At 49.4% G+C, this 65,838-nt stretch overlaps 1 protein-coding gene across 1 annotated transcript; it reads left to right on the top strand.

Annotated features, from left to right (window-relative positions):
* Positions 1-35,499: 35,499 nt before the first annotated feature.
* Positions 35,500-54,065, top strand: pcdh10a (protocadherin 10a). Its single transcript, XM_077012808.1, is given in 5 exon segments — positions 35,500-36,048; positions 36,050-38,476; positions 40,266-40,321; positions 41,682-41,788; positions 52,392-54,065. Coding segments are annotated over 5 exon segments (2,982 nt in total). The 5' UTR covers positions 35,500-35,976; the 3' UTR covers positions 52,712-54,065.
* Positions 54,066-65,838: the final 11,773 nt, after the last annotated feature.

The raw sequence follows: 65,838 nt of genomic DNA on the forward strand, positions 1-65,838 counted from the left end.
ACCATGCCCCTGCACTGTGTTTCTGCTTTTAACCACACCCCTGCACCGTGTTTCTGCTTTTAACCACGCCCCTGCACCGTGTTTCTGCTTTTAACCACGCCCCTGCACCGTGTTTCTGCTTTTAATCACGCCCATGCACCGTGTTTCTGCTTTTAACCATGCCCCTGCACTGTGGTCCTGCTTTTAACCACGCCCCTGCACCGTGTTTCTGCTTTTAACCACGCCCCTGCACTGTGGTCCTGCTTTTAACCACGCCCCTGCACTGTGTTTCTGCTTTTAACCACACCCCTGCACTGTGTTTCTGCTTTTAACCACACCCCTGCACCGTGTTTCTGCTTTTAATTAACCACGCCCCTGCACCGTGTTTCTGCTTTTAATCACGCCCATGCACCGTGTTTCTGCTTTTAACCATGCCCCTGCACTGTGGTCCTGCTTTTAACCACGCCCCTGCACCGTGTTTCTGCTTTTAACCACGCCCCTGCACCGTGTTTCTGCTTTTAATCACGCCCATGCACCGTGTTTCTGCTTTTAACCATGCCCCTGCACTGTGGTCCTGCTTTTAACCACGCCCCTGCACTGTGTTTCTGCTTTTAACCACGCCCCTGCACTGTGGTCCTGCTTTTAACCATGCCCCTGCATTGTGGTCCTGCTTTTAACCACGCCCCTGCACCGTGTTTCTGCTTTTAACCACACCCCTGCACCGTGTTTCTGCTTTTAACCACGCCCCTGCACCGTGTTTCTGCTTTTAACCACGCCCCTGCACCGTGTTCCTGCTTTTAACCATGCCCCTGCACCATGTTTCTGCTTTTAACCACGCCCCTGCACTGTGGTCCTGCTTTTAACCACGCCCCTGCACTGTGTTTCTGCTTTTAACCACGCCCCTGCACTGTGTTTCTGCTTTTAACCACACCCCTGCACCGTGTTTCTGCTTTTAACCACGCCCCTGCACCGTGTTTCTGCTTTTAATCACGCCCATGCACCGTGTTTCTGCTTTTAACCATGCCCCTGCACTGTGGTCCTGCTTTTAACCACGCCCCTGCACTGTGTTTCTGCTTTTAACCACGCCCCTGCACTGTGGTCCTGCTTTTAACCATGCCCCTGCATTGTGGTCCTGCTTTTAACCACGCCCCTGCACTGTGTTTCTGCTTTTAACCACACCCCTGCACCGTGTTTCTGCTTTTAACCACGCCCCTGCACCGTGTTTCTGCTTTTAACCACGCCCCTGCACAGTGTTTCTGCTTTTAACCACGCCCCTGCACCGTGTTTCTGCTTTTAACCACGCCCCTGCACCGTGTTCCTGCTTTTAACCACGCCCCTGCACCGTGTTCCTGCTTTTAACCACGCCCCTGCACTGTGGTCCTGCTTTTAACCACGCCCCTGCACCGTGTTTCTGCTTTTAACCACACCCCTGCACCGTGTTTCTGCTTTTAACCACGCCCCTGCACCGTGTTTCTGCTTTTAACCACGCCCCTGCACCGTGTTTCAGCTTTTACCCACGCCCCTGCACCGTGTTTCTGCTTTTAACCACGCCCCTGCACCGTGTTTCTGCTTTTAACCACGCCCCTGCACCGTGTTTCTGCTTTTAACCACGCCCCTGCACCGTGTTCCTGCTTTTAACCACACCCCCGCACTGTGGTCCTGCTTTTAACCACGCCCCTGCACCGTGTTTCTGCTTTTAACCATGCCCCTGCACCGTGTTTCTGCTTTTAATCACGCCCCTGCACCGTGTTCCTGCTTTTAACCACGCCCCTGCACCGTGTTTCTGCTTTTAACCACGCCCCTGCACTGTGGTCCTGCTTTTAACCACGCCCCTGCACTGTGTTTCTGCTTTTAACCACGCCCCTGCACCGTGTTTCTGCTTTTAACCATGCCCCTGCACCGTGTTTCTGCTTTTAACCACGCCCCTGCACCGTGTTCCTGCTTTTAACCACACCCCTGCACTGTGTTTCTGCTTTTAACCACGCCCCTGCACTGTGTTTTTGCTTTTAACCACACCCGTGCACTGTGTTTCTGCTTTTAACCACACCCGTGCACTGTGTTTCTGCTTTTAACCACGCCCATGCACTGTGTTTCTGCTTTTAACCACGCCCCTGCATTGTGGTCCTGCTTTTAACCACGCCCCTGCACTGTGTTTCTGCTTTTAACCACGCCCCTGCACCGTGTTTCTGCTTTTAACCACACCCCTGCACCGTGTTTCTGCTTTTAACCACGCCCCTGCACCGTGTTTCTGGTTTTAATCACGCCCATGCACCGTGTTTCTGCTTTTAACCACGCCCCTGCACTGTGGTCCTGCTTTTAACCACGCCCCTGCACTGTGTTTCTGCTTTTAGCCACGCCCCTGCATTGTGGTCCTGCTTTTAACCACGCCCCTGTAGTGTGTTCCTGCTTTTAACCACGCCCCTGCACTGTGTTTCTGCTTTTAACCACGCCCCTGCACCGTGTTTCTGCTTTTAACCATGCCCCTGCACTGTGTTTCTGCTTTTAATCACGCCCATGCACCGTGTTTCTGCTTTTAACCACGCCCCTGCACCGTGTTCCTGCTTTTAACCATGCCCCTGCACCGTGTTTCTGCTTTTAACCACGCCCCTGCAGTGTGTTTCTGCTTTTAACCACACCCCTGCACCGTGTTTCTGCTTTTAACCACGCCCCTGCACTGTGTTTCTGGTTTTAATCACGCCCATGCACCGTGTTTCTGCTTTTAACCACGCCCCTGCACTGTGGTCCTGCTTTTAACCATGCCCCTGCACTGTGGTCCTGCTTTTAACCACGCCCCTGCACTGTGTTTCTGCTTTTAACCACGCCCCTGCATTGTGGTCCTGCTTGTAACCACGCCCCTGCACTGTGTTCCTGCTTTTAACCACGCCCCTGCACCGTGTTTCTGCTTTTAACCACGCCCCTGCACTGTGTTCCTGCTTTTAACCACACCCCTGCACTGTGTTTCTGCTTTTAACCACGCCCCTGCACTGTGTTTCTGCTTTTAACCACACCCCTGCACTGTGTTTTTGCTTTTAACCACACCCGTGCACTGTGGTCCTGCTTTTAACCATGCCCCTGCATTGTGGTCCTGCTTTTAACCACGCCCCTGCACCGTGTTTCTGCTTTTAACCACACCCCTGCACCGTGTTTCTGCTTTTAACCACGCCCCTGCACCGTGTTTCTGCTTTTAACCACGCCCCTGCACCGTGTTCCTGCTTTTAACCATGCCCCTGCACCATGTTTCTGCTTTTAACCACGCCCCTGCACTGTGGTCCTGCTTTTAACCACGCCCCTGCACTGTGTTTCTGCTTTTAACCACGCCCCTGCACTGTGTTTCTGCTTTTAACCACACCCCTGCACCGTGTTTCTGCTTTTAACCACGCCCCTGCACCGTGTTTCTGCTTTTAATCACGCCCATGCACCGTGTTTCTGCTTTTAACCATGCCCCTGCACTGTGGTCCTGCTTTTAACCACGCCCCTGCACTGTGTTTCTGCTTTTAACCACGCCCCTGCACTGTGGTCCTGCTTTTAACCATGCCCCTGCATTGTGGTCCTGCTTTTAACCACGCCCCTGCACTGTGTTTCTGCTTTTAACCACACCCCTGCACCGTGTTTCTGCTTTTAACCACGCCCCTGCACCGTGTTTCTGCTTTTAACCACGCCCCTGCACAGTGTTTCTGCTTTTAACCACGCCCCTGCACCGTGTTTCTGCTTTTAACCACGCCCCTGCACCGTGTTCCTGCTTTTAACCACGCCCCTGCACCGTGTTCCTGCTTTTAACCACGCCCCTGCACTGTGGTCCTGCTTTTAACCACGCCCCTGCACCGTGTTTCTGCTTTTAACCACACCCCTGCACCGTGTTTCTGCTTTTAACCACGCCCCTGCACCGTGTTTCTGCTTTTAACCACGCCCCTGCACCGTGTTTCTGGTTTTAATCACGCCCATGCACCGTGTTTCTGCTTTTAACCACGCCCCTGCACTGTGGTCCTGCTTTTAACCACGCCCCTGCACTGTGTTTCTGCTTTTAGCCACGCCCCTGCATTGTGGTCCTGCTTTTAACCACGCCCCTGTAGTGTGTTCCTGCTTTTAACCACGCCCCTGCACTGTGTTTCTGCTTTTAACCACGCCCCTGCACCGTGTTTCTGCTTTTAACCATGCCCCTGCACTGTGTTTCTGCTTTTAATCACGCCCATGCACCGTGTTTCTGCTTTTAACCACGCCCCTGCACCGTGTTCCTGCTTTTAACCATGCCCCTGCACCGTGTTTCTGCTTTTAACCACGCCCCTGCACTGTGGTCCTGCTTTTAACCACGCCCCTGCACTGTGTTTCTGCTTTTAACCACGCCCCTGCACCGTGTTTCTGCTTTTAACCACACCCCTGCACCGTGTTTCTGCTTTTAACCACGCCCCTGCACCGTGTTTCTGCTTTTAATCACGCCCATGCACCGTGTTTCTGCTTTTAACCATGCCCCTGCACTGTGGTCCTGCTTTTAACCACGCCCCTGCACTGTGTTTCTGCTTTTAACCACACCCCTGCACTGTGGTCCTGCTTTTAACCACGCCCCTGCACTGTGGTCCTGCTTTTAACCACGCCCCTGCACCGTGTTTCTGCTTTTAACCACACCCCTGCACCGTGTTTCTGCTTTTAACCACGCCCCTGCACCGTGTTTCTGCTTTTAATCACGCCCATGCACCGTGTTTCTGCTTTTAACCACGCCCCTGCACTGTGGTCCTGCTTTTAACCACGCCCCTGCACTGTGTTTCTGCTTTTAACCACACCCCTGCACCGTGGTCCTGCTTTTAACCACGCCCCTGCACTGTGTTTCTGCTTTTAATCACGCCCCTGCACCGTGTTTCTGCTTTTAACCACGCCCCTGCATTGTGGTCCTGCTTGTAACCACGCCCCTGCACTGTGTTCCTGCTTTTAACCACGCCCCTGCACCGTGTTTCTGCTTTTAACCACGCCCCTGCACTGTGTTCCTGCTTTTAACCACACCCCTGCACTGTGTTTCTGCTTTTAACCACGCCCCTGCACTGTGTTTCTGCTTTTAACCACACCCCTGCACTGTGTTTTTGCTTTTAACCACACCCGTGCACTGTGTTTCTGCTTTTAACCACGCCCCTGCACTGTGTTTCTGCTTTTAACCACGCCCCTGCACTGTGTTTCTGCTTTTAATCACGCCCATGCACCGTGTTTCTGCTTTTAACCACGCCCCTGCACCGTGTTCCTGCTTTTAACCATGCCCCTGCACCGTGTTTCTGCTTTTAACCACGCCCCTGCACTGTGGTCCTGCTTTTAACCACGCCCCTGCACTGTGTTTCTGCTTTTAACCACGCCCCTGCACTGTGGTCCTGCTTTTAACCACGCCCCTGCACTGTGTTTCTGCTTTTAACCACGCCCCTGCACTGTGGTCCTGCTTTTAACCATGCCCCTGCATTGTGGTCCTGCTTTTAACCACACCCCTGCACTGTGTTTTTGCTTTTAACCACACCCGTGCACTGTGTTTCTGCTTTTAACCACGCCCCTGCACTGTGTTTCTGCTTTTAACCACGCCCCTGCACTGTGTTTCTGCTTTTAATCACGCCCATGCACCGTGTTTCTGCTTTTAACCACGCCCCTGCACCGTGTTCCTGCTTTTAACCATGCCCCTGCACTGTGGTCCTGCTTTTAACCACGCCCCTGCACTGTGTTTCTGCTTTTAACCACGCCCCTGCACTGTGGTCCTGCTTTTAACCACGCCCCTGCACTGTGTTTCTGCTTTTAACCACACCCCTGCACTGTGTTTTTGCTTTTAACCACACCCGTGCACTGTGTTTCTGCTTTTAACCACGCCCCTGCACTGTGTTTCTGCTTTTAACCACGCCCCTGCACTGTGTTTCTGCTTTTAATCACGCCCATGCACCGTGTTTCTGCTTTTAACCACGCCCCTGCACCGTGTTCCTGCTTTTAACCATGCCCCTGCACCGTGTTTCTGCTTTTAACCACGCCCCTGCACTGTGGTCCTGCTTTTAACCACGCCCCTGCACTGTGTTTCTGCTTTTAACCACGCCCCTGCATTGTGGTCCTGCTTGTAACCACGCCCCTGCACTGTGTTCCTGCTTTTAACCACGCCCCTGCACCGTGTTTCTGCTTTTAACCACGCCCCTGCACTGTGTTCCTGCTTTTACCCACACCCCTGCACTGTGTTTCTGCTTTTAACCACGCCCCTGCACTGTGTTTCTGCTTTTAACCACACCCCTGCACTGTGTTTTTGCTTTTAACCACACCCGTGCACTGTGTTTCTGCTTTTAACCACGCCCCTGCACTGTGTTTCTGCTTTTAACCACGCCCCTGCACTGTGTTTCTGCTTTTAATCACGCCCATGCACCGTGTTTCTGCTTTTAACCACGCCCCTGCACCGTGTTCCTGCTTTTAACCATGCCCCTGCACCGTGTTTCTGCTTTTAACCACGCCCCTGCACTGTGGTCCTGCTTTTAACCACGCCCCTGCACTGTGTTTCTGCTTTTAACCACGCCCCTGCACTGTGGTCCTGCTTTTAACCACGCCCCTGCACTGTGTTTCTGCTTTTAACCACGCCCCTGCACTGTGGTCCTGCTTTTAACCATGCCCCTGCATTGTGGTCCTGCTTTTAACCACGCCCCTGCACTGTGTTTCTGCTTTTAACCACGCCCCTGCACCGTGTTTCTGCTTTTAACCACGCCCCTGCACCGTGTTTCTGCTTTTAACCATGCCCCTGCACCGTGTTTCTGCTTTTAACCACGCCCCTGCACCGTGTTTCTGCTTTTAACCACGCCCCTGCACCGTGTTCCTGCTTTTAACCACGCCCCTGCACCGTGTTCCTGCTTTTAACCACGCCCCTGCACTGTGGTCCTGCTTTTAACCACGCCCCTGCACCGTGTTTCTGCTTTTAACCACGCCCCTGCACTGTGGTCCTGCTTTTAACCACGCCCCTGCACTGTGTTTCTGCTTTTAACCACACCCCTGCACCGTGTTTCTGCTTTTAACCACGCCCCTGCACCGTGTTTCTGCTTTTAATCACGCCCATGCACCGTGTTTCTGCTTTTAACCATGCCCCTGCACTGTGGTCCTGCTTTTAACCACGCCCCTGCACTGTGTTTCTGCTTTTAACCACGCCCCTGCACTGTGTTCCTGCTTTTAACCATGCCCCTGCATTGTGGTCCTGCTTTTAACCACGCCCCTGCACCGTGTTTCTGCTTTTAACCACACCCCTGCACCGTGTTTCTGCTTTTAACCACGCCCCTGCACCGTGTTTCTGGTTTTAATCACGCCCATGCACCGTGTTTCTGCTTTTAACCACGCCCCTGCACCGTGTTCCTGCTTTTAACCACACCCCTGCACTGTGTTTCTGCTTTTAACCACGCCCCTGCACTGTGTTTTTGCTTTTAACCACACCCGTGCACTGTGTTTCTGCTTTTAACCACACCCGTGCACTGTGTTTCTGCTTTTAACCACGCCCATGCACTGTGTTTCTGCTTTTAACCACGCCCCTGCATTGTGGTCCTGCTTTTAACCACGCCCCTGCACTGTGTTTCTGCTTTTAACCACGCCCCTGCACCGTGTTTCTGCTTTTAACCACACCCCTGCACCGTGTTTCTGCTTTTAACCACGCCCCTGCACCGTGTTTCTGGTTTTAATCACGCCCATGCACCGTGTTTCTGCTTTTAACCACGCCCCTGCACTGTGGTCCTGCTTTTAACCACGCCCCTGCACTGTGTTTCTGCTTTTAACCACACCCCTGCACCGTGTTTCTGCTTTTAACCACGCCCCTGCACCGTGTTTCTGCTTTTAACCACGCCCCTGCACTGTGGTCCTGCTTTTAACCACGCCCCTGCACTGTGTTTCTGCTTTTAACCACGCCCCTGCACTGTGGTCCTGCTTTTAACCATGCCCCTGCATTGTGGTCCTGCTTTTAACCACGCCCCTGCACTGTGTTTCTGCTTTTAACCACGCCCCTGCACCGTGTTTCTGCTTTTAACCACGCCCCTGCACCGTGTTTCTGCTTTTAACCATGCCCCTGCACCGTGTTTCTGCTTTTAACCACGCCCCTGCACCGTGTTTCTGGTTTTAATCACGCCCATGCACCGTGTTTCTGCTTTTAACCACGCCCCTGCACTGTGGTCCTGCTTTTAACCACGCCCCTGCACTGTGTTTCTGCTTTTAACCACACCCCTGCACCGTGTTTCTGCTTTTAACCACGCCCCTGCACCGTGTTTCTGCTTTTAATCACGCCCATGCACCGTGTTTCTGCTTTTAACCATGCCCCTGCACTGTGGTCCTGCTTTTAACCACGCCCCTGCACTGTGGTCCTGCTTTTAACCACGCCCCTGCACTGTGTTTCTGCTTTTAACCACACCCCTGCACCGTGGTCCTGCTTTTAACCACGCCCCTGCACTGTGTTTCTGCTTTTAATCACGCCCCTGCACCGTGTTTCTGCTTTTAACCACGCCCCTGCATTGTGGTCCTGCTTGTAACCACGCCCCTGCACTGTGTTCCTGCTTTTAACCACGCCCCTGCACCGTGTTTCTGCTTTTAACCACGCCCCTGCACTGTGTTCCTGCTTTTACCCACACCCCTGCACTGTGTTTCTGCTTTTAACCACGCCCCTGCACTGTGTTTCTGCTTTTAACCACACCCCTGCACTGTGTTTTTGCTTTTAACCACACCCGTGCACTGTGTTTCTGCTTTTAACCACGCCCCTGCACTGTGTTTCTGCTTTTAACCACGCCCCTGCACTGTGTTTCTGCTTTTAATCACGCCCATGCACCGTGTTTCTGCTTTTAACCACGCCCCTGCACCGTGTTCCTGCTTTTAACCATGCCCCTGCACCGTGTTTCTGCTTTTAACCACGCCCCTGCACTGTGGTCCTGCTTTTAACCACGCCCCTGCACTGTGTTTCTGCTTTTAACCACGCCCCTGCACTGTGGTCCTGCTTTTAACCACGCCCCTGCACTGTGTTTCTGCTTTTAACCACGCCCCTGCACTGTGGTCCTGCTTTTAACCATGCCCCTGCATTGTGGTCCTGCTTTTAACCACGCCCCTGCACTGTGTTTCTGCTTTTAACCACGCCCCTGCACCGTGTTTCTGCTTTTAACCACGCCCCTGCACCGTGTTTCTGCTTTTAACCATGCCCCTGCACCGTGTTTCTGCTTTTAACCACGCCCCTGCACCGTGTTTCTGCTTTTAACCACGCCCCTGCACCGTGTTCCTGCTTTTAACCACGCCCCTGCACCGTGTTCCTGCTTTTAACCACGCCCCTGCACTGTGGTCCTGCTTTTAACCACGCCCCTGCACCGTGTTTCTGCTTTTAACCACGCCCCTGCACTGTGGTCCTGCTTTTAACCACGCCCCTGCACTGTGTTTCTGCTTTTAACCACACCCCTGCACCGTGTTTCTGCTTTTAACCACGCCCCTGCACCGTGTTTCTGCTTTTAATCACGCCCATGCACCGTGTTTCTGCTTTTAACCATGCCCCTGCACTGTGGTCCTGCTTTTAACCACGCCCCTGCACTGTGTTTCTGCTTTTAACCACGCCCCTGCACTGTGTTCCTGCTTTTAACCATGCCCCTGCATTGTGGTCCTGCTTTTAACCACGCCCCTGCACCGTGTTTCTGCTTTTAACCACACCCCTGCACCGTGTTTCTGCTTTTAACCACGCCCCTGCACCGTGTTTCTGGTTTTAATCACGCCCATGCACCGTGTTTCTGCTTTTAACCACGCCCCTGCACCGTGTTCCTGCTTTTAACCACACCCCTGCACTGTGTTTCTGCTTTTAACCACGCCCCTGCACTGTGTTTTTGCTTTTAACCACACCCGTGCACTGTGTTTCTGCTTTTAACCACACCCGTGCACTGTGTTTCTGCTTTTAACCACGCCCATGCACTGTGTTTCTGCTTTTAACCACGCCCCTGCATTGTGGTCCTGCTTTTAACCACGCCCCTGCACTGTGTTTCTGCTTTTAACCACGCCCCTGCACCGTGTTTCTGCTTTTAACCACACCCCTGCACCGTGTTTCTGCTTTTAACCACGCCCCTGCACCGTGTTTCTGGTTTTAATCACGCCCATGCACCGTGTTTCTGCTTTTAACCACGCCCCTGCACTGTGGTCCTGCTTTTAACCACGCCCCTGCACTGTGTTTCTGCTTTTAGCCACGCCCCTGCATTGTGGTCCTGCTTTTAACCACGCCCCTGTAGTGTGTTCCTGCTTTTAACCACGCCCCTGCACTGTGTTTCTGCTTTTAACCACGCCCCTGCACCGTGTTTCTGCTTTTAACCATGCCCCTGCACTGTGTTTCTGCTTTTAATCACGCCCATGCACCGTGTTTCTGCTTTTAACCACGCCCCTGCACTGTGGTCCTGCTTTTAACCACGCCCCTGCACTGTGTTTCTGCTTTTAACCACGCCCCTGCACTGTGGTCCTGCTTTTAACCATGCCCCTGCATTGTGGTCCTGCTTTTAACCACGCCCCTGCACTGTGTTTCTGCTTTTAACCACACCCCTGCACCGTGTTTCTGCTTTTAACCATGCCCCTGCACTGTGGTCCTGCTTTTAACCACGCCCCTGCACTGTGTTTCTGCTTTTAACCACGCCCCTGCACTGTGGTCCTGCTTTTAACCATGCCCCTGCATTGTGGTCCTGCTTTTAACCACGCCCCTGCACTGTGTTTCTGCTTTTAACCACACCCCTGCACCGTGTTTCTGCTTTTAACCACGCCCCTGCACCGTGTTTCTGCTTTTAACCACGCCCCTGCACAGTGTTTCTGCTTTTAACCACGCCCCTGCACCGTGTTTCTGCTTTTAACCACGCCCCTGCACCGTGTTCCTGCTTTTAACCACGCCCCTGCACCGTGTTCCTGCTTTTAACCACGCCCCTGCACTGTGGTCCTGCTTTTAACCACGCCCCTGCACCGTGTTTCTGCTTTTAACCACACCCCTGCACCGTGTTTCTGCTTTTAACCACGCCCCTGCACCGTGTTTCTGCTTTTAACCACGCCCCTGCACCGTGTTTCAGCTTTTACCCACGCCCCTGCACCGTGTTTCTGCTTTTAACCACGCCCCTGCACCGTGTTTCTGCTTTTAACCACGCCCCTGCACCGTGTTTCTGCTTTTAACCACGCCCCTGCACCGTGTTCCTGCTTTTAACCACACCCCCGCACTGTGGTCCTGCTTTTAACCACGCCCCTGCACCGTGTTTCTGCTTTTAACCATGCCCCTGCACCGTGTTTCTGCTTTTAATCACGCCCCTGCACCGTGTTCCTGCTTTTAACCACGCCCCTGCACCGTGTTTCTGCTTTTAACCACGCCCCTGCACTGTGGTCCTGCTTTTAACCACGCCCCTGCACTGTGTTTCTGCTTTTAACCACGCCCCTGCACCGTGTTTCTGCTTTTAACCATGCCCCTGCACCGTGTTTCTGCTTTTAACCACGCCCCTGCACCGTGTTCCTGCTTTTAACCACACCCCTGCACTGTGTTTCTGCTTTTAACCACGCCCCTGCACTGTGTTTTTGCTTTTAACCACACCCGTGCACTGTGTTTCTGCTTTTAACCACACCCGTGCACTGTGTTTCTGCTTTTAACCACGCCCATGCACTGTGTTTCTGCTTTTAACCACGCCCCTGCATTGTGGTCCTGCTTTTAACCACGCCCCTGCACTGTGTTTCTGCTTTTAACCACGCCCCTGCACCGTGTTTCTGCTTTTAACCACACCCCTGCACCGTGTTTCTGCTTTTAACCACGCCCCTGCACCGTGTTTCTGGTTTTAATCACGCCCATGCACCGTGTTTCTGCTTTTAACCACGCCCCTGCACTGTGGTCCTGCTTTTAACCACGCCCCTGCACTGTGTTTCTGCTTTTAGCCACGCCCCTGCATTGTGGTCCTGCTTTTAACCACGCCCCTGTAGTGTGTTCCTGCTTTTAACCACGCCCCTGCACTGTGTTTCTGCTTTTAACCACGCCCCTGCACCGTGTTTCTGCTTTTAACCATGCCCCTGCACTGTGTTTCTGCTTTTAATCACGCCCATGCACCGTGTTTCTGCTTTTAACCACGCCCCTGCACCGTGTTCCTGCTTTTAACCATGCCCCTGCACCGTGTTTCTGCTTTTAACCACGCCCCTGCACTGTGGTCCTGCTTTTAACCACGCCCCTGCACTGTGTTTCTGCTTTTAACCACGCCCCTGCACCGTGTTTCTGCTTTTAACCACACCCCTGCACCGTGTTTCTGCTTTTAACCACGCCCCTGCACCGTGTTTCTGCTTTTAATCACGCCCATGCACCGTGTTTCTGCTTTTAACCATGCCCCTGCACTGTGGTCCTGCTTTTAACCACGCCCCTGCACTGTGTTTCTGCTTTTAACCACACCCCTGCACTGTGGTCCTGCTTTTAACCACGCCCCTGCACTGTGGTCCTGCTTTTAACCACGCCCCTGCACCGTGTTTCTGCTTTTAACCACACCCCTGCACCGTGTTTCTGCTTTTAACCACGCCCCTGCACCGTGTTTCTGCTTTTAACCACACCCCTGCACCGTGTTTCTGCTTTTAACCACGCCCCTGCACCGTGTTTCTGCTTTTAACCACGCCCCTGCACCGTGTTTCAGCTTTTACCCACGCCCCTGCACCGTGTTTCTGCTTTTAACCACGCCCCTGCACCGTGTTTCTGCTTTTAATCACGCCCATGCACCGTGTTTCTGCTTTTAACCACGCCCCTGCACTGTGGTCCTGCTTTTAACCACGCCCCTGCACTGTGTTTCTGCTTTTAACCACACCCCTGCACCGTGGTCCTGCTTTTAACCACGCCCCTGCACTGTGTTTCTGCTTTTAATCACGCCCCTGCACCGTGTTCCTGCTTTTAACCACGCCCCTGCACCGTGTTTCTGCTTTTAACCATGCCCCTGCACTGTGGTCCTGCTTTTAACCACGCCCCTGCACTGTGTTTCTGCTTTTAACCACGCCCCTGCATTGTGGTCCTGCTTTTAACCACACCCCCGCACTGTGTTTCTGCTTTTAACCACACCCCTGCACTGTGTTTCTGCTTTTAACCACGCCCCTGCACCGTGTTTCTGCTTTTAACCACGCCCCTGCATTGTGGTCCTGCTTTTAACCACGCCCCGGCACTGTCTTCCTGCTTTTAACCACGCCCCTGCACCGTGTTTCTGCTTTTAACCACGCCCCTGCACTGTGGTCCTGCTTTTAACCACACCCCTGCACTGTGTTTTTGCTTTTAACCACACCCCTGCACTGTGTTTCTGCTTTTAACCACGCCCCTGCACTGTGTTTCTGCTTTTAACCACACCCCTGCACTGTTTTTGCTTTTAACCACACCCGTGCACTGTGTTTCTGCTTTTAACCACGCCCCTGCACCGTGTTCCTGCTTTTAACCATGCCCCTGCACCGTGTTTCTGCTTTTAATCACGCCCATGCACCGTGTTTCTGCTTTTAACCATGCCCCTGCACTGTGGTCCTGCTTTTAACCACGCCCCTGCACTGTGTTTCTGCTTTTAACCACGCCCCTGCACTGTGTTTCTGCTTTTAACCACGCCCCTGCACTATGGTCCTGCTTTTAACCACGCCCCTGCATTGTGGTCCTGCTTTTAACTACGCCCCTGCACTGTGTTTCTGCTTTTAACCACGCCCCTGCACTGTGTTTCTGCTTTTAACCACGCCCCTGCACTGTGTTTCTGCTTTTAACCACACCCCTGCACTGTGTTTCTGCTTTTAACCACGCCCCTGCACTGTGTTTCTGCTTTTAACCACGCCCCTGCACTGTGTTTCTGCTTTTAACCACGCCCCTGCACTGTGTTTCTGCTTTTAACCACGCCCCTGCATCGTGTTTCTGCTTTTAATCACGCCCATGCACCGTGTTTCTGCTTTTAACCACGCCCCTGCACTGTGGTCCTGCTTTTAACCACGCCCCTGCACTGTGTTTCTGCTTTTACCCACGCCCCTGCACTGTGGTCCTGCTTTTAACCACGCCCCTGCACTGTGTTTCTGCTTTTAACCACGCCCCTGCACTATGGTCCTGCTTTTAACCACGCCCCTGCATTGTGGTCCTGCTTTTAACTACGCCCCTGCACTGTGTTTCTGCTTTTAACCACGCCCCTGCACTGTGTTTCTGCTTTTAACCACGCCCCTGCACTGTGTTTCTGCTTTTAACCACACCCCTGCACTGTGTTTCTGCTTTTAACCACGCCCCTGCACTGTGTTTCTGCTTTTAACCACGCCCCTGCACTGTGTTTCTGCTTTTAACCACGCCCCTGCACTGTGTTTCTGCTTTTAACCACGCCCCTGCATCGTGTTTCTGCTTTTAATCACGCCCATGCACCGTGTTTCTGCTTTTAACCACGCCCCTGCACTGTGGTCCTGCTTTTAACCACGCCCCTGCACTGTGTTTCTGCTTTTAACCACGCCCCTGCACTGTGGTCCTGCTTTTAACCACACCCCTGCACTGTGTTTCTGCTTTTAACCACACCCCTGCACTGTGTTTCTGCTTTTAACCACGCCCCTGCACTGTGGTCCTGCTTTTAACCACACCCCTGCACTGTGTTTCTGCTTTTAACCACACCCCTGCACTGTGTTTCTGCTTTTAACCACGCCCCTGCACCGTGTTTCTGCTTTTAACCACGCCCCTGCACCGTGGTCCTGCTTTTAACCACGCCCCTGCACCGTGTTTCTGCTTTTAACCACGCCCCTGCACTGTGTTTCTGCTTTTAATCACGCCCCTGCACCGTGTTCCTGCTTTTAACCACGCCCCTGCACCGTGTTTCTGCTTTTAACCATGCCCCTGCACTGTGGTCCTGCTTTTAACCACGCCCCTGCACTGTGTTTCTGCTTTTAACCACGCCCCTGCATTGTGGTCCTGCTTTTAACCACACCCCTGCACTGTGTTTCTGCTTTTAACCACACCCCTGCACTGTGTTTCTGCTTTTAACCACGCCCCTGCACTGTGTTTCTGCTTTTAACCACGCCCCTGCACCGTGTTTCTGCTTTTAACCACGCCCCTGCACTGTGTTTCTGCTTTTAACCACGCCCCTGCACTGTGTTTCTGCTTTTAACCATGCCCCTGCACTGTGGTCCTGCTTTTAACCACGCCCCTGCACTGTGTTTCTGCTTTTAACCACGCCCCTGCATTGTGGTCCTGCTTTTAACCACACCCCTGCACTGTGTTTCTGCTTTTAACCACACCCCTGCACTGTGTTTCTGCTTTTAACCACGCCCCTGCACTGTGTTTCTGCTTTTAACCACGCCCCTGCACCGTGTTTCTGCTTTTAACCACGCCCCTGCACTGTGTTTCTGCTTTTAACCACGCCCCTGCACTGTGTTTCTGCTTTTAACCATGCCCCTGCACTGTGGTCCTGCTTTTAACCACGCCCCTGCACTGTGGTCCTGCTTTTAACCACGCCCCTGCACCGTGTTTCTGCTTTTAACCACGCCCCTGCACCGTGTTTCTGCTTTTAACCACGCCCCTGCACCGTGTTTCTGCTTTTAACCACGCCCCTGCACCGTGTTTCTGCTTTTAACCACGCCCCTGCACCGTGTTCCTGCTTTTAACCACGCCCCTGCACCGTGTTTCTGCTTTTAACCACGCCCCTGCACCGTGTTCCTGCTTTTAACCACACCCCTGCACTGTGTTTCTGCTTTTAACCACGCCCCTGCACTGTGTTTCTGCTTTTAACCACACCCCTGCACTGTGTTTCTGCTTTTAACCACACCCCTGCACTGTGTTTCTGCTTTTAACCACGCCCCTGCACTGTGTTTCTGCTTTTAACCACGCCCCTGCACTGTGTTTCTGCTTTTAACCACGCCCTTGCACTGTGTTCCTGCTTTTAACCACACCCCTGCACTGTGTTCCTGCTTTTAACCACGCCCCTGCACTGTGTTCCTGCTTTTAACCACGCCCCTGCACTGTGTTCCTGCTTTTAACCACGCCCCTGCATTGTGGTCCTGCTTTTAACCACACCCCTGCACTGTGTTCCTGCTTTTTTTGACTGCCACTTTGTTTATTTGTTCTTTTTTTTAATCAAACTTGTGAGTTTCTATGAACTTTTCACTGAACTTTATTTTTGGAGACTTTACACAGTATATATCAAATTCATGGGTACAAATAATGTTGTGTGGAAGTCCTCCAGCTCAGTATGAATCATTTTAAGATTATTCATACACACGCAGACACAAAATCTCATGCACTCACAGCTACACATAGACCCAAGAACAGACCCACGACTACACACTCATACACACTCCCATACACTCTCACACAAACTCACTCATACACACTCCCACACACACTCATCCACACTCCCACACTCATACACACTCAAACACAATCATACACACTCCCACACTATACACACTCCCACACACATACACACTCATACACACATACACACTCATACACACTCCCACACTCATACACACTCATACACACTCATACACACTCCCACACTCCCACACTCATACACACTCCCACACACATACACAATCCCACACTCATACACACTCATACACACTCCCACACACATACACACTCCCACACTCATACACACTCAAACACACTCATACACACTCCCACATTCATACACACTCATACACACTCCCACACTCATACACACCCATACACACTCCCACATTCATACACACTCATACACACTCCCACACTCATACACACCCATACACACTCATACACACTCATACACACTCAAACACACTCCCACACCCATACACACTCATACAGACTCATACACACTCATACACACTCCCACACTCAAACACACTCCCACACTCATACACACTCAAACACACTCCCACACCAATACACACTCAAACACACTCCGACACCCATACACACTCATACACACTCAGACAATCTCATACACACTCATACACACTCCCACACCCACACACACTCATCCACACTCCCACATTCATACACACTCATACACACTCCCACACACATACACACTCATACACACTCCCACACTCAAACACACCCATACACACTCATACACACTCAAACACACTCCCACACACATACACACTCATGCACACTCCCACACTCATACACACTCCCACACTCATACACACTCATACACACGCAAACACACTCCCACACCCATACACACTCAAACACACTCCCACATCCATACACACTCATACACACTCACACAAACTCATACACACTCATACACACTCCCACACACTCTTCCACACTCCCACACTCATACACACTCCCACACACTCATACACACTCAAACACACTCACACAAACTCATACACACTCATCCACACTCCCACACTCATACACACTCTCTGTCACTCATGCACACTCTCTGTCACTCTTACACACTCAAACACACTCATACACACTCACACAAACTCATACACACCCATACACACTCCCACACTCATACACACTCATACACACTCACACACTCATACACACACCCACACTCATATGCACTCATACACACTCCCACACTCATACACACTCATACACACTTATACACACTCCCACACCCATACACACTCATACACACTCACACAAACTCATACACACTCATACACACTCCCACACTCATACACACTCTCACACTCATACACACTCAAACACACTCACACACCCATACACACTCAAACACATTCAAACACACTCCCACACCCATACACACTCATACACACTCACACACACTCATACACACTCATACACACTCCCACACCCACACACACTCATCCACACTCCCACACTCATCCACACTTCCACACTCATACACACTCCCACACTCATACGCACTCAAACACACTCATTCACACTCCCACACTCATACACACTCAAACACACATACACACTCATACACACTCATACACACTCCCACACTCATACACACTCATACACACTCCCACACACATACACACTCATACACACTCACACAAACTCATACACGCTCATACACACTCCCACACTCTCTGTCACTCATACACACTCATACACACTCTCTGTCACTCATACACACTCATACACACTCTCCATTATAACTTGTGTATTATGACTGTGAATCCCTGTGAGTCATAAAGCTCAAGTTTCAAGTCCAATCTGCATGAGGAGTATGTTTATGTGTGTGTGTGTGTGTGTGTGTGTGTGTGTGTGTGTGTGTGTGTGTGTGTGTGTGTGTGTGTGTGTGACAGAGAGAGAGTGAGAGAAAGAGAGAGAGAGGGAGGGAGAGAGAGAGAGACAGAGACAGAGAGTGAGACAGAGAGAGAGAGAGGGAGAGAGAGAGAGAGGGAGGGAGAGAGATAGAGAGGTAGAGGGAGAGAGAGAGAGAGAGAGAGAGAGAGGGGGAGAGAGAGAGAGAGGGAGAGGGAGAGAGAGGGAGAGAGAGAGGGAAAGGGAGCTACGTATGAACCTACAGCAGATCTGATATTAATTTATTATGGCTCACAAACACACACACTGGAATTGAGCAGCACTGAGAGTGCTGGTTAAAGCTCTCAGAGAATCACATTTACTTTCATGTGTGTTAAAGGACTTGTGCAAATGAAACCAATCCATTAGTACAACAGCAGGGCAGCTCTCCACACCTCCACCCTCCACACCACACACATCCACACCACCACCCTACACAGCTCCACCCCTACACACCACACACCTCCACACCACACACATCCACACCACCACCCTACACAGCTCCACCCCTACACACCACACACCTCCACACCACACACCTCCACACCACCACCCTACACAGCTCCACCCCTACACACCACACACCTCCACACCACACACATCCACACCACCACCCTACACAGCTCCACCCCTACACACCACACACCTCCACACCACACACATCCACACCACCACCCTACACAGCTCCACCCCTACACACCACACACCTCCACACCACCACACTACACCCCTCCACACCACACACCTCCACACCACACACCTCCACACCACCACACTACACCCCTCCACACCACACACCTCCACACCACACACCTCCACACCACCACACTACACACCTCCACACCACACACCTCCACACCACCACCCTACACAGCTCCACCCCTACACACCACCACACCACACACCTCCACATCACACACCACCACACTACACACCTCCACACCTCCACCCACCACACTACACACCTCCACACCACATTACACATCTCCACACCACTACACTACACACCTCCACCCTCCACACCACCACACTACACACCTCCACACCACCATTGAGGAGGTATACATGTGTGAGTGGAATCAAAAAGTGTGTGTTGCTTCCAATGTATATTTGCTGCTTCCAATTTTTTACTATATAACTAATAATCTTGTCTGTTTTTACATTTACTACCTACTCTGTAAAGCACTTTGACCCAGCCAAGGCTGTTCTGTAAAGGGCTATACAAATAAAGTTGAGTTGAGTTGAGTTGAGAGTGTGTGTGTGTGTGTGTGTGTGTGTGTGTGTGTGTGTGTGTGTGTGTGTGTGTGTCTGTGTGGTGTGTGTGTGTGTGTGTGTGTGTGTGTGTGTGTATGTGTGTGTGTGTGTGTGTGTGTGTGTGTGTGTGTGTGTGTGTGTATGTGTGTGTGACCTGTTCAAGGCATTATTAGAGTGACACCTCTGAGTCATTATTGCGTTGGAGTGACTCCCATTTACAGGTATCAGAAACGGCTCTGTACTCTGAACTTACTCCAGCATACAGTATGTATGTTCAGCACAACAGACACGTAGAGACAGACAGACAGACATACAGACATGTAGAGAGAGACAGACATAAACACACATAGAGACAGACAGACATACAGACATGTAGAGAGACAGACATAAAGACACATAGAGACAGACAGACATACAGACACATAGAGAGAGACAGACAGATACACAGACACACAGCACAACTCGCAAAACTGTCATTATCTGCAAAGAGAGACAGACAGACTCATAGATAGAGACAAACAGACAGACAGACAGGTCTCACAGTGTGGCCATCACCCAGACAGTCACCCCACTGCACGGCGACAACAGGGATGTCTCCAACACCTGCCCCATTGTTCAGGTCTACAGGAGCTGGGTAGTGTAGTTCTGAGAAGAGACAGACAGACATTAAAGAGTCAGAGCTGTACCCTGTCTGAAAAACCCCATCAACAGATTAACACGTTAATACCTCATAAATCCCATAATACCCAGTGTTGTGAATAATGCCATTAAAAATAACGGCGTTAGGTAACTGCATCATTTTGTCAGAAACGGGATAATATAATTGATTATTTTTCCTGTCGCTACAACGCCGTTGACGTTACTGGTCATTAAAAGTGGTGCGTTACTATATATTGATATAACAACAGTAATGCGAGCGGACCCCTGCCCAGGCTAGTGAGGAGTAACAGATCTCGATAGGTCACAGTTCTCGGTGTAACTGTTTAACTTAACAAGTCAGTAAGCGATTTGTAAAGGTGGTGTTATGGTAGCCAATCAGAGCCAGTGTTTTTACACGCATGCCGAAGCACACCAGTGACACACGACACAAACGAAGAAGAGGCAGAAATGGCGAGTCAGGAGCAAAACCGAAGAAAAATTTGCATTTTCAAGGTGGCGATATAAACAATATTTAAGAAAATACTTGAAGTTCCTGAATGTCTACCAGACTGGGTATTTGATTTATTTAATTAAGAATAGAGGTTTTATTGTTAAGTTTACTTCTGTTGTGAACAAACCAGGGGTGGGTTTCCCGAAACGTTCGTAGCGCTAAGTACTTCGTAACCTCGTATGAAACGTACGAGGTTAAGAAGTACTTAGCGCTACAAACGTTTTGGGAAACCCACCCCAGTTGTCTCAGGTTGAGAGAATTTAATTTAATTTGATAGATGTAAATGCACTTTATATCGTGTAACTGTTTACTTTGGCTTTTTTTTTTTTACAAAGATTTGGGATTTTAAAGGATTTTATCCTGCACTGGTCTGTGGATGTGGAATAAATATCAAAAGTTAAACACATTTCTGATCTACTCATTTCAACTGACTGTGAAAACTGCTTTTTCAAAAAATCCTTATTCATTGGCACATAACAGTTACTTTCCCTGGTAACGAGTTACTTTTATTATAGAGTAATTCAGTTACTAACTCAGTTACTTTTTTAAAGTAACGTTCCCAACACTGATAATACCCCATAACACCCCATATATCCCAAAATACCCAATAACATCCCATAAACCTCATAATACCCCACAATACCCCATAAATCCCCAGTGGTGGACAGTAACTAAGTAAATGTAATTCGTTACTGTACTTAAGTAACATTTCCATGTATCTGTACTTTACTCAAGTACTTTTATTTGGTAAGACTTTATACTTTTACTTCACTACATTTCAAAGCGAAACTTTTTACTTTTCACTTCGTTACATTTACAGAAACATCTCGTTCCTTTTTCATTTTTAAATCAAAGCTTAATAAAATACCGAAAGGTCAAAGTGTACGGTGTCACAGACTACCTGTCCTGTACATGTCCTCATACAGAGCTAATTTTCCCTGTTTCATTTCTCCACATGGCTGCCCACCTGCTTGAGGAATAATGAGATGAGGAGAGACAAGCGATCCATCCTGGGCCGGCCACCTCCTGCCTAACCGGATGCCTACACCATGATGGACATTATTACATCTTTTATATTCTGTCTAAATGGACATTATTGCATCTTTTACATTCTGTCTACATTCTGTCTATATTGTTGTTGTTGTTGTCATGGTGACCGGTGTCGGCCAGAGGAGGATGGGCTCCCCCCCTGAGTCTTGGTTCCTCTCAAGGTTTCTTCCTCATGCAAAAACTAGGGAGTTTTTCCTTGCCACTGTCGCCTTTGGCTTGCTCACTGGGGGCTAGGACTCCGCACTTGTAAAGCTGCTTTGTGACAACAACTGTTGTAAAAAGCGCTATATAAATAAAATTTGATTTGATTTGACTATAACCAATCAGCGCTCAGTAAGAGATTAAGATTTGTACGCTAAATGGCTGAGGATCTGACATGGCTGCAACAGATGGCTTCAACCAACACCCCTGGCCTTATTTATCCGAAATGTTTGAATTCCTCGAAAAGAAAAATAATTCGTATTCCTCCTCTGCATTCCGAAGAACACATCGCTGTCATCATTTATGAACTCGCCATCAAACTTTAAAAAACACATCGAAGTTCGCCATTAGATGAGTACTACCAACAGGGTGGTTTATATACATTGACCTTCACTACATTTAACATATGCTTTTATCCAAAGCAGTGTGCTAGTACCCAAATTGCAATCTGTGGAGATGCTAAGCGCCAGTTTAACACAGGAGACTCCCACATCAAACGTTAAAGCCGGGGACACATACACGCGAATTTGGCCAAACGAAGCGAACTTCGCAATTCATTCCTATGAGGGAGGCGAAGGCAAGTAAATATGAGCGAAGCAAAATTATTAAAATTATTATTATCAGGGTTGGGGGGGGGCGGGGCGGCAGCATGTGTGTAAAATGTTGGCGGGGGGTGGGTGTGGCGGCGAGTGTAAATTGTTGGACACAAATTAAGTGTTATATTGCAATCGATCACCAGTGGTTGGCGTCAGAGCGAACTAGTAACTCATTGGTAAAGACAGTCAATACGTGTGTCTCACGCTCATTGCGTGAGAGTTGCCAACCCTGATTATTATTATATTAATTATTATTAATAATTCGGCCAAGTTTAATATTATGAGTTCAGTTGGTTGGGCTGCACACAGTTCTAGTTCTAGGTGATTATTATTATATTAATAATTATTAATTATTCGGCCAAGTTTAATATTATGAGTTCAGTTGGTTGGGCTGCACACAGTTCTAGCTCTAGGTGATTATTATTATATTAATAATTATTAATTATTCGGCCAAGTTTAATATTATGAGTTCAGTTGGTTGGGCTGCACACAGTTCTAGCTCTAGGTGATTATTATTATATTAATAATTATTAATTATTTGGCCCAGTTTAATATTATGAGTTCAGTTGGTTGGGCTACACACAGTTCTAGTTCTAGGTGATTATTATTATATTAATAATTATTAATTATTTGGCCAAGTTTAATATTATGAGTTCAGTTGGTTGGGCTGCACACAGTTCTAGTTCTAGGTGCTAGAGCTTCTAGCTTCCCTGTCCTGCCATGTGGTGGACAATAGAACCTCAGAAAAAGTCCCCCAAGCTGGACTGAAGTGACCGGTTCGAAATTATTGTTCTGTTTGGTGGTGAATTTTGTTTTCATATTAAATGGTTTGTCCACTTGTCTACCTTTCTAGTGTGAATTATTAATATGGATAAAGTTTGGAAATGAATGTCGTGAGGATAATATAGGCTAGTTTTGTGTATTTTGTGTTTGCTAGGCAAATGTAAGGCACCGTTTCCTGTTCACCTGTTGATCGAGTAGGCCTAGGGGTTTTGATGTGACGCTAAGAAAAAAAAGGTTTTTACTTTCCCTTTTAATACTTAAGTATTTTTGAAGGCAGATACTTTTGTACTTCTACTCAAGTAAAAAATTGAGGTGAATACTTTTACTTGAGTAATATTCAATGCAACGTAACTGTACTTTTACTCAAGTACATAATTGGTGTACTTCGTCCACCACTGTAAACACCCCATAATACCCAATAACACCTCATATATCTCATAAAAACCCATAACAACCCATATATCCCATGATACCCTAACCCTAACCCTAACCCTAACCCTAACCCTAGGGCAGTCATGGCCTGGTGGTTAGGGAACTGGTCTTGTGACCTGAGGGTCGTGGGTTCGATCCCCAGGCCTGAGGCCATGACTGAGGTGCCCTTGAGCAAGGCCCTTAACCCTCAATTGCTCACTTGTATGATAAAAATGTAAGTCGCTCTGGATAAGGGCGTCTGCCAAATGCCATAAAATGTAAATGTAAATGTAAATGTACCCCATAACACCCCATAATACCCAATAATACCCCATATATCCCATAATACCCAATAACACCCCATAACACCCCATAACACCCCATAATACCCCATAACACCCCATAATACCCCATAATACCCCATATCAATGCAGGTCTTCAGGAACTCAGTTGTGAAATTGGTTGTCTGTGACATGTTTATTTCCTTTATTTCACATTGGACTGAGGAGGGGTGTGTGTGTGTGTGTGTGTGTGTGTGTGTGTGTGTACAAGCTGCACTGTCTGAAGTGATTCACATCCTTCGAGTGTTTTACATATTTTAACATACCCTGTTCTCACAACCAGGTGTGATTCACATGTGTTGGAGCATAACTTTGTGTGCATGCGTGCGTGTGTGTGTGTGTGTGTGTGTGTGTGTGTGTGTGTGTGTGTGTGTGTGTGTGTGTGTGTGTGTTGGTGGAGCTGTGTTTGTAAATGTTGGTGGGGTTCTGCATGTTTGTGTATGGATTCGACTTTTTCCAAAACCTGCTATATCCTTGTGGCTTTACTGGGTTGTTCTTTTTAAACGTTTTAGACTCCATCTCAGTGGCTCTCTCCTCCACACCAGCCACACCTCCAACAGTGTGTGTGTGTGTGTGTGTGTGTGTCTGTGTGTGCCAGCCACACCTCCAATGGCTCCGATTTAACAGAGTGGTTTCTAAACCACCAGCGGTCAATAAAATCCTGCAGTCAGTAGATTAGCAGATGGAGTGGACAGTAGTGTCATTTAAACTAAAGCATTAATAACAGAACTGAGCTTTTTAATTAGCATTTTATCCAGCTAGGGTTTTGTACAAAAGTGTTTGAATGTTACACCTGTAGTAACACCAGTGTTTAAGATCAAAGACGTGTGTAACGGTCTCTCGTCTGGACGTCTGTTTTCGATTTACATTTCACTTCTGTGGGAGTTTCATTCCCAGTGGAATCTGTGTATTTCAACCTAAACATTAAACTGGTGAACTGGTGAGAGTTCAGAGGTGGTGAGTCTTGCTGTCTGCAACGTGTATTCCCAGCCCTGAAGAACACAGACTTCCTGTTTTACTTACTCGTGTCATTTCCACTGACGTCGAGATGAATAGAAGTTTGAGTAGCTCAGAAGTTTAGAAGTTTGAGTAGCTCAGTGTCTCCATATGATGATACTGAGATATATACTGTATAAATACATATAAAACAGAGTGTTCAATGATTATTGATTTATTCAAATGGTTGAATTGTTTACTATCATAATTAATCTGTGAATTTCGATCCCAGTGGCTGCAGGGAAAGTCCTGTTCAGAAGAGACGTCCTGCAAGACTGAACACGGCCTGTGAGAAGGACCAGCCAAGGCACGTAAGAGTTTCACATACAAGACAAATAGCATCTTGAGTCACTGTGATTAAAAGACAAAAACTGTAATTCCAATTGATTGATTGTTAAATGAACAAATAGCTAAATAATAGATATTACTTTTAAATACATGTCCCTTTCTCTCAGCCCTCTCTGAGTTTAATGATGCCATTAAATTAAACTCGATGAACATGTTCATATCACCCGTGCACAGTTAATTTTCTCTCTCTCTCTCTCTCTCTCTCTCTCTCTCTCTCTCTCACTCACTCACTCACTCTCTCTCTCTCTCTCCCTGTCATAGTCTTATTAAACAGAGAGGCATGTGAACAAAAGGCGCATGCAAAATCTGTTCGAGGCACAGAGACGCAGGAGGTGTGAGGAGGTGTGTGGAGGTGTGAGAAGGTGTGAGGAGGTGTGAGGAGGTGTGGGGAGGTGTGTGGAGGTGTGTGGAGGTGTGAGGAGGTGTGAGGAGGTGAGAAGGTGTGGGGAGATGTAAAGAGGTGTGGGAGGTGTGTGGAGGTGTGAGGAGGTATGAGAAGGTGTGAGCAGGCGTGTGAGAGGTGTGAGGAGGTGAGAGGAGGTGAGAAGGTGTGGGGAGATGTAAAGAGGTGTGGGAGGTGTGAGGAGGAGTGTGGAGATGTGAGGAGGTGTGGGAAGGTGTGTGGAGGTGTGGGAGGTAAGGAGATGTGAGGAGATGTGAGAAGGTGTGAGGAGGTGTGAGAAGGTGTGAGCAGGCGTGTGAGAGGTGTGAGGAGGTTTGAGAAGGTGTGAGGAGGTGTGAGAAGGTGTGAGGAGGTGTGAGGAGTGAGAAGGTGTGTGGAGGTGTGAGAAGGTGTGTGGAGGTGTGAGAAGGTGTGTTGAGGTGTGAGAAGGTGTGAGGAGGTTTGAGAAGGTGTGAGGAGGTGTGAGGAGATTTGAGAAGGTGTGAGAAGTTGTGAGAAGGTGTATGGAAGTGTGAGGAGGTGTGAGAAGGTGTGAGGAGGTGTGAGAAGGTATGTGCAGGTGTGAGAAGGTGTGTGGAGGTGTGAAAAGGTGTGTGGAGGTGTGAGAAGGTGTGAGGAGGTTTGAGAAGGTGTGAGGAGGTGTGAGGAGGTTTGAGAAGGTGTGAGAAGTTGTGAGAAGGTGTATGGAAGTGTGAGGAGGTGTGATAAGGTGTGTGGAGGTGTGAGAAGGTGTGAGGAGTTGTGAGGAGTTGTGAGGAGGTGTGAGAAGGTGTGTGGAGGTGTGAGAAGGTGTGAGAAGGTGTGTGGAGGTGTGAGAAGGTGTGAGGAGGTTTGAGAAGGTGTGAGGAGGTGTGAGGAGGTATGAGAAGGTGTGAGAAGTTGTGAGAAGGTGTATGGAAGTGTGAGGAGGTGTGAGAAGGTGTGAGGAGGTGTGAGAAGGTGTGTGGAGGTGTGAGAAGGTTTGAGGACGTGTGAGAAAGTGTAAGGAGGTGTGAGAAGGTGTGAGGAGGTGTGGGGAGGTGTGTGGAGGTGTGAGAAGGTGTAAGGAGGTGTGTGGAGGTGTGAGGAGGTGAGAAGGTGTGGGGAGATGTAAAGAGGTGTGGGAGGTGTAGGAGGTGTGAGAAGGTGTGAGCAGGCATGTGAGAGGTGTGAGGAGGTGAGAGGAGGTGAGAAGGTGTGGGGAGATGTAAAGAGGTGTGCGAGGTGTGAGGAGGAGTGTGGAGATGTGAGGAGGTGTGAGAAGGTGTGTGGAGGTGTGGGAGGTGGGGAGATGTGAGAAGGTGAGAAGGTGTGAGGAGGTGTGAGAAGGTGTGAGCAGGCGTGTGAGAGGTGTGAGGAGGTTTGAGAAGGTGTGAGGAGGTGTGAGAAGGTGTGAGGAGGTGTGGGAAGGTATGTGCAGGTGTGAGAAGGTGTGAGGAGGTGTGAGAAGGTGTGTGGAGGTGTGTAGAGGTGTGAGGAGGGGTGAGAAGGTGTGTGGAGGTGTGAGAAGGTGTGTAGAGGTGTGAGGAGGGGTGAGAAGGTGTGTGGAGGTGTAAGAAGGTGTGAGGAGGTGTGGGGATGTGTGTGGAGGTGTGTGGATGTGTGAGAAGGTGTAAGGAGGTGTGTGGAGGTGTGAGGAGGTGAGAAGGTGTGGGGAGATGTAAAGAGGTGTGGGAGGTGTGAGGAGGAGTGTGGAGATGTGAGGAGGTGTGAGAAGGTGTGTGGAGGTGTGGGAAGTGGGGAGATGTGAGAAGGTGTGAGGAGGTGTGAGGAGGTGTGAGGAGGTTTGAGAAGGTGTGAGGAGGTGTGAGAAAGTGTGAGGAGGTGTGAGAAGGTTTTTGCAGGTGTGAGAAGGTGTGAGAAGGTGTGAGAAGGTGTGAGGAGGAGTGAGAAGGTGTGTGGAGGTGTGAGAAGGTGTGTTGAGGTGTGAGAAGGTGTGTGGAGGTGTGAGAAAGTGTGAGGAGATGTGAGGAGGTGTGAGGAGGTTTGAGGAGGTGTGAGGAGGTTTGAGAAGGTGTGAGAAGGTGTGAGGAGGTGTGAGAAGGTATGTGCAGGTGTGAGAAGGTGTGAGGAGGTGTGAGAAGGTGTGTGGAGGTGTGAGAAGGTGTGTTGAGGTGTGAGAAGGTGTGTGGAGGTGTGAGAAAGTGTGAGGAGATGTGAGGAGGTGTGAGAAGGTGTGTGGAGGTGTGTGGAGGTGTGAGAAGGTGTGTAGAGGTGTGAGAAGGGGTGAGAAGGTGTGTGGAGGTGTGTGGAGGTGTGAGAAAGTGTGAGGAAGTGAGAGGAGGTGAGAAGGTGTGGGGAGATGTAAAGAGGTGTGGGAGGTGTGAGTAGGAGTGTGGAGATGTGAGGAGGTATGAGAAGGTGTGTGGAGGTGTGGGAAGTGGGGAGATGTGAGGAGGTGTGAGAAGGTGTGAGCAGGCGTGTGAGAGGTGTGAGGAGGTTTGAGAAGGTGTGAGGAGGTGTGAGAAGGTGTGAGAAGGTGTGAGGAGGTGTAAGAAGGTATGTGCAGGTGTGAGAAGGTGTGAGGAGGTGTGAGAAGGTGTGAGGAGGTGTGAGAAGGTGTGTTGAGGTTTGAGAAGGTGTGTGGAGGTGTGAGAAAGTGTGAGGAGATGTGAGGAGGTGTGAGGAGGTGTGTGGAGGTGTGAGAAGGTGTGAGAAAGTGTGTGAAGGTGTGAGAAGGTGTGAGGAGGTTTGAGGAGGTGTGAGGAGGTTTGAGAAGTTGTGAGAAGGTGTATGGAAGTGTGAGGAGGTGTGAGAAGGTGTGAGGAGGTGTGAGAAGATTTAAGGAGGTGTGAGAAGGTGTGTGGAGGTGTGTAGAGGTGTGAGGAGGGGTGAGAAGGTGTGTGGAGGTGTGAGAAGGTGTGTGGAGGTGTGTGGAGGTGTGAGAAAGTGTGAGGAGGTGAGAGGAGGTGAGAAGGTGTGGGGAGATGTAAAGAGGTGTGGGAGGTGTGAGTAGGAGTGTGGAGATGTGAGGAGGTTTGAGAAGGTGTGTGGAGGTGTGGGAAGTGGGGAGATGTGAGGAGGTGTGAGAAGGTGTGAGCAGGCGTGTGAGAGGTGTGAGGAGGTTTGAGAAGGTGTGAGGAGGTGTGAGAAGGTGTGAGAAGGTGTGAGGAGGTGTAAGAAGGTATGTGCAGGTGTGAGAAGGTGTGAGGAGGTGTGAGAAGGTGTGAGGAGGTGTGAGAAGGTGTGTTGAGGTTTGAGAAGGTGTGTGGAGGTGTGAGAAAGTGTGAGGAGATGTGAGGAGGTGTGAGGAGGTGTGTGGAGGTGTGAGAAGGTGTGAGAAAGTGTGTGAAGGTGTGAGAAGGTGTGAGGAGGTTTGAGGAGGTGTGAGGAGGTTTGAGAAGTTGTGAGAAGGTGTATGGAAGTGTGAGGAGGTGTGAGAAGGTGTGAGGAGGTGTGAGAAGATTTAAGGAGGTGTGAGAAGGTGTGTGGAGGTGTGTAGAGGTGTGAGGAGGGGTAAGAAGGTGTGTGGAGGTGTGAGAAGGTGTGTGGAGGTGTGTGGAGGTGTGAGAAAGTGTGAGGAGGAGTGAGAAGGTGTCTGGAGGTGTGAGAAGATTTAAGGAGGTGTGAGAAGGTGTGTGGAGGTGTGTAGAGGTGTGGGAGGTGTGAGAAGGTGTGTAGAGGTGTGAGGAGGGGTGAGAAGGTGTGTGGAGGTGTAAGAAGGTGTGAGGAGGTGTGGGGATGTGTGTGGAGGTGTGTGGATGTGTGAGAAGGTGTAAGGAGGTGTGTGGAGGTGTGAGGAGGTGAGAAGGTGTGGGGAGATGTAAAGAGGTGTGGGAGGTGTGAGGAGGTGTGTGGAGGGGTGAGCAGGCGTGTGAGAGGTGTGAGGAGGTGAGAAGGTGTGGGGAGATGTAAAGAGGTGTGGGAGGTGTGAGGAGGAGTGTGGAGATGTGAGGAGGTGTGAGAAGGTGTGTGGAGGTGTGGGAAGTGGGGAGATGTGAGAAGGTGTGAGGAGGTGTGAGGAGGTGTGAGGAGGTTTGAGAAGGTGTGAGGAGGTGTGAGAAAGTGTGAGGAGGTGTGAGAAGGTTTTTGCAGGTGTGAGAAGGTGTGAGGAGGTGTGAGAAGGTGTGAGGAGGAGTGAGAAGGTGTGTGGAGGTGTGAGAAGGTGTGTTGAGGTGTGAGAAGGTGTGTGGAGGTGTGAGAAAGTGTGAGGAGATGTGAGGAGGTGTGAGGAGGTTTGAGGAGGTGTGAGGAGGTTTGAGAAGGTGTGAGAAGGTGTGAGGAGGTGTGAGAAGGTATGTGCAGGTGTGAGAAGGTGTGAGGAGGTGTGAGAAGGTGTGTGGAGGTGTGAGAAGGTGTGTTGAGGTGTGAGAAGGTGTGTGGAGGTGTGAGAAAGTGTGAGGAGATGTGAGGAGGTGTGAGAAGGTGTGTGGAGGTGTGTGGAGGTGTGAGAAGGTGTGTAGAGGTGTGAGAAGGGGTGAGAAGGTGTGTGGAGGTGTGTGGAGGTGTGAGAAAGTGTGAGGAGGTGAGAGGAGATGAGAAGGTGTGGGGAGATGTAAAGAGGTGTGGGAGGTGTGAGTAGGAGTGTGGAGATGTGAGGAGGTTTGAGAAGGTGTGTGGAGGTGTGGGAAGTGGGGAGATGTGAGGAGGTGTGAGAAGGTGTGAGCAGGCGTGTGAGAGGTGTGAGGAGGTTTAAGAAGGTGTGAGGAGGTGTGAGAAGGTGTGAGAAGGTGTGAGGAGGTGTAAGAAGGTATGTGCAGGTGTGAGAAGGTGTGAGGAGGTGTGAGAAGGTGTGAGGAGGTGTGAGAAGGTGTGTTGAGGTTTGAGAAGGTGTGTGGAGGTGTGAGAAAGTGTGAGGAGATGTGAGGAGGTGTGAGGAGGTGTGTGGAGGTGTGAGAAAGTGTGTGAAGGTGTGAGAAGGTGTGAGGAGGTTTGAGGAGGTGTGAGGAGGTTTGAGAAGTTGTGAGAAGGTGTATGGAAGTGTGAGGAGGTGTGAGAAGGTGTGAGGAGGTGTGAGAAGATTTAAGGAGGTGTGAGAAGGTGTGTGGAGGTGTGTAGAGGTGTGAGGAGGGGTGAGAAGGTGTGTGGAGGTGTGAGAAGGTGTGTGGAGGTGTGTGGAGGTGTGAGAAAGTGTGAGGAGGTGAGAGGAGGTGAGAAGGTGTGGGGAGATGTAAAGAGGTGTGGGAGGTGTGAGTAGGAGTGTGGAGATGTGAGGAGGTTTGAGAAGGTGTGTGGAGGTGTGGGAAGTGGGGAGATGTGAGGAGGTGTGAGAAGGTGTGAGCAGGTGTGTGAGAGGTGTGAGGAGGTTTGAGAAGGTGTGAGGAGGTGTGAGAAGGTGTGAGGAGGTGTAAGAAGGTATGTGCAGGTGTGAGAAGGTGTGAGGAGGTGTGAGAAGGTGTGAGGAGGTGTGAGAAGGTGTGTTGAGGTTTGAGAAGGTATGTGGAGGTGTGAGAAAGTGTGAGGAGATGTGAGGAGGTGTGAGGAGGTGTGTGGAGGTGTGAGAAAGTGTGTGAAGGTGTGAGAAGGTGTGAGGAGGTTTGAGGAGGTGTGAGGAGGTTTGAGAAGTTGTGAGAAGGTGTATGGAAGTGTGAGGAGGTGTGAGAAGGTGTGAGGAGGTGTGAGAAGATTTAAGGAGGTGTGAGAAGGTGTGTGGAGGTGTGTAGAGGTGTGAGGAGGGGTGAGAAGGTGTGTGGAGGTGTGAGAAGGTGTGTGGAGGTGTGTGGAGGTGTGAGAAAGTGTGAGGAGGAGTGAGAAGGTGTGTGGAGGTGTGAGAAGGTGTGTTGAGGTGTAAGGAGGTGTGAGGAGGTTTGAGGAGGTGTGAGAAGGTGTGTGGAGGTGTGAGAAGGTGTGAGGAGGTTTGAGAAGGTGTGAGGAGGTATGAGGAGGTGTGTGGAGGTGTGAGAAGGTGTGTGGAGGTGTGTGGAGGTGTGAGAAGGTGTGAGGAGGTGTGAGGAGGTGTAAGGAGGTGTGAGAAGGTCTGAGGAGGTGTGTGGAGGTGTGAGGAGGTGTGAGGAGGTGTGAGAAGGTGTGAGGAGGTTTGAGAAGGTGTGAGAAGGTGTGTGGAGGTGTGAGGAGGTTTGAGAAGGTGTGAGGAGGTGTCTGAAGGTGTGAGGAGGTCTGAGAAGGTGTATGGAGGTGTGTGGAGGTGTGAGAATGGGTGGGGAGATGTAATTTGTCCTGCAGTGCTTCTGTGTTCCTGACCTTGGCCCACGTTAGTGTCATTAATTAAAACCCAGCGCTGATGAGTGATGGATAGTTCTTCCTTGTTTGTTGCAGATGCAATGGGGCATTTTCCTGTCTCTCTCCCTCTCTCTCTCTCTCACCCTCTCTCTCTCTCCCTCTCTCTCACCCTCTCTCTCTCTCCCTCTCTCTCACCCTCTCACCCTCTTGCTCCAAATCTCCCTCTCTCTCTCACTCTTTTTCTCTCACCTCCCTCCCCCTTTCTCTCTGGTTATTGTCACTTCAGCATTAAAAGTCTTTAAGAAACCAGGAACAGGTGCCACGTCATAAAACCCCCCCCCCCCCCCCCCACACACACACACCTCAAACACACACACCACACACACACACACACAAACACACACACACACACACACACACACACACATACACACACACACGCACACACATACACACACACACACATATATGCATACACACACACACACACCCACACACACACCTCATAGACACACACCTCAAACACACACCTCACACACATATATGCACACACACACACACACCTCAAACACACACACACATACACACACCTCACACACACACACATCTCATACACACACACACCTCACACACACACACACACACACACACACACATATGCATACACACACACACACCCACACACACACACCTCACACACACACACATATGCATACACACACACACACACCTCAAACACACACACACACCCCTCAAACACACACACACACAAACACACTCTCTTTCTCTAAGGGTGTGTGTGTGTGTAAGGGTGTGAGTGTGTAAGGGTGTGAGTGTTTAAGGGTGTGAGTGTGTAAGGGTGTGAGTGTGTAAGGGTGCAGGTGTGTAGAGGGACGTGTAAGAAGCTCCCAGACAGACGTCGTGGGGACCTGCGTGCCTTAATGGAGACACAAGCTTGTGTCTCCCCTCCGCCTCTGCTCACATCATATTTGAACAGGGCCAATATTTAATGTGCAGATTAGCGCTGCTCTCACTGTGAAGACTGAAGCCTCTAAGATGTCTGAACATTGGTAGCCACGCAGAGCCCAGTCTACACCCCATACACCCAGCTCTCAGCCAATCACACGCAGCGGATGAGGAACGGGTGGAGAGACACGTGGAGGGTGGGGGGAGGCAGAGACAGAGAGAGACAGAGAAAGAGAGACAGAGAGAGAGACAGAGAGGGGGAGAGGGAGACAGACAGAGAGAGAAGGAGAGGGAGAGAGAGAGAGAAAAGGAGGGGGAGTGGGAGATGGAGACAGAGAGAAAGCCAGGAAGAGAGAGACAGAGAGAGAGGGAGGGGAGAGAGTGGGGGATGGAGAGAGAGAAAAGAAGGGACAGTGTCTACAGGAGAAGAGGACAGATATTACTCTTTCAGCAGGGGAACGGACAGGCGTACACGGTGTCATATCTTGGCAGATGTCGTTTCATCTCTCGAAATGGCACAATATCATTACAGTCCTCTCTCTCTCTTTCTTTCTCTCTCTCTATCAATCTCTTGCTCGGTCTGTCTATCAATATCTCTTCACACCCACATCAACCTTTATTCCAATCTCAGTGCTGGTCTCTTCTACCCCATCTTTGAGTGTATGTGTCTCTCTCTCCCTCTGTCTCTCTCTCCCTCTGTCTGTCTCTCCCTCCATCTCTCCTCTCTCCCTCCTCTGCTGTGCTCTCTCGCTCCCTCACGTGTGCGCATGCTCACACAGAGCCCTGCTGCTGCTGATGTATGTGTGTGGAGGGTGTGAGGTCAGGATGCCTGAAAGAGGAACGTCAGTCTGGGGCTATCACTCCACTCCTGCCTGACACGCTGATGGATGAGCTACAAACAGGTCAATCCATCAGAGAGAGAGAGGGAGAGAGAGGAGAGTGGGGGAGAGATAGAGGGAGGGAGAGAGAGGGGGAGAGGGAGAGAGAGAGAGGGAGTGGGAGACAGAGAGAGAGGGAGAGAGAGAGAGAAAGAGAAAGTTAGGGAGTGGGAGGGAGATAGAGAGAGAGGGAGATAGAGAGAGTGGGAGAGAGAGGGAGGGAGAGAGAGAGAGAGAGAGGGAGATAGAGAGAGAGGGAGATAGAGAGAGAGGGAGACAGGGGGAGAGGGAGAGAGATAGAGAGAGGGAGAGAGAGAGATAGAGAGAGGGCAGGAGAGAGACAGAGAGAAAGGGAGAGGGAGAGAGAGAGGGAGAGAGATAGATAGATAGACAGGGAGAGAGAGAGAAAGAATTGAGGTCCCAGTCTTGTCTATATGCTGCTGATAATAATCAGGTCTTTTTATTTCATAATGAAGTTTTGCCAGTTTTATCACTGGACATTTTACCCGCTTCGACCCGTAATGCGCGAGCTTAGCGCACAGAACGCGCTTAATAAAACACGTTTCCAAACGGGCGAGATCATCGTCTCAACTGGAGCAGGAGGATATAGAAATATAATATAAGAATATAAGTGACCGCTTGGCGGCGCTGTTGGTTACAGAACTCGGGCAGGGGAGGTTGAGATTGGGCGCGTGTGTTTAATGAGAGTTGGGTCTCCGCTGTGCCGGACCCACACAAACAGAAACACACAAAACTAAAGAAGTAGAGTTCATAGTTTAGTTTATACGTTTTGGTTTGGCAAACATAATAAAGTAATAAATAAAATGAAATTAAAGTAAATAAATCAAATAGCTACTGTTAAACACAGAACATGTCACCTCTGCCGATCTGGGAGACCGTAAATGTAATGTCACCGATACCCTGTGATCCGGGGACAGGCGGACACCGCGGTGTCCTGAACCCGTTCCGAGTGTGTCCGCTGGAGGGCGGATGGAGTCCAGCAGATACACACGGGCCAACGGAACCGCTGCGACACAAACACCGAGTGAGGGGGGAGACTTGTTAACCATACACCGGCAGCTTAACACAGCAGAAGCGACGGTACCGAGACTCACCGGGGCAACATCAACGAGCAGATACGAGACAGAAGATCCATTATAAAACCTCCGTGTTTTAACGCGTCCTACAACTTGAAACGTCTAACAGAGTCATGCAGCGAGACAGGAGAGAAAGAGAGAGATACAGTCTTGAGCAGAGAGACACCATCTGTATCTTGTGTTTCATATTCAGGTGGTCTGCAAACACTGGCAGCGTCTCCGTGTTTCTGGACGGACCTGTGCTAAAGCCCGAATTCCTCCGTACTCTCGCGCTCCCGGTGCAGACAACCGGCTTGCGTGCTCGTGCTCTGCATACTAAGAGCCGAGCCACACCACCCATCTCACGTGCGTCAAGCCCTAAATGCGCTCGTGACTATGTTTAAACGCGTCTGCAAATAAATGTCCTGTTTAAATCTAGCAGTGTGGCCCGTGTCCCCTGCGTTTGGAAACGTTTGGACTGGAATTTTGCCATTGAAGTCCACGTTTGGTGTCACAACAAGGCAAAGCCACACCAAACGAGATCCACAGCTTTTTATTGCTGATATCCGCCTTGAAAGCGATTGTTTGACTTTATTCGTAAAACATGTAAATTAGTGACCATTCTGCGTCCTGCGCGGGCAGACGCGTAGTGGGGATGAAGGGGGCGGGCCGAAGGGCTGTGAGTGGCGTGCCGCCTGGCCAATGAGATGGCGCATTGCTGCGAGACCGAGCCCCCCCATTGGATGCTGGCGGCGGGGATCTGCGCAAAAGAAGCACGAGCGCTCACTGGCCGTGCAGAAGTGGATGAGGAGGCAGCGCTGGGTCTCGTGCAGCTCGCGCACAGGGAGGAGTGAGCAGACGGCACCGCTCGGGTCCAAAGTTTCGCTTCAGGATTGCATGTTTTGTCTGTGGGGAGTTTATGAGGCCACTCGCCGGATCGAGGGATGTTGTACCGGGTCTCGGCACGGTTTTAACGGATATGTGGATCTGACGGGTCGGCAATGTTCCCCTGGGCTGCGCGGACCACCGAACCCCGGTGTCGCTGAAGAGCGGCGGATCTAATGGCTGTTGCGCTCGCGCCCACGGCGACATGCTCCCGGCGTCATCACAGGACATTCGTCGTAGTTGTGGGAAGTAACGAGCGCGTTTTTTCGCGGACGCAAACGATGGGCAGACCCAGATCCGGAGAACCGGGTCGCGTCTAAGAGGGAGGGAGAGAGGAGAGAGGAGGATACACACACAGCGCACTTGTTGTTTGGAGATGATTTTGTTATTTCTCCTGTTCTCGGTTGTGGATGGAGGGCTATCGCAGTTGCACTACTCGGTACCGGAGGGAACAGGAACGCGGGACGATTGTGGGGAATATCGCCGAGGATTTGGGTCTGGACATAACCAAACTTTCCGCGCGCCGTTTCCAGACGGTGCCGAGTTCACGGACACCGTATCTGGAGGTGAATTTGGAAACCGGGGCGCTCGTGGTGAACGAGCGCGTGGACCGGGAGGAGATATGTCGACAGACCGTCCCGTGTCTCCTTCATCTCGAGGTGTTTTTGGAAAACCCGCTCGAGCTTTTCCGCGTGGAGATCGAGGTGCTGGATATTAACGACAATCCTCCCAGTTTCCCGGAGACCGACATCACCGTGGAAATCACCGAGAGTGCCACACCGAGCACGCGCTTCCCGGTGGAGAACGCCTTCGACCCGGACGTCGGAACCAACGCGCTGAGCACGTACGCCATCACCAACAACAACTACTTTTACCTGGACGTGCAGACACAGGGCGACGGGAACAAGTTCGCGGAGCTGGTTCTGGAGAAACCATTGGACCGCGAGCAGCAGGCGGTGCACAGGTACGTGCTCACCGCCGTGGACGGGGGGCAGCCGCAGAGGACCGGAACCGCTCTGCTCGTGGTTAAAGTGTTGGACTCCAACGACAACGCGCCGGTGTTCGACCAGTCCGTTTATTCCGTCAACCTGCGCGAGAACTCCCCGGTGGGCACGTTGGTCATACAGCTGAACGCCACGGACATGGACGAGGGCCACAACGGCGAGATCGTGTACGCGCTGAGCAGCCACAACCCGCCGCGCGTCCGGGACCTCTTCAACATCGACGCGCGCACCGGGCGGATCGAAGTCACCGGAGAAGTTGATTACGAGGAGAGCAGCACGCACCAGATTTACGTGCAGGCGAAGGACATGGGGCCCAACGCCGTGCCCGCGCACTGCAAAGTTCTCGTCAAACTACTGGACGTGAACGACAACACGCCTGACATCAGTTTCAGCACCGTGACCGAGTCGGTGAGCGAGAGCGCGGCCCCGGGCACGGTGATCGCCATGCTGAGTCTGTCTGATCGCGACTCCGGTGAGAACGCGCAGATGACCGGCGAGCTGCTCGGTGACGTGCCGTTCAAGCTCAGATCGTCCTTTAAGAACTACTACACCATCGTGACGGACGGCCCGCTGGACCGCGAGAGCGCAGAATACTACACGCTCACGGTGGTGGCGAAAGACACCGGGCCGCCGTCACTCGCGGCCAGCAAGTCCATCAAAGTGCACGTGTCCGACGAGAACGACAACGCGCCCCGCTTCACGCAGGCGGTGTACGAGGTGTACGTGACCGAGAACAACGTGCCGGGAGCTTACATCTACGCCGTCAGCGCCCTGGACCCGGACACGGGACCGAACGCATATGTGACTTACTCCATATTGGAGTGCGAGATTCAGGGCATGTCCGTTTTAACGTACGTTTCCGTGAACTCCGAGAACGGGTATCTTTACGCACTGCGCTCCTTTGATTACGAGCAGATGAAAGAATTCACGTTCATGGTTCAAGCGAAAGATTCCGGGAGCCCAGAGCTTATTACAAACGCCACGGTTAACGTCATTATAGTGGATCAGAACGATAATGCCCCCAATATAATTGCCCCGTTGGGCAAAAACGGCACTGCAAGGGAACATTTGCCCCGGTCGGCGGAGCCTGGATATCTGGTAACTCGCGTTGTCGCCACAGACGCGGATGACGGAGAAAATGCCCGTTTGTCCTACAGCATCATGCGGGGGAACGAGCTCGGGGTGTTCCGTATGGACTGGAGAACCGGAGAGCTGCGGACCGCGCGCCGGGTGTCCAAAAAGCGGGACCCGCCACACCCGTACGACCTGTTGATCGAGGTGCGAGACCACGGGCAGCCCCCGCTGTCGTCCTCCGCCGGGATCAGCGTGGTGCTGGTGGACGGCGTGGTGGAGGGACGCGGCGCGGACCGCGGCTCCGTCCGGTCCAAAGAGGGCTCGCTGGACCTCACGCTCATCCTCATCATCGCGCTCGGCTCCGTCTCCTTCATCTTCCTCCTCGCCATGATCGTGCTGGCGGTGCGCTGCCAGAAAGACAAGAAGATGAACATATACACGTGCGTGTCGGGAGACTGCGGTCCGTGCTGCGGTCCGTGCTGCGGTCGCCAGGCGCGCGCGCGCAAAAAGAAGCTCAGTAAGTCGGATATCATGCTCGTGCAGAGCACGACGGTGGCCAGCAGCGCGCAGGTACCGGTGGAGGAGTCGGGCACGTTCGGCTCGCGCCATCAGAACCAGAACTACTGCTACCAGGTGTGCCTGACGCCGGAGTCCGCCAAAACCGACCTGATGTTCCTCAAACCGTGCAGTCCCTCTCGGAGCACGGAAACCGAGCACAACCCGTGCGGGGCGATCGTTACCGGTTACGCCGACCAACAGCCGGACATCATATCAAACGGGAGCATTTTATCTAGCGAGGTGAGACACGAACCGGAACCGGCCCGCTGTCTCTCTGGGCGCGTGAAATAAACAAGTGTTTATTTAGGACTCGCGCCGTGCTAACACAGGTGCATTACCTGAGTTTACTTACAGAAATAGTGTTTAAATGACTTCATGTAAGGTAAGTGTCGCGCGATAAAACCACAGACAATTGTGTTTTTTTTCAGATATTTAATTACTCAAATGTGCTTTGTGTCAAGAGCTTAATCCGCACGTCTCTGCTTTTTGTTCTGCGTCTGTCCGAAGTTCGCTAGTGACTCTGGAAGTTCATATGACCTCCCCACCCTCAGGGTGTGTGTGTGTGTGTGGGGGGGGGGGGGGGGGTTGTGTGTGTGTGGTTGGGGTTGTGTGTGTGTGTGGGTGCGTATATGTGTGTGTGGGGGGGGTTGTGTGTGTGTGGGGTTGTGTGTGGGGGGGGGTTGTGTGTGTGTGTGTGTGTGTGGGGGGGGGGGGGGGGGGGTTGTGTGTGTGTGGTTGGGGTTGTGTGTGTGTGTGGGTGCGTATATGTGTGTGTGGGGGGGGGGTGTGTGTGTGTGGGGTTGTGTGTAGGGTTGTGTGTGTGTGTATGGGGGGGTTGTGGGTGTGTGGTTAGGGTTGTGTGGGTGTGTGTGTGTGTGGGTGTGTATATGTGTGTGTGTGTGTGTGAGGGGGGGGGTTGTGGGTGTGTGGTTGGGGTTGTGTGGGTGTGTGTGTGCGTGTGTGTGCATATATGTGTGTGTGTGTGTGTGTGTACGTATATGTGTGTGTGTGTGTGTGTGTGTGTGTGTGTACACCACAGAGCAGCCGTTAGTGGGGGGGGGGGGGGGGGGGTTGTGTGTGTGTGGTTGGGGTTGTGTGTGTGTGTGGGTGCGTATATGTGTGTGTGGGGGGGGGTTGTGTGTGTGTGGGGTTGTGTGTAGGGTTGTGTGTGTGTGTATGTGGGGGTTGTGGGTGTGTGGTTAGGGTTGTGTGGGTGTGTGTGTGTGTGGGTGCGTATATGTGTGTGTGTGTGTGTGTGAGGGGGGGTTGTGGGTGTGTGGTTGGGGTTGTGTGGGTGTGTGTGTGCGTGTGTGTGCATATATGTGTGTGTGTGCGTATATGTGTGTGTGTGTGTGTGTGTGTGTACACCACAGAGCAGCCGTTAGATGTGTGAGTGGGAGATGTGGATTTGGGTGGAAATTTATTAAGTACGCAAATCATGTGGCCTCACAAGAAAGACGGAACAAAGGTTTGTCTATGGCTGAGGAGTCTAGTCGCAGTTGTGGTACGAGTCATGGGACCTGGCAATGTTTCAACGTTACACACACGTCCACTTACATTCAGGGCACTTAGCAGACGCTCTGTGGTTCTGTGCATCTGTTCATAGACTTCATCCTAGCAGATAGGTCAGAATTCAAGACTCCTTGAACCAGACTACTACTAAACTACAGGAATCTATGTCATTACCTAGTATTACCTAACCCTAACCATAACCCTAGTGTTTCAAATAAGTACAGACTTACACTTCAACAAGAATTCAAACTTGTACCTAGGAGCACAAATAACCACAGTCATGAATAAACATAAGGTGTAAAGTACCAGACAACAGCGAGTGCTGCAGTGTTAGTGCTCATTTAAACACTCAGACAGGTGAGTCTTCAGTTTGAATATACTCTGCAGTCCGAACAGACACAAAGATGTTTTAACCCTGCAGACAGGAAGATGGTCTACTCATTAAAATAGTGTTTTGAATTTAACCTCCATTATTTTATAATTACTGTATCATTATTTTCTGTTTCATTTTGTTCAGACCAAACACCAGAGAGCAGAACTCAGTTACCTGGACAGACCACGACGTGTTAACAGGTACACACACACACACACACACACACACACACACACACACACACACACACACACACACACATACACACACACACACACACACACACACACACACACACACACACATACACACACACACACACACACACACACACACACACACACACACACATACACACACACACACACACACACATAATACACACACACACACACACACACACACACACACACATACACACATACACACACACACACACACACACACACATACACACACACACACACACACACACACACACACACATACACACACACACACACACACACACACACACACACACACATACACACACAAACACACACTCACACACACACACACACACACACACACACATACACACACACACACACACACACACACACACATACACACACACACACACACACACACACACACACACACATACACACACACACACACACACACACACACACACACACATACACACACACACACACACACACACACACACACACACACACACACACACGTCGCGTTAACAGGTACACACACACACACACATGTGTCACGTTAACAGGTACACACACACACACACACATCGCGTTAACAGGTACACACACACACACACACGTCAGGTTAACAGGTACACACACATACACCATCATGTTACCAGGCAAGACATTACACACACATGGTCACACATACACGCGTACGCACACACAAACACACACATAAGCTTGATCTATGTTAAACAAAATGCCCACGTATGTTCCAGTGTGTGACGTGGTGGCGTGATGGCGTGATGACGTGATGACATGATGACGTGATGACATGATGACGTGATGAAATGATGACGTGATGGCGTTGTGACGTGATGAAATGATTACGTGGTGACGTGATGGCGTGATGACATGATGGCGTGGTGATGTGATGAAATGATGACGTGGTGACGTGATGACATGATGACGTGATGGCGTGGTGATGTGATGACGTGGTGACGTGATGACATGATGACGTGGTGACGTGATGAAATGATGACGTGATGACATGATGACGTGATGGCGTGGTGATGTGATGACATGATGACGTGATGGCGTGGTGATGTGATGACGTGATGACATGATGATGTGATTATGGATTATTCTCTTCTCGCTTTTCTGCTGATCTGTGGCAAAAGTTGAAAAGCGCCAGTGTTAAAGTCTAAAAAATGGCGTTACCGCCTTCAGACTTGCCTGGAATAAAGCACTTCAGCACATGCTCTTCCTCCTCTCCCTCCTCTTCCTCTTCTCCCTCCTCCTCTCCCTCCTCTTCCTCATCTCCCTCCTCTTCCTCATCTTCCTCCTCCTCTCCCTCCAGCTCAGCATTCCAGGAGGCGGATCTTGTCAGCTCTAAAGACAGCGGGCACGGAGACAGCGAACAGGGAGACAGTGACCACGATGCCACAAACCGGGGACACTCTGCAGGTGAGTGAGGTGTCCCCTCCAATGTCCTGCCCTGGTTTCACCTGGGACACAGACGCAGAGACACGCTCAGATGTAAAGACACGTTCAGATGTGCGGTTGAGACGACGGCGTGAGCAGAGAGGACTCTCGTGGCCAATCACAGCACGGACCACACTGCCATGGACCCGGTTAGGGTTAGGGGACCCAGCGCTGGTTCAGACCCGGATCGATTGGCGGAGCGCAGGGAATCCCACGGCTGTCACTGGGCTAACGGGATCCTACCAGTGTCCAGAATATTTCTGGTGTCTGATGGAACAGAGCACAGAAGCTAGTTTATGAGACGTGGAGGACAGACACACACACACATACATATACCATATATATATATACAGCTACTCCCACACACACACACACACACACAAATTGCTACAGTCCCACCGCAGTTAAACAGATAGCACACAACTGTTTGAAATCAGGTTGGATAATTGTGTGTAGGTGTGTGTTCAGCTTAAATTCCTGAAGTGTGTGTTTTTATTGAAGAAACTGGTTCTGCACACTGGACAGATAGTGACCTTTATCTGTTCAGCACGGTGGCATTCAGGTGACTAGACTCTGCGTTGCCAAATACCACCACTCCCAATCCCCCTCACACAACACAACACAAAGGCTTTCAACCAAGGTCTTCTAGCTAGTGTGTGTGTGTGTGTGTGTGTGCCAATGGGGAATGTTCAGAAAGATTACATTTCTGGGAAATAGGGCGAAGTACTTTGATACGGTTGAAGAAAGAAACGAAAAAAGTGTTTTTTCAAACACATCAGCACACATCACCACATACCCCTATGTAAACACACACACACACACACACACACACACACACACACACACACACACACACACACACACACACACACACACACACTATCTTTCTCAATTGAATTCTCATTCCATGTCGACATTCCTCCAGCCTTTAGCCTCTTCAGCAGGAGGGGCAGAGTGGGGGCGTGTCCTCCGTTCAGTGGTGAGGGGCGTGTCCTCTGTTCAGTGGTGAGGGGCGTGTCGTCCGTTCAGTGGTGAGGGGCGTGTCGTCCGTTCAGTGGTGAGGGGCGTGTCCTCCGTTCAGTGGTGAGGGGCGTGTCGTCCATTCAGTGGTGAGGGGCGTGTCCCCGTTCAGTGGTGAGGGGCGTGTCCCCCGTCCAGTGGTGAGGGGCGTGTCCTCTGTTCAGTGGTGAGGGGCGTGTCCCCCGTCCAGTGGTGAGGGGCGTGTCCCCGTCCAAGGGTGAGGGGCGTGTCCCCCGTCCAGTGGTGAGGGGCGTGTCTCCCGTTCAGTGGTGAAGGATGTGTCCTCCGTTCAGTGGTGAGGGGCGTGTCCCCTCCAAGGGTGAGGGGCGTGTCCCCCGTCCAGGGGTGAGGGGCGTGTCCTCCGTTCAGTGGTGAGGGGCGTGTCCCCCGTCCAGTGGTGAGGGGCGTGTGCCCCGTTCAGTGGTGAGGGGCGTGTCCCCCGTTCAGTGGTGAAGGGCGTGTCCCCCGTTCAGTGGTGAGGGGCGTGTCCCCCGTCCAGGGGTGAGGGGCGTGTCCCCCATTCAGTGGTGAGGGGCGTTTCCCCCGTTCAGTGGTGAGGGGCGTGTCCCCCATCTAGGGGTGAGGGGCGTGTCCCCTGTTCAGTGGTGAGGGGCGTGTCCCCCGTCCAGGGGTGAGGGGCGTGTCCCCTGTCCAGGGGTGAGGGGCGTGTCCCCCGTTCAGTGGTGAGGGGTGTGTCCCCCGTTCAGTGGTGAGGGGCGTGTCCCCGTCCAAGGGTGAGGGGTGTGTCCCCCGTTCAGTGGTGAGGGTTTTTCAAACACATCAGCACACATCACCACATACCCCTATGTAAACACACACACACACACACACACACACACACACACACACACACACACTATCTTTCTCAATTGAATTCTCATTCCATGTCGACATTCCTCCAGCCTTTAGCCTCTTCAGCAGGAGGGGCAGAGTGGGGGCGTGTCCTCCGTTCAGTGGTGAGGGGCGTGTCCTCTGTTCAGTGGTGAGGGGCGTGTCGTCCGTTCAGTGGTGAGGGGCGTGTCGTCCGTTCAGTGGTGAGGGGCGTGTCCTCCGTTCAGTGGTGAGGGGCGTGTCGTCCATTCAGTGGTGAGGGGCGTGTCCCCGTTCAGTGGTGAGGGGCGTGTCCCCCGTCCAGTGGTGAGGGGCGTGTCCTCTGTTCAGTGGTGAGGGGCGTGTCCCCCGTCCAGTGGTGAGGGGCGTGTCCCCGTCCAAGGGTGAGGGGCGTGTCCCCCGTCCAGTGGTGAGGGGCGTGTCTCCCGTTCAGTGGTGAAGGATGTGTCCTCCGTTCAGTGGTGAGGGGCGTGTCCCCTCCAAGGGTGAGGGGCGTGTCCCCCGTCCAGGGGTGAGGGGCGTGTCCTCCGTTCAGTGGTGAGGGGCGTGTCCCCTGTCCAGTGGTGAGGGGCGTGTGCCCCGTTCAGTGGTGAGGGGCGTGTCCCCCGTTCAGTGGTGAAGGGCGTGTCCCCCGTTCAGTGGTGAAGGGCGTGTCCCCCGTCCAGGGGTGAGGGGCGTGTCCCCCATTCAGTGGTGAGGGGCGTTTCCCCCGTTCAGTGGTGAGGGGCGTGTCCCCCATCTAGGGGTGAGGGGCGTGTCCCCTGTTCAGTGGTGAGGGGCGTGTCCCCCATCCAGGGGTGAGGGGCGTGTCCCCTGTCCAGGGGTGAGGGGCGTGTCCCCCGTTCAGTGGTGAGGGGTGTGTCCCCCGTTCAGTGGTGAGGGGCGTGTCCCCGTCCAAGGGTGAGGGGTGTGTCCCCCGTTCAGTGGTGAGGGGCGTGTCCTTCGTTCAGTGGTGAGGGATGTGTCCTCCGTTCAGTGGTGAGGGGCGTGTCCCCGTCCAGAGGTGAGGGGCGTGTCCTCCGTTCAGTGGTGAGGGGCGTGTCCCCGTCCAGAGGTGAGGGGCGTGTCCTCCGTTCAGTGGTGAGAGGCGTGTCCCCCGTTCAGTGGTGAGAGGCGTGTCCCCCGTTCAGTGGTGAGAGGCGTGTCCCCCGTTCAGTGGTGAGGGGCGTGAATCATCATCTACTCGTTTGTTAAATATTCAGAAACATGGAACACTTAAATGACCTTCACCAGCGTTTGGGGGATGATTACTGAAGACTGATACAAGACTGGTGGAGGGCTGAGGGAGAGCTCTTAGAGTCATGTTATTGTGTGTGTGTGTGTGTGTGTGTGTGTGTGTGTGTGTGTGTGTGTGTTTGTCTTTATTACATGGTGGAGGCCGCAACACGTTAGCACACTCACGCAGTGGGGACCGAAAACGTCGTGGGGACCAGTTTGCTGGTCTCCACAATGATTTCAGCCAAAATCACTCAGTTGACTCAAGAGACCATGCTGATATGGGTGGTGCAGTTTTTTTTTGGACCCCACAATATGGTAAAATGTGGGGTGTGTGTGGAAGTGTGCTAGGCTCCATGCTCACTATGTCCCTGTAGGCCGGTTGTGGTATTGCACCTCAAGCACACTTTGGGGGCGGGGATACACCTTTACACACTTGCACAACTCGTTGCACTACTGCGCATGCACGGCATTGATACAGTAAGGAAAAGGAAGTATTTAGTCAGTCACCAATTGTGCAAGTTCTCCCACTTAAAAAGATTAGAGAGGCCGGTAATTGACATAATAGGTAGACCTCAACTATGAGAGACAAAATGTGAAAAAAAATTGAGAAAATCATTTTGTCTGACGTTTAATTTATTTGCAAATAATGGTGGAAAATAAGTATTTGGCCACCTACAAACAAGCAAGATTTCTGGCTGTCACAGACCTGTAACTTCTTTTTTAAGAGGCTCCTCTTTCCCCCACTCATTACCTGTATTAATGGCACCTGTTTGAAGTCGTTAACAGTATAAAAGACACCTGCCCACAACCTCAAACAGTCACACTCCAAACTCCACTATGGTGAAGATGAAAGAGCTGTCGGAGGACACCAGAAACCGAATTGTAGACCTGCACCAGGCTGGGAAGACTGAATCTGCAATAGGCAAGCAGCTTGGTGTGAAGAAATCTACTGTGGGAGCAATAATCAGAAAATGGAAGACCTACAAGACCACTACTAATCTCCCTCGATCTGGGGCTCCACGCAAGATCTCAGCCTGTGGGGTCAAAATGATCACAAGAACGGTGAGGAAAAATCCCAGAACCACAAGGGGGGATCTAGTCAATGACCTGCAGAAAGCTGGGACCAACTTTACAAAGGCTACCATCAGCAACACACTACGACGCCAGGGACTCAGATCTTGCAGTGCCAGACGTGTCCCCCTGCTTAAGCCAGTCCATATCCAGGCACATCTGAAGTTTGCTAGAGAGCATTTGGATGTTCCAGAAGAGTATTGGGAGAATGTCATATGGTCAGATGAAACCAAAGTAGAACTATTTGGTAAAAACACAACTCGTCGTGTTTGGAGGACAGTGAATGCTGAGTTGCATCCAAAGAACACCATACCAACTGTGAAGCATGGGGGTGGCAACATCATGCTTTGGGGCTGTTTCTCTGCAAAGGGACCAGTACGACTGGTCCGTGTACATGAAAGAATGAATGGGGCCATGTATTGTGAGATTTTGGGTGCAAACCTCCTTCCATCAGCAAGGGCAATGAAGATGAAACGTGGCTGGGTCTTTCAGCATGACAATGATCCCAAGCACACTGCCAGGGCAACAAAGGAGTGGCTTCGTAAGAAACATTTCAAAGTCCTGGAGTGGCCTAGCCAGTCTCCCGATCTCAACCCCATCGAAAACCTTTGGAGGGAGTTAAAAGTCCGTGTTGCCCGCCGACAGCCCCAAAACATCACTGCTCTAGAGGAGATCTGCATGGAGGAATGGGCCAACATACCAGCAACAGTGTGTGCCAGCCTTGTGAAGACTTACAGAAAACGTTTGACCTCTGTCATTGCCAACAGAGGATATACAACAAAGTATTGAGATGAACTTTTGTTATTGACCAAATACTTATTTTCCACCATTATTTGCAAATAAATTCTTTAAAAGTCAGACAAAATGATTTTCTCAAATTTTTTTTCACATTTTGTCTCTCATATTTGAGGTCTACCTATGATGTCAATTACCAGCCTCTCTCATCTTTTTAAGTGGGAGAACTTGCACAATTGGTGACTGACTAAATACTTATTTTCCCCACTGTACATGTCACTGCTCGTCCAAAGTGAACCAAACACATTATGTAATAACTTTGTGACGGAGGAAATAATTTAAAAAATATATTGCAATTGATATAATAATTACAAACTGCATTTGAACAGTTAGTTAAATTATACGTTATCAAAGAGTACAAATAAAATACATCATATAAATATATAAAGTCAAAAATATTAAGTTATACTAGCAAGCTGATAAAACATCTTACATAAGCCTAATTTATTTTCAAGCATTATCCGTATTAAATATTAAATATTTAGCGTTTAGCGTAAACCTAAAATTGCGGCTGTATATCGCTATAAGGGGGCTGTTTTCGGAATATTGAATGAAGCAAACGAGACGCGGAAAAACCAACAACCAGTAGCAAGGTTTATCTTAATTATATGCGTTTGCTCAGAAAGATTGTGTATTCTTTGTTCTCACTTTAATTTGTGTTCATCTCAAGCAAAAGAAACCTTTTTGGAAATTATAACGTGTTGCTACCTAGTTTGGTTGACGCTGTAATACTTATGGGGCGACTGTAGTTTTCTTTGTTCTATATGTAATTGAACGAAAGAGAGCTGGAGGATTTAAGAAACTAAAATTCCCATAATCCTCTCTGTCACAGCGATTACACCATGGGGGAAAAGCTGCGTTGTGTTACGAATTCGACTCCAGCATAAGGTATTTAAACATGAAGTAAAATCCATGGATATCTCGGTCATATTCCTTTGCTAGCTAGATTGGGTTTTGTCTGCTCACGATTTAAGATTTGCGTTAATCTCGAGCATCCGTCATGTTCAGGAATTTAGAACGCGTATGCGATGCTAACGTGGTTGTAAGACCTAGTTTACTATCTTACTGTTTTGCAATGTCATGCTGTTTTATTCATATTTAGCTTTAAAGAATGAGAGACTGTGAAAGATAATTGGTTTTAAATAATGATGTTTATACCCGCGTATCGGAGAGAGTGATATAGATAAATAGCTAGCTAGCATACTAGGGGAATGTAATGTGGTTTAAAGGGGTTAAAGCCCACAGGTTGTCACGTGACGCTTAGATTGTTTATATTTCGCTTATTTCAAGCATCAGTGTTTTTAACTCTTTAGCTCAAAAACACATGTGTATAGATAGATAGATAGATAGATAGATAGAGATATAAATATATAATATGTATGTATACATATATAATATATACATATATAATATATGTGTGTGTGTGTGTGTGTGTGTGTGTGTGTATATTAGGGGTGGCCATAGATAAATTTTTTAAATCTAGATTAATTTCACTGAAATCTTGAAATTACTCTAGATTAAAATGGCTCATATGTGTGCTACCCAAGTAATGAATAAAAGTCAGTCTTTGAGATAGGGTTTCTTAATACAGAGGGTGCATTAGACCAGGGGCTCATCTCCTGTTTCCAAAATGCATCAATGACTGCTTGAGGAAGCTGTTCTACTTTGATACTTGAAGAAAAAAAATATTTGGTTAAAATGTCAATAAAATGTAGGCTACTCGTGTTCAACGGTTTATTCAGTTAAACATGAATTTGTAAGCCTACATACTGTACATTAAAAGGGTTTGATAACATGTTCATTCAGCTAAACATGAGATTTGAAATGTAAGCCAACATTTAGAACATTTAACCTGTTATATATATATATATATATATATATATATATATATATATATATATATATATATATATATATATATATATATATATATACACTGCTCAAAAAAATAAAGGGAACACTTAAACAACACAATATAACTCCAAGTTAACCACACTTCTGTGAAATCAACCTGTTCAGTTAGGAAGCAACACTGATTGTGAATCAATTTCACCTGCTGTTGTGTAAATGGAATCGACAACAGGTAGAAATGAGAGGCAATTAGCAAGACCCCCCCCTATAAAGGAGTGGTTCTGCAGGTGGGGACCACAGACCACTTCTCAGTACCTATGCTTTCTGGCTGATGTTTTGGTCACTTTTGAATGTTGGTGGTCCTTTCACACTCGTGGTAGCATGAGACGGACTCTACAACCCACACAAGTGGCTCAGGTAGTGCAGCTCATCCAGGATGGCACATCAATGCGAGCTTGGCAAGAAGGTTTGCTGTGTCTGTCAGCGTAGTGTCCAGAGGCTGGAGGCGCTACCAGGAGACAGGCCAGTACATCAGGAGACGTGGAGGAGGTCGTAGGAGGGCAACAACCCAGCAGCAGGACCGCTACCTCCGCCTTTGTGCAAGAAGGAACAGGAGGAGCACTGTCAGAGCCCTGCAAAATGACCTCCAGCAGGCCACAAATGTGCATGTGTCTGCACAAACGGTTAGAAACCGACTCCATGAGGATGGTATGAGGGCCTGACGTCCACAGATGGGGGTTGTGCTCACAGCCCAACACCGTGCAGGATGCTTGACATTTGCCAGAGAACACCAGGATTGGCAAATTCGCCACTGCCGCCTTGTGCTCTTCACAGATGAAAGCAGGTTCACACTGAACACGTGACAGACGTGACAGAGTCTGGAGACGCCGTGGAGAGTGATCTGCTGCCTGCAACATCCTTCAGCATGACCGGTTTGGCAGTGGGTCAGTAATGGTGTGGGGTGGCATTTCTTTGGAGGGCCGCACAGCCCTCCATGTGCTCACCAGAGGTAGCCTGACTGCCATTAGGTACCGAGATGAGATCCTCAGACCCCTTGTGAGACCATATGCTGGTGCGGTTGGCCCTGGGTTCCTCCTAATGCAGGACAATGCTAGACCTCATGTGGCTGGAGTGTGTCAGCAGTTCCTGCAAGATGAAGGCATTGAAGCTATGGACCTGCCTCACCTGCTTCACCTGCCTCACCTGCCTCACCTACTTCACCTGTTTCACCTGCTTCACCTGTTTCACCTGCCTCACCTGCTTCACCTGTTTCACCTACTTCACCTGTTTCACCTGCCTCACCTGTTTCACCTGCCTCACCTGTTTCACCTGCTTCACCTGTTTCACCTGCCTCACCTACTTCACCTGTTTCACCTGCTTCACCTGCTTCACCTGTTTCACCTGTTTCACCTACTTCACCTGTTTCACTTGCTTCACCTACTTCACCTGTTTCACCTACTTCACCTGTTTCACTTGCTTCACCTACTTCACCTGTTTCACCTGCTTCACCTGTTTCACCTGCCTCACCTGTTTCACCTGCCTCACCTACTTCACCTGCCTCACCTGTTTCACCTACTTCACCTGCCTCACCTGCTTCACCTGTTTCACCTACTTCACCTGCCTCACCTGTTTCACCTGCCTCACCTGTTTCACCTGCTTCACCTGTTTCACCTGCCTCACCTACTTCACCTGCCTCACCTGTTTCACCTGTTTCACCTACTTCACCTGTTTCACCTGCTTCACCTGCTTCACCTGCCTCACCTACTTCACCTGTTTCACCTGTTTCACCTACTTCACCTACTTCACCTGTTTCACCTGCTTCACCTGCCTCACCTACTTCACCTGTTTCACCTGCCTCACCTGTTTCACCTTTTAAAAAAATGTAAAAAAAAAAAATCTTTAAAAAGGTGCCATATTTTGTCAATTGTGATTTTTACACCCCAATCGAAATTTGTCTTCCGCTTTTAACCCATCTGTGCAGTTAGAAAACACACACACACACTAGTGATTACTAGGGGGCTGTGGTGCACACACACACACACACACACTAGTGATTACTAGGGGGCTGTGGTGCACACACACACACACACACACACACACACACACACACACACACACTAGTGATTACTAGGGGGCTGTGGTGCACATGTGCCCAGAGCGGTGGGCAGCCCTAGCCCGGCACCCGGGGAACAGTTGGTGTTAGGTGCCTTGATCAAGGGCACCTCAGTCATGGCCTCAGGTCTGGGAATCGAACCCACGACCCTCCGGTCACAAGTCCAGTTCCCTACCATCAGGCCATGACCTGCTTCACCTGTTTCACCTGCTTCTCTCTCTCTCTCTCTCTTACACACACACACACACACACACACCACATTCAGATCTATCATTACCTTTGTGATCTTATTCTGAAAATGTGATGAGAGCTTAAAGAGCCTCCACCCACACACCCCTACCACACACATACATCCAAAGCCCCACACGTCCACATACCTAACACGACTACGCCCCACATATCCACACATGTGTGTGTGTGTGTGGGAGGGGGTGTTTCTGTGTGTGTGTGTGTGTGTGTGTGTGTTGATTGGAGTGGTTGAGTGTGAATGAAGCTGTTAGAACGGAGCACTAAAAGCGCATTGTGAGATGTGTGTGGGACTCGAGAGAGAGTATTAAGAGAGGTGTGTGTGCTACTGGTGTAAATCACCCTCTCTCTCTCTCTCTCTCCCTCCATCTCTCTCTCTCCCTCACTCTCTCTTTCTCTCCTCCTCTCTCCCTCTCTCTCTATCTGTCTCTCCCCCCTCTCTCTCTCTCTCCCTCTCTCTCACTACTGTCCTGTAACCTGGGAAGTCGATTATCAAACAAGGAAGAAGCTCGTTGTGCATCAGACTGTTAAAATAATCATCTATATTCACACAGATGTGTGTGTGAGCTGCAGAGCATTCCTACTACATACCAGCGCTACGTGTGTGTGTGTGTGCGCGCGTGAGTGCGCGTGTGTGTGTGTGTGTGTGTGCGTGAGTGCGTGTGTGTGTGTGTGCATGCGTGAATGCGTGTGTGTGTATGTGTGTGTGCGTGAGTGTGTGTGTGCGTGTGTGTGTGTGTGAGTGCGTGTATGTGTGTGTGCGTGTGCGTGTGTGTGTGTGTGTGTGTGTGAGATCATCTCACACTGCTTCATCCGTTTGTCTCTCTGTTCATGTTGACACTGCACTACTTGACGTGAAGTATTTGAGTAATTCACTGAGGTGAAGGTGATTTATCTAGCTCTACATTTCAAAATACCCAACAACATCTTAAAGAAATTTATATGAGAATATCAACATTAATAAATATATTTAAAAAAAGCTAAATAATTTGAAGATGAAACTAAACTTTTTTTTAATTATAAACTTCCATTTTAATTCAGGAACACTAATTTATCTTCTCCAGTATGTTGACTGTCCTCAGTGTGTGTGTGTGTGTGTGTTTTGTTGTTTTGGGCAGGAGCTGATCTCTTCTCTAACTGCAGTGTGTGTGTGTGTGTGTGTGTGTGTGTAGATCTCTTCTCTAACTGCAGTGTGTGTGTGTGTGTAGATCTCTTCTCTAACTGCAGTGTGTGTGTGTGTGTGTGTGTGTGTGTGTAGATCTCTTCTCTAACTGCAGTGTGTGTGTGTGTGTGTGTGTGTGTGTGTGTGTGTAGATCTCTTCTCTAACTGCAGTGTGTGTGTGTATGTGTGTGTGTGTGTGTGTGTGTGTAGATCTCTTCTCTAACTGCAGTGTGTGTGTGTGTGTGTGTGTGTGTGTGTGTGTGTGTGTGTGTGTGTAGATCTCTTCTCTAACTGTACAGACGAGTGTAAGGCCCTGGGTCACTCTGATCGCTGTTGGATGCCCTCCTTTGTGCCTGGTGACGGTCGCCAGGGTGCCGATTACCGCAGCAACCTGCACGTGCCTGGGATGGATGCAGTGCCGGACACTGAGGTACAGGCGGGCGTAGCGGGCGTAGCGGACCAATCATTCTCCACATTCGGCAAAGACAAGTCACACCACGGCACGCTCGCACGAGCCCACCCCCCGCCCCCCTTAGCACCGCGCCCAGCGCCATACCAGCACTCCATGTGTGAGTATTCAGCCCCGCCCCCCCGCTGATGAGCGCCCGCCCCTGACACGCCCCTGGCCACGCCCCCCGGCAGCAGAGTCCCTCTCCACTGCAACGGTACGCTCTGGGTCTGCATACTCACACATCTGTCTTTGTTTTGTAATGTAAGCTACTCACGAACCCCTGTAGTTCATCTATCAAAACATGTCAGTTAATGCGGAATACATCAATAATTGTATTAATTAATAAAGAGCTTACATTAATTAATTGTATTAATTAATAAAGAGCTTTTTTGGTCTGAGATTGTGGAGTACTGTCTGCTAGTTTGTCTCCCCCTCCCCCCCGTCCTCAAATCTCCCTGCGTAACCCTCTAGTTGCGGTGTGACCTCCTCAATACTGATTGGTTAATTAAAGGAATGGAGGTGCGTGTGATTGGCCGATCCTGCCAGCGTGACAAACTCATGGTGTTGTGACTTCTCCTTCCGCTGAAATACGACATCTGCACGTAACACAGCACTGACACGTGAGCCATGAGACCACTCCCACGTGAGCCGTGAGACCGATCCCACATGAACCCTCCCACGTGAGCTGCAAGACCGCTCCCATATGAGTCGTGAGACCGATCCCACATGAACCCTCCCACGTGAGCCGTGAGACCGCTCCCACGTGAGCCGTGAGACCGCTCCCACGTGGCTCCCATGTGAGGTCTCCTGGGGGCAGTCGTGCTGCTGTTGTGAAGATGACCTTGTACTAGTGCATCAGAGCTGAAGATGTTTTAGACACTAAACTGTGCAAGGTCTCCTTAAAGACTTCTTAAAGCAGCACAAATGTGTGTGTGTTGTCAGTTTATTACCCATAAAACCCTGCAGCGAGCATCAGAATGGCATGTGTGTGTACGACCTGTTGCATGGTAACATGATGACATGCTAACAACATGTGTTTCATGGACCCAGTCTCTGTGGCACCCAGATAATATACACAGGTTGAGGGTGTGTGTGTGTGTGTGTGTGTGTGTGTGGGTATATACTGTATGTGGCACAACTCTATTTGTACTATATTCTTGATGTTGCCTTTGTGTGTGTGGTGGGGGCTGCTTGCATGTGTGTGTTTGTGTGTGTTTGTGTCAAATTTATTTATATAGCACTTTTCACAACACACGTCACAAAGCAGCTTTACAATCATATGGGTCCATGTGTGTGTGTGTGTGTGTATGTGTGTGTGTATTTGCATGACCTGCTACATTCACACACATCACACTACCCACAAGCTCCGCCCCCCCACACCTCTGCATACCTGCATAAGTCCAGCCCATTAGCCCCCGCTGTGCTGGTGCATTGTGGGTAGGTGAATTGAGCAGTGATGTGTGTGAAGGATCTGTGTTCTGCACCAGTTAAAGCCCCTCCCCCTCCCTCCCCTACCCTACCCCTCTCTATCTCACTCTCTCCCCTCTCTATCTCACTCTCTCCCCTCTCTATCTCACTCTATCCCCTCTCTATTTCACTCTCTCCCCTCTCTATCTCACTCTCTCCCCTCTCTATCTCACTCTCTCCCCTCTCTATCTCACTCTATCCCCTCTCTATTTCACTCTCTCCCCTCTCTATCTCACTCTCTCCCCTCTCTATCTCACTCTCTCCCCTCTCTATCTCACTCTATCCCCTCTCTATTTCACTCTCTCCCCTCTCTATCTCACTCTCTCCCCTCTCTATTTCACTCTCTCCCCTTTATCTCACTCTATCCCCTCTCTATCTCACTCTCTCCCCTCTCTATTTCACTCTCTCCCCTCTATCTCACTCTATCCCCTCTCTATCTCACTCTATCCCCTCTCTATCTCACTCTATCCCCTCTCTCCCTCTCTCTCTCCCCTCTCTATCTCACTCTATCCCCTCTCTCCCCTCTCTATTTCACTCTCTCCCCTCTCTATCTCACTCTCTCCCCTCTCTATCTCACTCTCTCCCCTCTCTATCTCACTCTATCCCCTCTCTCCCCTCTCTATTTCACTCTCTCCCCTCTATCTCACTCTCTCCCCTCTCTATCTCACTCTCTCCCCTCTCTATCTCACTCTATCCCCTCTCTATCTCACTCTATCCCCTCTCTATTTCACTCTCTCCCCTCTATCTCACTCTCTCCCCTCTCTATCTCACTCTCTCCCCTCTCTATCTCACTCTATCCCCTCTCTCCCTCTCTCTCTCCCCTCTCTATTTCACTCTCTCCCCTCTCTATCTCACTCTCTCCCCTCTCTATCTCACTCTATCCCCTCTCTATCTCACTCTATCCCCTCTCTCCCTCTCTCTCTCACTCTTCCCCTCTCTACCTCCCTCTCTCCCACTGTCTCTCTCTTCCTCCTTCCCTCTCTCCCCTCACTCCCTCTCTCTCTCTCTCTCTCTCTCTCCCCTCTCTCTCTTTCCCTCTCTACCTCTCCCTCTCTGTCTCTCCCTCCCTCCCTCTCTGTCTCTCTCTTCTCCCTCCCTCACTCTCTCTCTCCCTCTCTCTCTTTCTCTCTCTCTCCCTCTCTCTCTCTCTTATAGCACGCTGCAGGATTTCCTAGCACGTTCCACCTGGACATGTCAGAAACAGCTTGAACTTCATGACCTTCTTTGCACACTAAAGCAAGTGGCCAAAAGCATCCTGGGTATTTTTCTCTCCTTCTTCTCTCTCTCCTCGTTGTCGTGGGTTTCACACCACACTCTTCCTCCGTGGCCGACACAGCAGGTCCTGCAGGAGATCAGACGCTGCCTTTAGGACCCAGAGGACGCCCTTCAGGACCAAGGGGGAAACCACCCAATCACTGCTCTGCAAAACCAAGGAGAGAGAGAGAGAGATGGAGAGAGGGGGGGCAGAGACCGGAGGATTAAACAGACTGAAACAACAGCAGTGGGGGACAGTCCACTGTACATGGAAATGTGTGTCTCTCTGTCTTTCTCTCTCTCTCTCTCGCTGTCTCTCTCTCTCTCACTGTAGTTGGCCTTTGTCTACAGTAACTGTAAAACGTTCCACAACTCTGAGCCCTTTAGTTGTCTTACACACACACACACACACACACACACACACACACACACAGACAAACTGTACAATCTGTGTACAAAGTGCAGTTGGAAGAGTTATGTGCATTATAAGTACAGATGTTTTAGACCTTAAACTGTCTAAAATGCTTTTTCTATAACCTTATTTTTATTTATCTATAACCTTATTTTTATTTCTTCTGTGAGGTTACGTGTTTTTCTGGAGTTATTTACTCTCTTTGTAAACACATGGATGGAGGGAGTTAAAAGTAAGACCAGGGTGGTGTAAGAGGTGGTGTTAGAGGGGTGGTGTTAGAGGGGTGGTGTAAGGGGATGGTGTAAGAGGGGTGGTGTAAGAGGGGTGGTGTAAGAGGGGTGGTGTTAGAGGGGTGGTGTTAGAGGGGTGGTGTAAGGGGATGGTGTAAGAGGGGTGGTGTTAGAGGGGTGGTGTAAGAGGGGTGGTGTAAGAGAGGTGGTGTAAGAGGTGGTGTTAGAGGGGTGGTGTTAGAGGGGTGGTGTTAGAGGGGTGGTGTAAGGGGATGGTGTAAGAGGGGTGGTGTAAGAGGGGTGGTGTAAGGGGATGGTGTTAGAGGGGTGGTGTAAGGGGGTGGTGTAAGAGGGGTGGTGTAAGGGGGTGATGTAAGAGGGGTGGTGTTAGAGGGGTGGTGTAAGGGGGTGGTGTTAGAGGGGTGGTGTCAGAGGGGTGGTCTTTGAAATACTCTTGACATCCGCCTGGGAAAAACAAAAAAATAATAAAATGGAAAAAAAAGAAATAAAAAACAAAACAAAAAAAAACAGCCCCCCTCCATCCAGACACCCCTCCCCCTCCATCCAGAAGCCCCTCCCCCTCCAGCCAGACACTCCTCCCCCTCCATCCAGAAGCCCCTCCCCCTCCGGCCAGACACTCCTCTCCCTCCATCCAGACGCCCCTCCAGCCAGACACACCTCCCCCTCTAATCCAGAAGCCCCTCCCCCTCCGGCCAGACACTCCTCTCCCTCCATCCAGATGCCCCTCCCCCTCCAGCCAGACGCCCCTCCACCTCCATCCAGATGCCCCTCCCCCTTCATCCAGACGCCCCTCCCCTCCATCAAAATGCCCCTCCCCCTCCATCATGACGTACTGTGCTTCCTCTCATGTCTGCAAGTGTGTACTGTACCTTTACAAGCTTACAAAATGACACCACATTTATCTCTATAAATATCTATATCTATATATCTATATCTGTATGATGTTTCTTTGATCCTGTGTAGCTCCTTGGGTTCCTCCCTCCCACCATATTGGCATTAACCAATAAGGAGTACTGTATTAAAGTCAGGCTTCAAACTGCACAGGCGCTGTCATTTCCTGAGTCCTTACACATCAGTCCAAACTTCAGACACATGGATCAGACCACACGGACTGATTCATCACTACAGCTCCTCCCCCTCTCCTCCCCTCTCCTCCCCTCTCTTCTCCTCATCTACCATAAGTAAACACTCATGCATATACACATTTGCAAACACACAGAAAGAATGTGAACACAAATGAACATCGAAGACACGAGTTTGTTGTATTTGTCCACACTAAACCCATACAGCAGAACCCATACAACAGAACCCATACTGGACCTGACAAGACCTGCCCGAACCTGATCAGACACACCGCTGGCATGCCTCACCACTGCAGCTCTGGAAACAGAAGCCATCAGTGTTACTGTGTGGTGAGGACTGGACACCCGAGACCCGTCCGGACCAAGGGCATCAACACCTCTCTGGCACATAGAGAAGTGCTTCCGAGACATAAATGAGACAGGAAGGAAACAGGAACGAGAAAGAGGAGACACAAACACAGGGCACCGAACAATGCACAGGCTACAGTGTTCACTACCTCACTTCAGCTCTAACTACACAACCTCACATCAACTCTAACTATACAACCTCACATCAGCTCTAATTACACAACCTCACGTCAGCTCTAACTATACGACCTCACGTCAGCTCTAACTACACTACCTCACATCAGCTCTAACTATACAACCTCACGTCAGCTTTAATTACACAACCTCACGTCAGCTGTAACTATACGACCTCACGTCAGCTCTAACTACACTACCTCACATCAGCTCTAACTATACGACCTCACGTCAGCTCTAATTGCACAACCTCACGTCAGCTCTAACTATACGACCTCACGTCAGCTCTAACTACACTACCTCAGATCAGCTCTAACTATACGACCTCACATCAGCTCTAACTATACAACCTCATCAGCTCTAACTACACTACCTCACATCAGCTCTAACTATACAACCTCACGTCAGCTCTAACTACACTACCTCACATCAGCTCTAACTATACGACCTCATGTCAGCTCTACACTACCTCACGTTAGCTCTAACTACACGACCTCACATCAACTAACTACACAACCTCACGTCAGCTCTACATGACCTCACGTCAGCTCTAACTACACAACCTCACGTCAGCTCTAACTATACGACCTCACGTCAACTCTAACTATACAACCTCACGTCAGCTCTACATGACCTCACGTCAGCTCTAACTACACAACCTCATGTCAGCTCTAACTATACAACCTCATGTCAGCTCTAACTACACTACCTCACATCAGCTCTAACTATACGACCTCACGTCAGCTCTAACTACACTACCTCACGTTAGCTCTAACTACACGACCACACATCAACTAACTACACAACCTCACGTCAGCTCTACATGACCTCACGTCAGCTCTAACTACACAACCTCACATCAGCTCTAACTATACGACCTCACGTCAACTCTAACTATACAACCTCACGTCAGCTCTAACTAAACAACCTCATGTCAGCTATACATGACCTCACGTCAGCTCTACATGACCTCACATCAGCTCTAACTATACAATCTCACGTCAGCTCTAAATACACAACCTCACGTCAGCTCTACACGACCTCACGTCAACTCTAACTACACAACCACACGTCAGCTCTACATGACCTCACGTCAGCTCTAACTAAACAACCTCACGTCAGCTCTAACTACACAACCTCACATCAGCTCTACATGACCTCACGTCAGCTCTAACTACATGACCTCACGTCAACTCTAACTATACAATCTCACGTCAGCTCTATCTACATGACCTCACATCAACTCTAACTACACAACCTCATGTCAGCTCTAACTATACGACCTCACGTCAGCTCTAACTATACGACCTCATGTCAGCTCTAACTATACAACCTCATGTCAGCTCTAACTACACGACCTCATGTCAGCTCTAACTACACGACCTCACGTCGGCTCTAACTACACAACCTCATGTCAGCTCTAAATATACAACCTCACATCAGCTCTAACTACACTACCTCACGTCAACTCTAACTACATGACCTCACGTCCGCTCTAACTACACAACTTCACGTCAACTCGAACTACATGACCTCACGTCAGCTCTACACAACTTCACGTCAACTCTAACTACATGACCTCACGTCCGCTCTAACTACACAACTTCACGTCAGCTCTAACTACATTACCTCACATCAGCTCTAACTACACGACTTCACGTCAGCTCTAAGTACACAACTTCACGTCAGCTCTAACTACACGACTTCATGTCAGCTCTAACTACATGACCTCACATCAGCTCTAACTACACAACTTCACGTCAACTCTACACTACCTCATGTTAGCTCTAACTACACGCCCTCATATATTTTAATTCTGTTACCATTCTTCTCAGAGCATAAAAGAATAACAAATCCAGCCAATGAAACACTACTCTTAGGGAATATGTTATTATAATAACAAAAGTTATTGTTATAATAAAATTAATTATCATATCAGTGTCTGAAAGAAATTCAAGAGTTCTATTCCTAAATGTTAGGACTTTGATGACGAGACACTTTGATGACCAGACACTTCAATGACGAGACACTTCGATGATGAGACACTTCGATGACGAGACACTTCGATGATGAGACACTTCGATGATGAGACACTTCAATGACGAGACACTTCGATGACGAGACACTTCGATGACGAGACACTTCGATGATGAGATACTTTGATGATGAGATACTTTGATGATGAGACACTTCGATGATGAGACACTTCGATGATGAGATACTTTGATGATGAGACACTTCGATGATGAGACACTTCAATGACGAGACACTTCAATGACGAGACACTTCGATGACGAGACACTTCGATGACGAGACACTTCGATGATGAGATACTTTGATGATGAGATACTTTGATGATGAGACACTTCGATGATGAGACACTTCGATGATGAGACACTTCGATGATGAGATACTTTGATGATGAGATACTTCGATGACGAGACACTTTGATGATGAGACACTTTGATGATGAGACACTTTGATGATGAGACACTTCGATGATGAGATGATGAGACACTTTGATGATGAGATACTTCGATGATGAGACACTTCGATGATGAGACACTTTGATGATGAGACACTTCGATGATGAGACACTTCGATGATGAGACACTTCGATGATGAGATACTTTGATGATGAGACACTTCAATGACGAGACACTTCGATGATGAGACACTTTGATGACGAGATACTTCGATGACAAGATACTTCGATGATGAGACACTTCGATGACGAGACATTTTGATGACGAGACACTTCGATGACGAGACACTTCAATGATGAGACACTTCAATGATGAGACACTTCAATGACGAGACACTTCAATGACGAGACACTTCGATGATGAGACACTTCGATGATGAGACACTTCAATGATGAGACACTTTGATGATGAGACACTTTGATGATGAGATACTTCGATGACGAGACACTTTGATGATGAGATACTTCGATGATGAGACACTTTGATGATGAGATACTTCGATGATGAGACACTTCAATGATGAGATGATGAGACACTTTGATGATGAGATACTTCGATTATGAGACACTTTGATGATGAGATGATGAGACACTTTGATGGCGAGACACTTCAATGATGAGACACTTTGAAAAGACACTTTGATGACGAGACACTTCGATGATGAGACACTTCGATGGCGAGACACTTCAATGACGAGACACTTCAATGACGAGACACTTTGATGACGAGACACTTCGATGACAAGACACTTTGATGATGAGACACTTCGATGACGAGACACTTCGATGACGAGACACTTTGATGACGAGACACTTCGATGACGAGACACTTCGATGATGAGACACTTCGATGATGAGACACTTTGATGATGAGACACTTAGATGACGAGACATTGATGATGAGACACTTAGATGACGAGACATTTTGATGACGAGACACTTCGATGATGAAATACTTAGATGATGAGACACTTTGATGATGAGACACTTCGATGATGAGGCACTTTGATGACGAGACACTTTGATGATGAGACACTTTGATGATGAGATACTTCCATGACGAGACACTTTGATGACGAGATACTTTGATGACGAGACACTTCAATGACAAAACACTTCGATGATAAGACACTTTGATGATGAGATGATGAGACACTTTGATGATGAGACACTTCGATGGCGAGACACTTCGATGGCGAGACACTTCAATGACGAGACACTTCAATGACGAGACACTTTGATGAGACACTTCGATGACAAGACACTTTGATGATGAGACACTTCGATGACGAGACACTTTGATGATGAGACACTTTGATGACGAGACACTTCGATGACGAGACACTTTGATGATGAGACACTTCGATGACGAGACATTGATGATGACACTTAGATGACGAGACATTTTGATGACGAGACACTTCGATGATGAAATACTTAGATGATGAGACACTTCGATGATGAGACACTTCGATGATGAGGCACTTTGATGACGAGACACTTTGATGATGAGATGATGAGACACTTTGATGATGAGACACTTTGATGATGAGACACTTCGATGGCGAGACACTTCGATGGCGAGACACTTTGATGAGACACTTCGATGACAAGACACTTTGATGATGAGACACTTCGATGATGAGACACTTCGATGACGAGACACTTTGATGACGAGACACTTCGATGACGAGACACTTCGATGATGAGACACTGATGATGAGACACTTTGATGATGAGACACTTCGATGACGAGACATTGATGATGAGACACTTAGATGACGAGACATTTTGATGACGAGACACTTCGATGATGAAATACTTAGATGATGAGACACTTCGATGATGAGACACTTCGATGATGAGGCACTTTGATGACGAGACACTTTGATGATGAGACACTTTGATGATGAGATACTTCCATGACGAGACACTTTGATGACAAGATACTTTGATGACGAGACACTTCAATGACAAAACACTTCGATGATAAGACACTTTGATGATGAGATGATGAGACACTGTGATGATGAGACACTTCGATGATGAGACACTTCGATGATGAGATACTTCCATGACGAGATACTTCCATGACGAGACACTTTGATGACGAGACACTTCGATGGCGAGACACTTTGATGATGAGACACTTTGACAAGACACTTTGACGACGAGACACTTCGATGGCGAGACACTTCGATGGCGAGACACTTCGATGATGAGACACTTCGATGATGAGACACTTTGATGATGAGACACTTTGATGATGAGACACTTCGATGATGAGGCACTTTGATGACGAGACACTTTGATGATGAGACACTTTGATGATGAGATACTTCCATGACGAGACACTTTGATGACAAGATACTTTGATGACGAGACACTTCAATGACAAAACACTTCGATGATAAGACACTTTGATGATGAGATGATGAGACACTTTGATGATGAGACACTTCGATGATGAGATACTTCCATGACGAGACACTTTGATGACGAGACACTTCAATGACGAGACACTTCAATGACGAGACACTTCGATGGCGAGACACTTTGATGATGAGACACTTTGACGAGACACTTTGATGACGAGACACTTCAATGACGAGACACTTCAATGACGAGACACTTCGATGACGAGACACTTCGATGATGAGACACTTCGATGATGAGACACTTCGATGATGAGACACTTTGATGATGAGACACTTCGATGATGAGATACTTCCATGACGAGACACTTTGATGACGTGACACTTTGATGACGTGACACTTCAATGACAAGACACTTTGATGATGAGATGATGAGACACTGATGATGAGATACTTCGATGATGAGACATTGATGGAGGAGACACTTTGATGATGAGACACTTTGATGATGAGATACTTCCATGACGAGACACTTTGATGACGAGACACTTTGATGACGTGACACTTCAATGACAAGACACTTCGATGATAAGACACTTTGATGATGAGATGATGAGACACTTTGATGATGAGATACTTCGATGATGAGACATTGATGGAGGAGACACTTTGATGATGAGACACTTTGATGATGAGACACTTCGATGATGAGATACTTCCATGACGAGACACTTTGATGACGAGACACTTTGATGACGTGACACTTCAATGACAAGACACTTCGATGATAAGACACTTTGATGATGAGATGATGAGACACTTTGATGATGAGATACTTCGATGATGAGACATTGATGGAGGAGACACTTTGATGATGAGACACTTTGATGATGAGATACTTCCATGACGAGACACTTTGATGACAAGACACTTTGATGACGAGACACTTTGATGGCGAGACACTTTGATGGCGAGACACTTCAATGATGAGACACTTTGACGACGAGACACTGATAGCGAGACACTTCAATGATGAGACACTTTGACGAGACACTTCGATGTTGAGACACTTTGATGATGAGACACTGATGACGAGATACTTCGATGACAAGACACTTCGATGATGAGACACTTTGATGACGAGACACTTCGATGATGAGACACTTTGATGATGAGAATAGAACAGAATAAAGTAGACTCTAATGCCTTTGTATGCAGGTACAATGAAATTTCACATGGCCTCTCATACAGAGTTCAGAAGGCAGTGTAATAATCAATAAAACGTTTATTTTATATGGGCCAATCTCATACTCAAGGTCGCCTTACAACAACTCCCCCAGTGTGCCTCATTCCTCAGAAGATCACACTCACACACATGCACACACACACACACCCTCATAAAGGAGAGGCAAAGAAGGAGACATCTTATCACTTGATCATCCCCTCCACAGTGGTTTAGCCCACTCCACATGGAGAGTGCCTGAATTCTGGAGGGGATCATACCAATACACAGAAATTACTGATTGGGGGGGGTGCTCAGCCCCTGCAGCACTGGAGTTAGTCTCACATGTTCAGGCCTATATTCTTATAGCAAGAAGATCTCAGCAGAAAGAGACAGAAACGCAGGGGAAGAGGAATACATCCACAGGCAGGTGTTTCAAAATGATGCAACCTTATGAATCAAAAACCTCAAAACAACTCAAAACAACTCAAAACAACAAAACAATCAACTCAATCAGTCCTGCACATCAGTCCGTCTGTCCCTAGTGGGTAGAGTGTCTTACCAACTAGAAGACTGACGACCTGGACTACAGGACTGGACTGACGACTTGGACTACAGGACTGGACTGACAACCTGGACTACAAGACTGGACTGACGACCTGGACTACAGGACTGGACTGACGACCTGGACTACAGGACTGGACTGATGACCTGGTCTGACGGGATGGTCTGATATTTCTGGACCGTAGGGCTGGAAAAATGCACTAGCATTTCTTCTACTCCAGCGTCAGCTCAACAACCAATCAGCACTCAGTACTATACTACCCAGAGTTCTCTCTGATAGTCCCGAGGATCATGAGGTGTAAATAACTGCTCATATAACAGAATGCAGGCATAACACTGTGGAGAACAAGGAGAAGAATTTCAGAGTCAGTCTGAATATGACTCAGAGTCAGAGTTAGAGATAGTTAGAGTTAGAGTTAGGGTTAGGGTAAATTAGGGTTAGGGTAAATTAGGGTTAGGGTAAATTAGGATTAGAGTTAGGGTAAATTAGAGTTAGGGTTAATTAGGGCTAGGTTATTTAGGGTTAAAGGGACGTGGAGATATTTCCTACATTCAAGATGCGAGATCAAGATGTCCTAGAATGTGGAGGAAACAATGTTGAGAGATCTGTTTAACATATGCATGGAAAACTGAGTAGGACTCAAACTACACCTGCAAGTAACAGGAGAAAAGAGGGGAGAGGGAGAAAGAGAAAGAGGGAGGGAGAGATAGAGAGAGGGAGAGAGAAAGAAAGAGAGGGAGAGAGAGAGGGAGTAGGAGAAAGATTGCAGAGAGAAGAAAACTGAAGGTACATCAGCTAATTCACACAGGGCCAGGTGTGACTTTAGACCACACACACACACACACACACACACACACACACACACACACACACACACACACACACACACACACACTCACACACACACACACACACACACACACACACACACACACACACACACTCACTCACTCACTCACACACACACACACTCTCACACACACACACACACACACACACACATACACACGCACACACACACTTGCCCATCTAGCCTGAAGTATCGGGTTAACCAGAAAACCAGATTAGTTAGTTCAGGAGTGTCACTAGTCCTGTCCTCTCCCTCTCTCTCTCCCTCCCTCTTTACCAATGTGCCCACATCCCCAATATGTGTACCTATGTGTGTATGACTGTGCAGATCTGTGTCTGATCTTGATCGTGTGTGTGTGATGTATGTATAAATGTGAATGTATGATCACATGGCTGTGTGTGTGTGTGTGTGTGTGTGTGTGATCAAGGGTGTGTGACTTGCTCCCCTCAGGACATAACTACAGATTGCCTCCTCCGTGCAACACACACACCCACACACACACACACAGGACATAACTACAGAATGTCCCCTCCGTGCAACACACACACAAATACATACAGACATTATAAACACACATGCATACAAAAAATGTCCACAGTGCAGACCAAGAAAAAATAGAATAAATAAGTTTTTTTTAGTCAGGGAGGAGGAGACAGAACCATCCTCCTGCTTTAGACCTCACACACACACACACACACACACACACACACACACACACACACACACACACACACACACACACACACACACACACACTCTCACTCTTTCTCACACACACACACACACAC

The sequence above is a fragment of the Brachyhypopomus gauderio genome, chromosome 1, assembly GCF_052324685.1.
Source record: "Brachyhypopomus gauderio isolate BG-103 chromosome 1, BGAUD_0.2, whole genome shotgun sequence".
NCBI lineage: Eukaryota > Metazoa > Chordata > Actinopteri > Gymnotiformes > Hypopomidae > Brachyhypopomus > Brachyhypopomus gauderio.